The sequence below is a fragment of the Lactuca virosa genome, chromosome 4, assembly GCF_052849685.1.
Source record: "Lactuca virosa cultivar CGN04683 chromosome 4, Lactuca_virosa_CGN04683_v6, whole genome shotgun sequence".
Lineage (NCBI taxonomy): Eukaryota > Viridiplantae > Streptophyta > Magnoliopsida > Asterales > Asteraceae > Lactuca > Lactuca virosa.
The window spans coordinates 33,496,251-33,568,339 of NC_136429.1; positions in this window are offsets into that span (position 1 = coordinate 33,496,251).

The following is a 72,089-nucleotide window of genomic DNA, read 5'->3' on the forward strand; positions in this document are numbered from 1 at the left end:
ACCGTAAACGTTTTTTTACATGCTTTTAAGGTAACATACATGATTAAAGATTTATTATTTTTTTCGTCTTATAAGTAATCTAATACATGATTCTTTTAGATATGGATTCTTGAGAGTTTTCCTCTGAGTAGTTTCTTTGGTACCCGACAACCAATTGTGATCCCTCGGGCTATTGCATGGTCGAAACTGAGGCTTTTATATGTGCCTGAGTGCAACCAGTTTATAAACATCAACGACATATGGTTACTTATATATTTTAAAATATTCTTCTTTTATATGTATAATTTATGTTTATTTAGAGTTTTATAATTTTGTTAACATGATAATAGACTTATACATAAGTTGGAGCCGACAGAAGCTGAGAGTCGTGCTAAGTGGTGGATAGTTAGTTCGACTTGGATTGATCGACCTGATTTTCCCGACACAGAAGTTCACAGGGCACCTTCCCTAACACTATCACGCAAACATTCCCCCATCCACGAGCCTCGACAAAAGAAGGTACGAATACATGTTCCATCTAACCCGCCACTACCACCACATCCGACCGGTGAACCATCAACTGATAAGGAACAGATTATTAATGACTTGAAAAACGAGTTTTGTGAATTGAAAGACGAGGTAAGTGAATGTCGCGAGGAGTTGAGGTCAAAGGATAATCGTTTAGCACAACATGATGCTATTTTAGCCATGCTTCTAAAACTTATCAATAAGACTCCCGAAGATGATGTTGGTACCTCAAAGGGGTGGAGGTACATTGTTAATTATTTCACTCCCATACAGTTTTTATATAAGTTTATGGTCCTTATATTTTTGCACTGTTTATAATTAAATATTATTGAACCGTACAAGCACTTATCGTGCAAGATGATGGTACTACCGAAGTTTAATGAAAATGACTTATGGGAGCATGATTATGGGTTAGGCACACCCAAACAGCCGTTGAATCATGGCCATGAGCAGTTGTCTGCATGTATTCAATCGTCAGATGTAAAAAAGATTCCGCACAATGAATACAAAACATCGCCGACAGCAACTCTTAGGCGTTCTATGCGCCAAAAAGTTATGTTGATATGGTATAAGTCCCTATGGATACAAATGAAAAGAAAATGCGTTGCACGACAATATTCAGCACCGTTGGAAAATATTTTAGAACCCACCGTACACAATCTATATAAACAACAAGATGGTTCGCTGTTGTTTATTCACCGTTATTTGACCACTATTCTGACGATTGAGTTTTGGACGCTCTTATATGCGGATAGTCATGCAGGGTGGTTGGAATGTAATGTAAGTTATATAATTATGTGTGCTCATTACATACTACGCTTCTAATAACAATACTTATTTTAGTGTAAAATTTTTGATTGACAACACTTCATGTTTTGGATCTCATTGTTGATAGAGCGTAGACGAGATGATGCTCGGTGGATGGTTGTGCCGTCAGCTTTCAACACCGATGCATTTGAATAGAGTCACATGGTTGACAGATTCGTTTACCCAGCTTGGACAACGTGTGATACGATATAATTGTATTTGGATTACATTAGCTAAGTAATAGTAATTTATAATATAATGTTATTTTATGATTAGTTAATTCCAACATTTTGTGTATCTTTACATCCCAATCAATATACCATATGCTCATTGGTTTTTGGTGTTTTGGATTTGAAGACATTCAAAATGACTATATACGATAGTCACTGGAAGAACGAATATTGTTCAGTAGAAAAGGAATGGGATGCGAGCCCACATCCACAAACTGGTAGTGGGTATCAACTACTGGGTACTCAACCAATTGAAACAATCAATCTTGAGAGTTTCAAAATGACCATTGAAAAGTCCCCCGACGTACCACAACATATTAATAGTAAAGGAGAATGTGAGGTGTGTTTGTGTTGGTTCCTAGAGAAGTTGATTGACGGGAGTTCGTAATTTATAGAGGGTAAAAAGGTTCATGTGTCATGTCATATCGTAAACTAGGGGTGAGCATGGTGCGGTTCGGTGTGGTTTTTGTATAAAACCGCAACCAAAACCGCAAATTGCGGTTTTTAAAAGTCAAAAACCGAAAATTGCGGTTCTTATTCGGTTCGGTTTTGCGGTTATTTCGGTGCGGTTTCGGTTTTTAACCACAAAATGAGGTGGTGCGTTTTTTCGGTTAAAAAGGTGTGGTTTTTCATGTTCAAAACAAAAAATTTAGTAAACTTTCATTTATTTCTAGATTTTCATTGCAAATAATTCATAATTTTGGTTCATTTTTATTCTTTCAAGTTGCATTTTATTATGTTATATTGAATTCATTTCATTCAAACAATTAACAATATGCCTGACACTTAAATAACCTCCATTTACACACCAAAAACTAAACAATAAAATCATAAGATGATAAAATTGATAAATTTCCACAATGTCTAACTTCAACATACTAAATTCAAAACATTAAGTCAAAGCATTAAACAACAAAACATCTTAGTTTAAGAATATATTAAATTATGCGGTTATTTCGGTTAATTTGGTGCGGTTATTAAACATAAAACCGAACCGCACCGCAATTTTTCGGTTTTTCAAAATTAAAAACCGCAACATCGGTTTTTGTTTCGGTTTCGGTTATTCGCCTTCGGTTTATACGGTTTTTTCGGTTTTTTTGGGTTTCGATTCGGTTTCTGCTCACCCCTATCGTAAACGGTTGGCAGAAATGTTTTAAAGTACGAGGACAAAGACTATTTGAATATTGTTTTATTATTTAAAACAATGTATTTATTATTATTTTTTTGTTGTAGATTTTAAGATTCCATGCAATAGATTTTCATGCACTAGATTTTATAAAGACAAATATTATACAAAATCACCAAACCCATTTTATACATACAAAACGGAAAAAAAAAAAGATTTATTGTTCCGAAACGTTGGTCCGGAATTCTACTTTAATATTCCTGATATTGATTCAAAATGACCTAATCCGAACAAAGTTGTTATTTTACAAAAAAAAAAAAGAAAAAAAAAATGAGTTATTTCAAAAACTTCATTTATATATATTGGTTATATTGCTCGATTTCCCGTCTCTAAAATTACAGGAAGAATTCCGTTTTGAGTAAATTACAGAAATGGTCCATGTATTTTGGTTATATTTGCAGTTTTAGATTATAAGTTTAAAAATTCATTGGTTGCATCTCTATGGTTTATGAATATTGCGATTTAGGTCCTTGATTCATATAAAATGGCTAACTTACCCTTCCTTTTTCATTTTCATTTTCTTTTAACAATATTTTATTATTATTATTATTATTATTATTATTATTATATAACAATTTTATTTGTTCTTTATTTTAATAAAATTTGTATAGATTTCTTGTAAAATTATATATATATATATATATATATATATATATATATATATATATATATATATATATATATATATATATATATATACTTAATATATATCATATTATTATTTATTCTTAGCTTTATTTATTTATCTTTGCTTTTGTGATTTAAAAATCTTTTAATACTTTTGACATTTTGTTCGTTCACATTATATAACGTTTTTTTATATTTTGATCGAATAAACAAATTAAAATAGAACCCAGGATAACTATCAAACATCAAATATAATTAGTTAATGTTGTTTTTTATGTATTTTTCGTTTACATCATTCGTTTATGTATTTTACTTTTTTTTATTCAGCTTTAAAAGGTTTTATTATTACTTTTTAAACAAATAATCTTAAGTATTAGGATAAACAACTATCATACCGTCATAACAACTATATTTTAACAACTTTTTGTTAAAAGAATAATCTTAAATATAAGCTACCACTAGTGAATACCTACTTAGTATATATTGTCTGAAATAATAAAAAATTTCCCTCGTATTTATTTTAACAAAAGAAACAAGATTCAAATTAAAATACGAGGGGAATAAGACATCAAAAATATTAAAAGATTTTTAAACCACAAAAACAAAGATAAATAAATAAACCTAAGAATAAATAATAATATGATATATATATATATATATATATATATATATATATATATATATATATATATATATATAATTTAGATAATTAATTTAAAAAAATAAAAATAATTTTATAAGAAATCTATACAAATTCTATTAAAATGAAGAACAAATAAAATTGTTATATAATAATAATAATAATAATAATAAATTTTTAAAAGAAAATGAAAAAGAAAAAAAGAAGAAGCAATGACCTAAACTGTAATATTTATAAACATCAATTTTTAGGACCAAAACTGCAGTTCTGACCAAAACGCAGGGACCATTTCTGTAATTTACTCTTCCGTCTTACAATTAGGAATTCTCGCTGGCGTTACATCATCATAGTGGATAGGCGACACGTTAAGGATCCAACGTCATGTATTCCCATCTACATGACATCATCATTTCGCCTGTTTTAATATAGACTATTCTAAATTATATTCATTCATCGGAGAACTCACCACAACCTCTCAACAACTTTGATGGAAAATTTGAAGAAAAAACGATCGGAGTTAAGAGGAGACCATAGATTACCCAGCAAGAAAATCAAGTCCAAGAAGGAGCGCTCCGACGTTGGAGGGACTGCCGATGACGCTGAGTTGGAGGAATTCTTTGCTATATTACAGCGGTTGCAGACGGGGTTTGATTACTTCGAGAATAAAGGTGCCGGGGGTTGTGGCGGTAAATCTGCAGCGGCACCACCGGCGACGGTATCAAGGTTGTGGGATCCGGCTTTTGAGTTGGAGGACTTTAAACAAGTTGATGACGGCAGCCAGCTGGTAGCAAGCGGCGGAGAAGCATTACAGAAGGACACCTTCATTGGGTTTGATCTTAACGCCGACCCGGAAACTCATCAGAAATCCAAATGATTCCGGTGTCTTTATAATTTGTCACTTTAATCAGTTTATTAATTTTCTTTATTATTTTGAGCAGTTTTGCTACATTTTTAGCCTGAAAGCATATATTAGGACTCTTGAATCAGATTACTGTGAGTTCCAGAATAATGTATTATATGTGTTTCATCGTTCGTTTGAGCTCCTTTATAAAACAACTATTTTTCAGTAGTTAATATCGATTATCGAACACCTACAAAATAACTGTTTTTTTTTTCTTTATCGAGGTTTATGTTAACCTTAAATTTGACTCGTATGAACGTGATATTAACTACCACGATTATAAAATAAATATATGCACCCTTGTTCTTCCAATCAGGGAGTTGGTGTTGGTCCTTTATCAAATTATTTTGGCCATTAAAGTTTGCGTCAATTTGCAAGCAAAGCACCACATGTTATGATGGGTCATCTTATTGACACAATCACACACGAATACATGATACGAGAGTCCAATTTTGAAAAAACAAACAAACAAACAATAAACGTTTCTTTGAAGTTTCCACATTTCCATGACAAATTGTTAATTGTTTAGCATAATTTTTGCTGTTTATATTATTTAAATACATCCGATTAAGGCTCACAGTTGTCATATCATACTCAACATACTTTTCTCGTTATTTTTAGTTACACCCCATAAAATTGTTGGGTGCGATACCTTACTTTACCACACTTTTTTAATTGAATAAATCATAATTAATTAAAAATTTTGTTTTTTTTTGTTTGTTTTTTTTATTTTTCATTTTTGGTCGAATAACATGTAATTAACTAAAAAAACTATTAGGGTTGTGACGAGATTGAAGACAGGTCCATTTGTGGTTGGTAAATCGACGTCTCAATTAACCGTAATTATTAAGGAATTTTGAGATTTTTTGAATTGTCTACGTCGGGAATCTCAGTCTCCGGCCCTTCTCTCCGGCGGGTGCAAACGCCGACAGTGCTGGGGTATCTTCTGGTTCCGACTTGATCGTCCTTCCTCTAATTCCGATTTGATTATCTTCTACTCATTCTTGTTGACGGATCCTGTGGGTATTCTCTTCCTGTAAGAGGTGTTCGTAATGGGTTACATGAACTCTGGGAATTCTCAATGGAAGCCTGATGATGGGTGGAATAAAGATCGTTATTTTAATGAAGCGAACAAGCGAAACGGAGCTCAATCTAAGCGGAATTATCATCACGTAAGATCTGATATTCAATTCTTCTACATTACAAACTTCTCGGAATCTGTTCTACCTTCTGACTTGTGGCGTGTTTGTGGTCGTCTGGGTAAAATTGCCGATGTGTTTGTTTCTAATAAGAAGTCTTGAATGGGGAAAAGGTTTGGCTTTGTTAGATTTTCGGGTAATTGTAACGCCGATCGTATAGTTAAGAAACTATGTGATGTATGGTTTGACTTTCATAAACTATATGCATCGGTTCCACGTGTTGCTAAAAATGATTCTTCTTTACACAAAATCCCCTCAAAAATTGAAAAAAATGAAGTCGATGTTGCCTCATATGCAAGTGTGGTTAGAGGTCAAGACAAGGGGAATAAAGAATGAGTTGATGTCGCTATTGTACTTAATTCTGGGGATTTTATTATTGAAAATAGAAAGCTTGCTTGTCTAGCAAAGGTAAAAGACTTTTCTACATTACCGAATCTTGGCATGTTATGTCATGATGAAGGTTTTGTTGATTTTCAAATCCGTTATGTAGGGGGCCTATGGCTGATGTTTGAATTCACCTCTAAAGAAACATATAAAATTTCTTGGTAAGTGATGCGGTTAGTCATTGGATCACAGAAAAACGATAGTGGGATAGAAATTTTGTTCTGCAAGATCGTATTGTCTGGGTTGATATTGAAGGACTACCTCCTCGGGCTTGGAGTAAGTTGGCATTTATGGAGATTTTTGGCAAAATGGGGTTGTGTGGTACAATTAGATGATAATCTTGGTGAATATATATACAAAATTCATGAATGTATTTTGACTTCTCATTTTGGTATTATTTCTGAAGTGGTAAAAGTTAGTGTGGATGGTATCATATTTCCAGTTAGAGTTAAAGAAGCACCTGGTTGGACTCCGTCATTTTCTTGTGGTTTCATGAAATCCGCTGGTGGGGAAGATGAGGGACATGTTTAGTTTGATGACGAAGGAAGTAATGTCTCTTTGAATGAGAATGATGAAGTATGCAAGGACCCGTTTGGAATTTATGACACATTGGAAAAACTTGACAAAGCTGAAATGAAAAATAAAAAATCTAATCATTGTGTTCCAAGGAAATTTAATGACAACAAGGATGTCAACGATGTTAACGAGCAATGCAATCGGTTTGACTATCCCATATCGTCAGCCATGTTAATAGCCCCTGCATCGGCCCCAATACAGCAGCCCTTTTCTGATCGATGGACAACTGCAGCTTTAGAATTTGTTCCTAATGTAGATCCGACAGCAGGCAGCCCCATTCCTGATGATCCTGTTCAGAAGAAGACGAGCAAACCTGATGTGAATCAGGTTAAAAAACACGTTGAGGATCAATTTGGTCCATCTCAATCTTCCTTTCCTCATCATGTGGCTGGTTCTTTGGGTTTAGGGTTTAGGGGCGAGTTATATGGATAAATGTGCTTGGATTAGAAAATTTTGTCATCTTAATAAAGTTAATTTTTTAGCTATTCCAGAAACGAAGATGGAAGAAATTGACTTTGTCTCGGTTAGATCTTTTTGGGGAAATGCTTCTTTTATGCATGCATTTTCTCCTTCTCGTGGTGCCTCGGGTGGTATTCTTGCCATTTGGGATCCGAATTGAATTTCTCATAAAAGGACGTTTATCTCGAATTGGTTCATTGCTATTGAAGCAATTTGGACTAATTCGGGTCTAGGAGTGTTATTTATTGTAGTTTATGCCCCGCAAGCCGTTGATTGTAAAAGACAACTCTGGAATGATATTACAAAGATTATCTCTTCTTTTCCGGACAAATGTATTATTATTGGTGACTTTAATGAAGTTCAAGATGAATCAGAAAGATTGGGATCAACCTTTTATCTGACTAATGCGCGATCCTTCAATGATTTTATTGATCATCTTGATCTCGTTGATGTTCCGTTAGGTGGTCCGCGTTTCACTTGGAGTGACAAATGGGGCTCTAAATTTAGTAAGTTCGATAGATTTTTGGTTACGAAAGTTATTTTGTCATCATTCCTTCATCTTACGGGTCTTGTCTTGGAAAAAAAGATTCCTGATCATCGTCATATTTTTTTTATTGGAACATCATGTTGATTATGGTCCTACCCCCTTCTGGGTTTTTCATTCTTGGTTTGAGATGGCCAATTTTGATGGCATAGTGAGAGATTCTGGGATGCAACCGATGATCGGAGTGGTTTTAGATAACCATTGGGTTATTTTTAAGAATAAATTACAACTTCTTAAATATAACTTAAGGAAGTGGAACATCAATAGACGAGACGTGGTTGCTAGTAAGAAGAAAATCATTCAAGATTCGATTGAGTCGATTGATAGTCGTTTGATGGGTGATGATGGCTCTGCTACTTTGAGAGAGCAGATGGTCTCTTTACTTAAAGAATTGGCGGATCTTGATCACGCTTCTCAGTTAGATCTTGCTTAGAAGGAAAAGATTCAATGGAGTATTGAAGGTGATGAGAACTCGGGTTACTTTCATGGTATCATTAATTATAAGAGGTATCAAATTGCTATTCATGGTCTTATGATAGACGGAGCTTGGGTAGTCAATCCTGTTCATATCAAGGAGGAATTTCATGCTTATTATCAGTCCCTTTTCTCATAGAATAAGGAATGCTGCCCTCTGACATGGGCTACCCATTTCAGTACTTTATATGTTGATCAGTTTAATTTCTTGCAGACTTTTTTTACCCGTGAGGAGATTAAAAGGGCTATTTGGGATTGTTGGTCTTCTAAGGCATCAGAACCTGATGTCTTTACTTTTGGGTTTTTCAAGCATTACTGGGATCTTATAACGAAGGATGTGGAGGCGTTTGTCATGCATTTTTTCTTCATTTTTCTATTCTGAAGGGATGCAATGCTTTTTTTTACTATTATCCCCGAAGTTCGAGACCTAAATAATTCGAGAGACTTTAGACCTGTTATTCTAATTGGATGCCAATATAAAATTATTGGCAAACTTTTAGCTAATAGATTAGTCGAGGTCATTACTAGTGTCGTTAGTTTGGAGCAGTCTGGTTTTGTGAAAGGCAGCCAAATTTTGGATGGTCCCTTTCTCCTTAATGAGGTAGTGGCTTGAAGTAAGTCTTCTAGGAATTCCCTGATGCTTCTTAAGGTAGACTTTGATAAGGCCTATGATTCCCTCTCATGGGACTGCCTTTTAGAGATCATGTAGAATATGGGGTTTGGTCCGTTATGGTGTGGTAGGATTATGGAGTTACTAAAGTCTGCCAGAGCTTCAGTTTTGGTCAATGGATCACATACTGATGAAATTTAGATTCATCGTGGTTTGAGACAGGGAGATCGTCTTTCTCCTCTCTTTTTCATATTGGCAATGGAGGGTCTTCATGTGGCTTTGGTTAGAGCTCAGATGACTAATGTATTTAAGGGGATCTCTATTTCACGCATCAAGATTTCTCATCTTTTATATGTTGATGATGTTATGCTGATTTCTTCTTGGGATCCTGCGAATACGAACTGTCTAATTCATATTTTCCATTGTTTATTCATGGCCTCAGGTATTAAAATCAATTTGCATAAAAGCAAATTGATTTGTGTGGGTGTTACTTTATCTTAGGTTTCTAGTGTTGCAGATATGATTGGGTGTGAAGTTTGTGACCTTCCTTTAATCCACCTCGGTGTTCCAGTTGGTTAGAATATGTCTAGTATCTCTGCATGGTCTCCTATGTTTGATTGTTTTAGGAGTAAATTGCCAGGCTAGAAGGCTAAATGCCTTTCTTTTGGTGGTCGGCTTACTTTAGTTAAGTCAGTTCTAGATTCATTGAGTACTTTTTTGATGTTGATTTTTCTTGCACCTGTTTTGGTTCTCAAGTCTCTAGAGGTGATGCGAGCCAAATTCTTTTGGGGAGCAGATTTAGATGAGAGATATATAAACCGGGTCAGATAGGACATAGTTTTAGAAGCCAGAGTAAAGGGTGGTTTTGGTATTGGGAGTTTATATTCCTTTAATAGGGTCATGATGCTTCACTAGTGGTGTAGATTCTATCATTGTCATGATCTGTTATGGGTTCGGATTATTAAATCTTTATATGGATCAGGTGGAGGTTGCAAGTCTATGTTCCCTAGGAGATCCGGATCGGGACCTTGATGTGGAGTAATTCGTATGTTTACCCAAATTCGGGAGAAGGGTATCGATATTCAGTCTTTCTTTCCTATCAGAGTTGGTGATGGGAATCATACGTATTTTCGGCAGGATTTGTGGATTGGAGAGGCCCCTCTTCCTGTCACTTTTCATAGAATTTTTGCTTTGGATAATGTCAGACATGCTACAATTAGTGATTGTCTGACCTTGGGGTGGGATCCTATTACTTCAGACGTAGTCCTAGCGGTAGTATCGAGCAAGAGCAGTGGGATGCTTTCATCTCTGTTTTGTAAGATTTTCAGTTGCAGTCTATTCCTGATAGATTGGGTTGGTCTATAGATGTTTATGATACTTTTTCTGTTTCTTCTGCTCATTGGTTCTTAGATGGGAGTATGCTTCACTCTGGAGTTGTTGAGACTAGATGGAATAATTGGGTTCCCATCAATATCAACACTATTTTATGGAGGATTTAGTTACTCAGTATTCCTACTAGAGAGAGACTATCTCATAGGGAATTATGATGGACTCGATTTTATGTCCTATATGTTCCCGTTCATTTGAATTTGTTGATCACGTCTTTGCATATTGTATCGAGTTGATGAAGATTTGGTTACACATTGCTATTTGGTGGGGAATTCATATTCCGACTGAAATTTTCGTTCACATCCTTATCAAATGGTCAAATTATGTTGCGTTGAGAAAGGGGTAACGAAAGGCCTTTGATGTTGTGGTTATGACAGCTTTCTAGTGCATGTGGAATTTTCGTAATTTGACAGTCTTTGGAACGGATATGCCTAGGAAATCCATGCTTTTCAATGATGTTATATATAGATTTTTCTTTTGGATTTCTGTAATGCCCGTGTTTCTAGGCTAGGCATTTATATTGACATTATAGTCTAGGTTAACCTTTGTAACTCATTTTGAAGAAATGAAAAGGAATTATGTGAATATTGTGTGAATTATGTGTTTTATGCTTAATTATTAGGGCTTAATTAATTAAGAATAAAAATGAGCGTCAAAAATTAAATTTTAGATAAAGCCGATATCTATTAAGAAACTTGTAGTGGGCGTGACAAGGATTACAGATATATAAAGAATGCCGAAATCCGAGTTATAACGAAGAAGTTATGACCTGTCGAAGTTTCGCGACAAACCGGCACGGAGCCGAATGTCGTAAAAAGTGAGTTTTCGATAAACTACTTTTTGGCCTTAGTGATCTAAATGAAACTCGTAGTGTTCGTGAAACCGAGAGTAGGTATAAAAAGAACGCCCAAATCTGTCTTCGTATGAGGAAGTTATGATTTTTCGAAGTTTCAGCTTAGCAGTAGACAGCTAAAAACTAGAATTTTAGATCGAGTGATTTTTAGCCAACACGACCTAAACGAGAATCGAAGGTCTCGTCATTAGTAGCACAACGGTAAAAAGTCTGACGAAAACGGACGTCGGATGAAGAAGTTATGAATTTTTAACGGATTTCCTGTCCCGGTCTGTTAAAAATAATAATATAAAAATTAAAGTCAAAATTAGCCGATGAAGTCTAAACGAAAGTTGTAGAGCGTAATTTTACCTACGCGTGCATATAAAGAACGTAAAAAACGGAGCTCGTATGCGAAAGTTATGGATTTTAGAAGTTTTGGCGCGAAAACCGAGAAAATTCGCATAGTCACGAGTTGCCACGTCACCCTCGCCTCGCATGTGCCACGTGTCCGAAATGGTGAGTCATGCGAAGCCACGTGTCAGATTCTGATTTGACCGAAGGGAGGCCCAATCCGAACCTCGCAAGCCTTACTCCGAGCCTCGCACATGGGTCACGAGTCCGCGGTCCAATCAGCAACTGCCACCGAGGCCTTCGCACATGCTGCCATCTGCGCACCCTCGCCTGCGGACCCCACCACCAAGCCGACTTCGGACCAGTAGACTTCGGTCCAATCAGGAGAGGACAGCAAGCCTTCGCACGCTCAGACCTCGTGCGAGCCTCCCCCTACGAACCTCGGATCTGCGACACCTGGCTCCTTCTCAGCCGTCGGATCAAGACTTCGGACCCCTATAAATACAAGGGGTATGCGAGCCTTCTCGGATACTTTTGGATTTTTGCCACTTTTCACCCATTTCTTCATATTTTCTTCATATTAACATCCCCCGAAGCCCCGATATCGATTATAAACCCCGGAATACGCCACGAAGAGCCCGTAAAGCCCGAAAAATTTATCTTTTCGGTTTCGAAGGCCGACTTTTGCAGAGCCCGGTTTCTCAATAAAACTCCCGGTTTTATTAGAAACGAACGTTTTAGGAAACGAATTGCTGCCCGATTATCATCAAAACTTGTGAGTGTATAGTCACTTTCATTTTACACATAGATATGAAGTATTTACCTTATAATACGTGCTATGTGTAAATATATTAATTGTTTATTTGAGGTGACTGTTGAGTTGATGTTTTATACAAGTTTTAAACTATATAAGTATTTTTATCTACAAATATGTTGGGTAGAACATGGGTAGATAGTGATGTGTAATAAAATAAAAGTGAAGAGAGGCCTCGTTGTGATTTGTGATTCAGTCATCTAGCGGAGTTTGGATGACGACCACGGACTTTCTAGACCGTCCAGTGGGAAACATTAGCAGGTCCGCAACCTGTAGGTGTTAATAAACTTGGGTGTTTATTCGCTGTACTCCATCCCCCTCATGGTTGCCTTTAGGACATGTATGGCTGAGGAAACCCCTTAGCAGTAGTGTCCATCCCGATGATATTCTTTAGGCTAGGTCCCTTGTGAAAAGTGTTTAGGGACGTAAAGTGAGGATAACGGGAATGGGTAATCAGGGTTATTGTTGATTGGTGAACTTAATAAGTTTATTATTACTGTGGGTTGAAAACCCTATATGCTCACCAGGCTCCCAAGCCTGACCCACTTAGTTTTTTTTATGATTACAGGTAGTGGACCCCGAGCTTAGTCGGTGGATGACGTGAGATTTTTGGATTATAGGCCAGTAGTTGTAAATAACTGTAGTAAGGCTTATAAGGTCTTGTTTATGCTTTTGATCTGTATCAGAACATGACATCCCGAGGTTTTGATATATATGAAAAATATATACCTTCTTAATGAAAGGTTTTGATAAACTTTTATCATATGTTGTTTGGGGACCAATTCCGCAACATCTTTTGAAAAGATTTCTCTGATTTTATTTTAAAAAGCATAAATTAAATCGGTCTTTTCTGGCCGAGAAATTAGGGGATGTCACAGTTGGTATCAGAGCATTAGTTTAAGCGACCTAAGAAATATCCTACGATTTCTAGACTTAAACTTAGAATGCTAAGCGATGATTGTGAGTTGAGTGTGACTATTATATTTTAGGTAGTACACCTAAATTGACACGAGCACTAGTTTATTTTAGGAAAGATGCCTAAAATGCCCTTATGTGCTAAATGTTATGTGTTTGCCATGTGTGCCATTAATTGTTCGGATGTATGGTCTGTTGCCGACCGGATCTGGAAACCTTATGTGTGTAGGATTCTAAGCGTATGATTACGAGATTAGAACTAACATGTAAACGTTTCGGAGTGATAAGGGAATTGAAATGTCTAACAAGGATAAAGACCTAAATTCGCCTTATTTGGTATATAGATTGTAATGGCAAGAACTCGTAGTGGAGTTGCGAATGCAAACGGAAACAGGGATCAACAGCCTCAACCTCAAGTAGTTGAGCAAGTACTTGTTGTAGGAGCTGCACCTGAGCCAATGACGATGGCTGGGGTACAAGCAATGATGCAAATGATGCTGGATTGCTAAATGGAGGAGACGAGGCGATTACTACAACAGAATAGGGAAGAAACTACGATGCCTGTTGAACAGCCCGTATTGAATGAAGGGCAATCGGTAGGAGGGAACTATAGTGGGACTCTTGGTCAAGCCAACCCATCGATAGTTAGACAAGACAACCAGGATGGAGGAGCTGATGGACGCGGGTGCAAATATAAAGATTTCATGGCATCTAAACCACCATGTCTATCTGGAAGTCCGACACCGGTGGAAGTCATGAACTGGATCTCCGAAATGGAGACAATGTTTGAAAGTTGTGAGTGCAGCAACAAACAAAAGACTGCACTTGCAATTCCTCTGTTAAAATCTGGTGTGTTGAGCTAGTGGAAATTACTAGCTGATTCGATGCCCAAGGGAGAAGCTAGTAAGATTTCTTGGGAAGACTTTGTGCTACAACTGAAACTGCAATACTGTTCTGAGCAGGACCTTCTAGAAATTAATAATGAGTTCCAGAATTTAAAGAAGGAAAAGATGAGCGTTACTGAATACACTGCTAGTTTTACTGAAAAGATGAAGCTTGTTCCTTACCTAGTTCCAACTGAACTCTCTAAGGTCAACAAGTTTGCCCTCGGATTACCAGCGGACTTTGGTCCGATGGTTAAGCAAGCAACCACTTTGAAAGCCGCCATCTGGGCTGCTAAGAATGTGGAGGTTCAGATCAGGGAGAAGGGTCTGGAGAGGGCAGAAGTTGGTGAAAAGAGAAAATTTGAAGGAACTTCAGGTTCCAACAAGAGAAGCAAATTTTCTAAGTCTAAGAAGTTTGGAGGAGGAGGAGGTGAAGTGAAATGGTGTGAGAAGTGCAAGAAAAAGCACTCTGGGAAATGTAGCGAGGAGGTGACTTGCTACAAATGTGGAAAGACTGGGCATTATGCCAACGTGTGTCCATCCGACAAGAGGGTATGTTTTGAGTGCCATGAAGCAGGGCATGTTTTTAAAGACTGTCCAAAGAGGAAGGATGCAGCAAAGCCCAATCTACCACCAAAGCCGAAGGCGAGAGCCTTTCAGATGACCCTTGAAGCTGCAAAAGAAGAAGTCGATGTCGCTTCAGGTACCTTTCTCGTAAACGAATTGCCTGCCCAAATTTTGTTTGATTCTGGAGCCAATTACTCCTTTATATCACATGAATTTGGTAGAAAACTAGCTTTGCCTGTAGATAGACTAGTTAATGCCTTATTAGTCGAGATTGCTAGTGGCAAGTTTGTACCTGTTAGCCATCGTATGAAAAATATCCTTATTGACTTGGATGGGAATAAGTTCCACGAGGAATTATTGCCTATCGAGTTAAATGGATTCGACATAGCTTTAGGAATGGATTGGCTTAGCGCCAATGACGCCGGAATATTGTGTAGGAAGAAAATAGTAAAAGTAAACCCGCCAGGGAAAGAGTCGTTTATGGTGTATGGAGACAAACGCAGAGTAAACTCTGGAATCATTTCCCTAATGAAAGCCAGAAAGTGTTTGGCCAAGGGGTGTACATCATATTTAGCGTTCATGATCGATGCTAAGAAGGAAAAGAAGGAGGTGCAGGATATTGCGGTGGTGTGTGATTATCCAGAAGTCTTTCCCGAAGATCTTCCCGGATTGCCCCCTGATCGACAAGTTGAGTTTCGTATCGACTTGTTACCAGGAACGACGCCGATGCCAAAGCACCGTATCGATTAGCGCCAACCGAAATGAAAGAACTTATGACACAACTTCAGGAGTTATTGGACAAAGGTTTCATTCGACCTAGTTCATCACCCTGGGGAGCCCCTGTGTTGTTTGTAAAGAAGAAAGACGGGAGTATGAGAATGTGCATCGATTACTGAGAGCTGAATAAAGCGACAATAAAGAACAAGTATCCGTTGCCGAGGATCGATGACCTGTTCGACCAGTTGCAAGGTTCGAGATATTTCTCGAAGATCGATCTTAGGTCAGGATACCATCAACTGAAGGTGAGGGAGCAGGATATCGAAAAGACTGCGTTCAGAACAAGATATGGACACTATGAATTTTTGGTTATGTCGTTCGGATTAACCAATGCCCCAGCAGCTTTCATGGATTTGATGAACAGGGTTTGTAAACCATACCTTGATAAATCCGTGATAGTATTCATAGACGATATCTTGATCTATTCGAAAAGCAAGCAGGAGCATGACAAGCATCTGCGTGACGTGCTAGAAGTTTTGAAAAAGGAGAAGCTGTATGCAAAGTTCTCCAAATGTGAATTTTGGATTCAAGAAGTCCAATTTTTAGGTCATGTGGTTAACCAAGAAGGAATAATGGTTGACCCAGCAAAGATTGAAGCTGTGATGAAGTGGGAACAACCAAAAAGTCCTACGGAGATTAGAAGCTTTTTAGGATTAGCTGGATATTATCGAAGATTTATCCAAGGCTTTTCTTCGATCGCTACTCCATTAACAGCTTTGACCCACAAAGAAGCTACTTATGCTTGGAATGAAAAGCATAAGGAGGCCTTTGAAAAGTTAAAGAAGAGACTGTGTGAAACACCGATTCTTTCGTTACCTGAAGGAGTTGATGACTTCGCAGTTTATAGTGATGCCTCTGGAGTTGGGTTAGGATGTGTTCTGACCCAAAGGGATAAAGTGATAGCGTATGCATCGAGGCAGTTGAAAGAACATGAAAAGAACTACCCCACTCATGATCTGGAGTTGGCAGCGGTAGTATTCGCCTTAAAGATATGGAGGCATTATCTTTACGGTACTAAGTGTAAACTTTTCACTGATCATAAGAGTCTTCAATATCTCTTTAATCAGAAGGAATTAAACATGAGACATCGGCGCTGGCTGGAACTACTCAAGGACTACGACTGTGAGATACTTTACCACCCTGGTAAAGCAAATGTTGTTGCTGATGCTCTCAGTCGGAAGGTAAATCTTGAAAAGAGAAGGCCAAGAGCGTTGAGAATTGAAGTTGTCTCGACAATTGTGGAAAGTATAAAGAAAGCTCAGGAGGAAGCATTAGAGAAAATTGACCGGAAGGAGGAACGTTTGGGTAAAACGTTGGTGTTTGATACAAACGGTCAAAGATTGAAGGTATTCAAAGATAGGATTTGGGTACCTAAGACGGGAGGAGTAAGAGGTCTTCTGATGGAAGAAGCTCACAAAACCATGTACTCGATTCATCCCGGCAGCACGAAAATGTTTAGGGATCTAAAACCCTATTACTGGTGGCCGACGATGAAGCTCTATGTTGCTAAGTATGTGGCCGAGTGTGTAACATGTGCTAGGGTTAAGGCACAACATCAGAAACCGTATGGGAGTTTAGAACCTTTACCTGTACCCATGGGTAAATGGGAAGATATCACTATGGATTTTGTAACTAAACTGCCCAGAACAAGGAACGGTCACGACATGATTTGGGTGGTCGTTGATCGCTTCACTAAGAGTGCGCATTTCATAGCCGCTAACGAGAAATGGTCTATGGATAAACTTGCGAATTATTACGTGAAGGAAATTGTGAGGCTACACGGTGTTCCGTTAACAATTGTATCCGATCGTGACAGCTGTTTTACCTCAAGGTTTTGGAGAAGTCTACAAGAGGAATTGGGTACCAAGTTGTGTTTGAGTACAGCTTACCATCCTCAAACCGATGGTCAGAGCGAACGAACGATTCAAACATTGGAGGATATGCTGAGATCATGTACCCTAGAATTCCAAGGTAACTGGGATGAACACTTACCTCTAGTAGAATTTTCCTATAATAATAGTTTCCACTCGAGCATCAAGATGGCACCTTATCACGCTTTGTATGGGGAGAAATGTCGAACGCCATCATGCTGGCTGGAAGCTGGGGAAAAGCAGTTTATGGGACTTGAGATAGTCCATCAAACTGCTGAAAAGTTGAAAGTGATAAGGGAAAGGATGTTAGCTGCTCAAGATCGACAAAAGAGTTATGCTGACAAGAAAAGACAACCGATATCCTTCGATGTTGGAGATTCGGTTTTACTTAATGTCTCGCCGTGGATGGGACTTATAAGATTTGGTAAGAGAGGGAAGTTGAGTCCAAGGTTTATTGGACCATTTAAAGTTCTTCAGAGGATCGGGAATCAAACTTACAAGCTAGAATTACCGAAAGAACTGGAGGGTATTCATAACACATTTCATGTGTGTTATTTGAGAAAGTTTACGGGAGATGTGCCCGACATAATTCCGATTTCTGAGTTAAGGTTGGATGAAAACAAGAGGTTGATCGAAGAACCTGAGGCAATCGTTGACCGTAAGACTAAGAAGCTGAGACGCAAGATGGTCGATTTAGTGCTTGTGCGTTGGAAACATACGAATGGGCCAAATCTCACTTGGGAAACGGAGAGTGACATGATGAGTCGCTACCCGCATTTGTTTGCTGATGTGTGATTCTGGGGACGGAATCATCCTAAGGGGGAGAGAATTGTAATGCCCGTGTTTCTAGGCTAGGCATTTATATTGACATTATAGTCTAGGTTAACCTTTGTAACTCATTTTGAAGAAATGAAAAGGAATTATGTGAATATTGTGTGAATTATGTGTTTTATGCTTAATTATTAGGGCTTAATTAATTAAGAATAAAAATGAGCGTCAAAAATTAAATTTTAGATAAAGCCGATATCTATTAAGAAACTTGTAGTGGGCGTGACAAGGATTACGGATATATAAAGAATGCCGAAATCCGAGTTATAACGAAAAAGTTATGACCTGTCGAAGTTTCGCGACAAACCGGCACGGGGCCGAATGTCGTAAAAAGTGAGTTTTCGATAAACTACTTTTTGGCCTTAGTGATCTAAACGAAACTTGTAGTGTTCGTGAAACCGAGAGTAGGTATAAAAAGAACGCCCAAATCTGTCTTTGTATGAGGAAGTTATGATTTTTCGAAGTTTCAGCTTAGCAGTAGCCAGCTAAAAACTTGAATTTTAGATCGAGTGATTTTTAGCCAACACGACCTAAACGAGAATCGAAGGTCTCGTCATTAGTAGCACAACGGTAAAAAGTCTGACGAAAACGGACGTCGGATGAAGAAGTTATGAATTTTTAACGGATTTCCTGTCACGGTCTGTTAAAAATAATAATATAAAAATTAAAGTCAAAATTAGCCGATGAAGTCTAAACGAAAGTTGTAGAGCGTAGTTTTACCTACGCGTACATATAAAGAACGTCAAAAACGGAGTTGGTATGCGAAAGTTATGGATTTTAGAAGTTTTGGCGTGAAAACCGAGAAAATTCGCATAGTCACGAGTTGCCACGTCACCCTCGCCTCGCATGTGCCACGTGTCCGAAATGGTGAGTCATGCGAAGCCACGTGTCAGATTCTGATTTGACCGAAGGGAGGCCCAATCCGAACCTCGCAAGCCTTACTCCGAGCCTCGCACATGGGTCACGAGTCCGCGGTCCAATCAGCAACTGCCACCGAGGCCTTCGCACATGCTGCCATCTGCGCACCCTCGCCTGCGGACCCCACCACCAAGCCGACTTCGGACCAGTAGACTTCGGTCCAATCAGGAGAGGACAGCAAGCCTTCGCACGCTCAGACCTCGTGCGAGCCTCCCCCTACGAACCTCGGATCTGCGACACCTGGCTCCTTCTCAGCCGTCGGATCAAGACTTCGGACCCCTATAAATACAAGGGGTATGCGAGCCTTCTCGGATACTTTTGGATTTTTGCCACTTTTCACCCATTTCTTCATATTTTCTTCATATTAACATCCCCCGAAGCCCCGATATCGATTATAAACCCCGGAATACGCCACGAAGAGCCCGTAAAGCCCGAAAAATTTATCTTTTCGGTTTCGAAGGCCGACTTTTGCAGAGCCCGGTTTCTCAATAAAACTCCCGGTTTTATTAGAAACGAACGTTTTAGGAAACGAATTGCTGCCCGATTATCATCAAAACTTGTGAGTGTATAGTCACTTTCATTTTACACATAGATATGAAGTATTTACCTTATAATACGTGCTATGTGTAAATATATTAATTGTTTATTTGAGGTGACTGTTGAGTTGATGTTTTATACAAGTTTTAAACTATATAAGTATTTTTATCTACAAATATGTTGGGTAGAACATGGGTAGATAGTGATGTGTAATAAAATAAAAGTGAAGAGAGGCCTCGTTGTGATTTGTGATTCAGTCATCTAGCGGAGTTTGGATGACGACCACGGACTTTCTAGACCGTCCAGTGGGAAACATTAGCAGGTCCGCAACCTGTAGGTGTTAATAAACTTGGGTGTTTATTCGCTGTACTCCATCCCCCTCATGGTTGCCTTTAGGACATGTATGGCTGAGGAAACCCCTTAGCAGTAGTGTCCATCCCGATGATATTCTTTAGGCTAGGTCCCTTGTGAAAAGTGTTTAGGGACGTAAAGTGAGGATAACGGGAATGGGTAATCAGGGTTATTGTTGATTGGTGAACTTAATAAGTTTATTATTACTGTGGGTTGAAAACCCTATATGCTCACCAGGCTCCCAAGCCTGACCCACTCAGTTTTTTTTATGATTACAGGTAGTTGACCCCGAGCTTAGTCGGTGGATGACGTGAGATTTTTGGATTATAGGCCAGTAGTTGTAAATAACTGTAGTAAGGCTTATAAGGTCTTGTTTATGCTTTTGATCTGTATCGGAACATGACATCCCGAGGTTTTGATATATATGAAAAATATATACCTTCTTAATGAAAGGTTTTGATAAACTTTTATCATATGTTGTTTGGGGACCAATTCCGCAACATCTTTTGAAAAGATTTCTCTGATTTTATTTAAAAAGCATAAATTAAATCGGTCTTTTCTGGCCTAGAAATTAGGGGATGTCACAATTTCTTCTAGGTGTAGTAAATCCAAGATTAGTTGGAGCTCTTGGCTTCATAATCCGACTTCTGCCACTATTTTATTGTAATGATTTCTTTCTATCTTCTTGCTAATTTTTAATAAATTCTTCTGCCGTTCCAAAAAAAATCGACGCCTCAATTGGACATACATTTGCATGCGATTTGCTACGAGTGGTAAATTGAGGGTTGTTTGGATTCATTTTTAGAATACAAAGGTTTCAAAGGTTGTATAAATTGAAGGTGGTTTGTGTGTGAAAAATATAAAAAGATAATTTGTATTTATAGTAGTTTTTGAAAAAAAAAACCAAATTCTAGCCTTTGACAATGGCTAGGAACGGCTACTTCTTCATTTTCTCATGCGGAAAACCTATACCACAAAGCACATATACCGCATTTTTTGGACTAGGTAGATGTGACAACCCGAAAATTCTTGCCTTGTAAAGTCCAACCATTCAACTCAACTGAGTGTCAGACTCATTTCTAATGAGTTCTAGCCTTGTTTAAAGTCATTCTAAGGAGTTTTAAGCCTAGTATACTTAAGGAATGAGTGTTAGAATGTACCTGCTAGAGACACTGTGCAACATTCGAGCCTTAAGACCACTAAAAATGAGTTTACGGCCATAAAGTCATGGCTGGCCGTAAACTCCCCTATAAGTCACCATTCCTTCACTTTTCCTCCATTATTTCACTTACACCTCAAGAACATTTCCATTCTCTCTCAAGTATCATCGAGATTTTCATTCCCGATCTTCAAAAAGTAAGTGATTCTTCCCTCTAGTTGTTGATTACCCTTCTTACTCATGAATCACCCTTTGATTTCATCCATGGAAATCAAACATTTTGCTAGATCTTCATCTTTCACCAAGAACACCAAGAACACACACTTGTTCTTGGTGGCCGTGAACTCATCTAAAGCCTCAAAAGTGTGAGTTTTCCATCCATCTTCTAGTATACCATGTTAGACATTAGATCATAGCCTTGAAACATCACCAAACTCAACATAAATGAGAGTTTACGGCCAAAGAGCATCTCCCTTGGCCGTAAACCCTAAATATGGCCAAGATTTGAGCCCTAAACACTTCTATACACTAGCTAACCTTTGAGACACTTGAACCTTTGAAAGCCGTTCCCTTTAAGACGCAAAATGAGACCATTTGGTGAGTTTACGGCCATACACTTTTGGTGTGGCCGTAAACACCTCAACACCCTCCAATAAGTTGATTTTTCTCATCCTTGTGTAGAGCAATGGTCCCTCAAGCTTACCAAGCCTTCAAACACCCTCTTATGCACCTTTTACCATGAGTTTACGGCCCAATGCTCCTTGGCCGTAAACCCATGGCCGTAAACACCATATGATGACCTTAAACATCCCTTAGATGAATCACATGTGATTCCAACACTTGGTCAAAGTGTTTCCTAGTCCCTTAAGGTGTTTCCTTTCATATAGTTGTTTATAAACACTATATTCATGCCTTTATATGCCATATATGTCATTTAGGCCTTGTTGTGTCTCGGGACTTCATTCGTGGAACTTCTCATCCTTACGCGCTTATTCGTTGAATCACCCACATAAGGTGAGTTCATACCCCGTAATCAATCTTTTAAACTGTTTTAAATGCTTTTAAGGGGGGGGGGGAATACAAGTTGAACACAATGATAATTGTGTAATTGTTTGTTATAAACATCTTTCAAAAGGTTGCTTATGTCTTTTATAAGTGATCAAAACATTTCAAAAACTCTTTTAAAGTTATGTTACTTTATAGTTTAACCAAACTCCGTTTTTAAAGTACAAGCATAACTTAGTAGTAAAATGAGTCTTTTCAATAACAGTTCAAGTAAAATACCAGTAAACTATAAGGGGTATAGTTTAGAGGTTCAGTTCATACTAGATGCTAGAACATACTATAAAGAGAAACAGGGAGGAAGATACAATACATGATAACATAAAGAGAAACAAGGAGGTAGATACAATACTTCAAAGAGAACATACTAAGATACTATAACAGAACGAACATACTAAGATGCTATAGCATAGAACAACTACAAGATCTAATTATACCAATGAATCACTAACTCATTGTTCTTAACAAAAGGTGATAGTTAAATTGGGTATACATGATCATATAACTTTAATGTGAATTACACGGCTAGCAATTGTTTGCTACAGTCGCGTTTGGTCCCCAGAATCTCTTGACAGGGAGAGCGTATAGTAAGGGTACTAGCCTTCACGTTATGACCTTACTAAAACAAACATGTTTTAAGGTAATTAGTACTACAGGATGTCAATTCAAAAGACAACAGCGTACTTATAAATTCTCATTACTTTCAGTAAGTGACAGTTCCACTTTAAAGCTAATACAAACTATTTTCGAGTCAAGATAGTGATAAACTAGGGAAAACTTACATTTTACAAACGACACACAGAACAGTCGAGTCTAGTACATTCATTAGAAAGGGATCTATAATGCTAACTTTATGATTCCTTCGTGTATGCATTCAAGGATATATATTAATCGGGTCCGACAGGTAGTAGGATGTGTACTTTCCGCTTCATTTCCTGTTCCTTGTTTGGTTGTGGGCTTAGAGCAGATACACCCAACCTACTATCTATCCGAGCTTAGCTATATATATGTTCCGTATACACCAAGTAATCATAAGGGGTACCATGTATGAGTCAGGTCATAGGACACTAATTCAATGCACCGTTTTCTAGTATAAAACATACTTTTCAAATAAAGAACATTTGGTATTCAAAACTAGAAACTTAACCAGTAAAGGGTTTAATCCATTTTATTAAACCAGTAAAACTTAAAGGACCTTAGGTGGTAAATTCTATAATACCTTAGTTTATATACCAGGGTTATATATAATTAATATCCGATAGGTAGTTGGATGTGTGCCTTCCGCCTCATTCCCTGTTCCTTGTTTGGTTGTGGGTTTAGGGCAGATTCACACAATTAACTATCTGTTCGATATTAGATTATATATAACTAGTATAAACTAAGTGATTATAGAAGGAACTACTGTGGTTATCATTTTATTATAAGAAATAAGGGTTTTCTTAAAGGATCTTTTCATCAAATATAAAGGAACTATTACAGTTAACTCCGTGAGTACCGAGTGAATACGTAGGGGTTATACTCAACGATGATCTAACAAACAGTGGGATGTGTGTCTTCCGCCTCATTTCCTGTTCCTTGTTTGGTTGTGGGCTTAGGGCAGATACACACAACCTATTGTTTGTTTACTCTGAGTTTTATATAACTTGTATCCATTTAATACTCATAGAAAGGACTATAGAGTCATTTTTACTTATCTTTCATCAAAGCAGGAAATATAGGATTTTCTGGAGGAACAGGCAAACTTTTCTAAACAGAACTTACTACAACTTACTACAACTTTCTACAAACTTTCTTACTACTTACTACATCACTAAAATCTTATGAACTCACCAGCTTAAATGTTGATCTACGCTTTCAAAATAACTTGTATTCTCAGGAGACCAATAGACAGGTTCGCGCACTGGGATTCAGAAGATGGAGCAGTATAGCTTCATGTCTTTTTTTTGTTATTTGCTATGTATTCTATATTATGTGAATCACATACTTTGTAAACACTTTCTTTCTAATGAAATGGTTGTTTATTACTTGCTTACTATGATGTATGTCTTGTGATACTAAACATGACGTCCTCCGCCCCAGAACGTTTCCGCCGTTCCAGTTTTGGGGTGTGACAGATTGGTATCAGAGCATTGTTTATAGTGAACTAAGTATATCAACCGATAAAAGATATACAACTATAAATATAATGGGGCCGAAGTGCTCTGGATAAGAATATATTTTAAATATATAATGATACCTTATAAAAGTATACATACTTGCTTATACATATATACATACTAGAACAAGTATCACAACAAGAACAAAACATAAGTATTTAAAAGTTGAACACTGTGGTCAAACCTGGACAGTTATGTAATCCCAGCTGGCATCAATATAGCCTGATCAACTATATTCATTTGAGATGTGACCGACATGTGTTTGGGAGTGATGTGGTGTTGCAACAGTCTTAAAACTTACCTAACACCAGTCAAGAGAATTCTAGATCAAGTACATAGAGTTAGAATACTATAGGAGTATTTTAGGCACTATACAAATAACTTATGTGATAACTTAAAAGACCCTTACAGATAGGTCTATAATCTTGCAATGTATACTCCCAAGGTTATATATAATTGAGATTTTATAGACTTAGAATTTGTGATCTACGCTTGACTACCTGTTCCTTGTTTGGTTGTGGTTTTGGAGTAGGATCACTTATTCGAAGGTCTATTTAATCTTGAATTATATACAACTTGTATACCTTGTGCAATTATAGGAGGACTCTGTAAGGATCACCCCATAATGTTTCACTTAATCTCATAGATTCTTTAGTCACTTCCATTCTCGTACGACAAGCCCAAGTAGATGTAACCACTTCCTCATAGTAGACAACAGAAGAGTCAGGAGGAAATGAGAGCAAGTTCATAAAGAGCTTTCAAAGAAGGATCAACCGAAGTAACCAAAACGTCTTATGCGTCACACTAATAAATAATAATCTTGTTAACTTAATGAGCGAGTGGAGACACTGCTCACATTATGTGTTAGGATTATTTTCTTACATGCAGCTGGTAACAGTTTTTCAGGCAACAAATATTCATTCGAGGATAGTCATTCCAAATTCATAAAGTTTATAAGGTAGAGACTCTTTTATGAATTGTTTCCAGAACCCTGTGGAAGTCAGGACCCGATACACCCAGAACTAGGATAACCATGTCTTTTCAGCTTTCGGCTTGTGTCCAATACTTTAGACTTATTACATCTCATCTTTGTATTCTTTTAGCAAAGATGCCTCCTCGCAGATCAAACAGACACACTACTCCGATAACTCCAACTCTACCGTCGCAATTCGATCCTACTGATCTCCAAGCAACGATATCCTCCGCAGTGGCAACTGCTCTAGCTCACTTCGGTGAAAGTGATACCCTCGGATCTGGTAGCGGGACCCACTTAACCAACCCCGGAGTTACTCACGAACACCCAAGGGAGTGTTCGTATAAGGACTTCATGAACTGCAAACCCAATTCCTTCGATGGAAATGGTGGAGTCATCGCTCTGATGCGATGGTTCGAGAAAACAGATTCGGTCTTCGAAATCTGTTCGTGCCCTGAAGGGAGCAAAGTGAAGTTTGCTGCCTGCACCTTCTCTGACAGACCCCTGACATGGTGGAACAGCCATGTAAAGTCACTGACCCTATCAGTGGCTAACTCAATAGGTTGGGAAACCTAAAAGAGTTGATGCTAGAAGAATACTGCCCGTTGGGCGAAGTTCAAAAGCTAGAACAAGAACTGTGGGAACTCACGATGGTCGGTTCAGACATAGCGGCCTACACTGACCGGTTCAGCGACCTAGCAACTCTATGCCCCGGGATGGTTACCCCGGAGAGCAAGAAGATAGAAAGATACATCTGGGGTCTAACTGCCCCAATCCAAGGAGATGTGTTGTCTTCTAACCCAACCACATTCGATAGTGCTAAGCGCCTGGCTCAGCGACTCATTCACCATGGAGTCCGCCATGGTGTGGAAGTCCCCGTTCCCGAGCCATCGGGGGAAGAGGGCAATAGGCAGAAGTTGGGGAACAAGAGGAAGAAGAAGCGAACAACACAGGAAGCCCCACAGGAGGAACAAACAAGTACTATGTACGCCGCCACAACACCTGCTACTCCAGCACCTGCCAGTCGATATGCTGGAACCCTCCCAAAGTGTGGTAAGTGCAACTATCACCACACTGGAGAATGCCGGGAAATGCAGTGTCTGAACTGCCACAGAAAGGGACACACAGTCCGTTTCTGCAAGGCACCGGCTCAACCGATCTCCCAAGTCCCCGGAGTTGAAGAAAACCAAGCCTGCTACGGCTGTGGTGAGACTGGACACTACCAGGAGGACTGCCCGATAACAAGGAACTCAGGAGCGGATGGAAGAATTCTGATGATCACCGCAGGAGAATCGACCTCGGAGTCGTCATCGAACAGCGGTACGTTTTCAAAATAGTAATTACTTTGAAAATTAATTTATATTCATATAAGATTAAAACTTGGGGGATAACACTTAAAAGTAATTATAATAACTCACATAATGAATTAGGTCACAATATTCAAAAGAACTAAGAGATCCATTCTGAGAAGCTATGATGGCTTGGTATGTACATTAAGGGTTGTGCATAGCTAAGATTTTGCAGACTTAGAGTGAGTGATTCCGCCTTAATTCCTGTTCCTTGTTTGGTTGTGGATTTGAGGCAGAGTTACTCAATCGACCGTCCAATTCATCTTAAGTATTCATAACTTGTATATTTCAGGCGATTGTAGTGGTACCAAGGAGGATCGTAGTTTAAGTATCAATACTAGATAACAAAGCACTTTCGCGGTATGTATGCGCACATCGCGGTACGATACGTATAAGTGTTAACATCAAGAGGAAAACAGAAAGCACTAGAACATTTACAAAGAGTACATTTTTCGAGCACACTAGGGAGTACATCATCGTATAACATACATTTCTTTCAAATCAGCCAAAACTTTTATTCAGTAAAGAGTCCGTTTCGACCTTTCATCATGAGTTGGCGTGGTCCTCACCATACTAAGTTCATATGTTTCTACCGTCGCGACCGTCAAGTTCACGAAACCTTCGTCATTTGTAACGACAGTCCGACCTAAACCTCAGTTTCATCTTTCGTATTCTAAAACCCCGAAGTACTCATGCGGAGAGTACTTTGTCCTCCGAAGCCTTGTCGCCGTATGTTCAACAGACCTTTCTGAAATACCACTCGTCCAGTAGACCAAGTTCGAGCACAGAGGCTAAGGACGAATACAGCCCACCTATCACTATTCGGGGTATACGCGAGGGTGGTATATGATATTGATTACGCAGATCTAGTATGTGTGTTTATGCCCTATCTCCTGTTCCTTGTTTGGTTGTGGACCTGGGGCAGAATCACACATCCGACCGTTTTACTAATCCTAACTATATACGACTTGTATACACGAGGTAGTGATAGATGGACCAAGTATGAATCCTATCATGAACAGTAGGGCAAAGTTGGCAGGTCTACGAGTGGATATTCTGCCAATCAGAGGAGCGCAACCCCAGTAGTACTGCTAAGAAAACTAATTTCGGGACGAAATTCCATCTAACGGGGGGATGATGTGACAACCCGAAAATTCTTGCCTTGTAAAGTCCAACCATTCAACTCAACTGAGTGTCAGACTCATTTCTAATGAGTTCTAGCCTTGTTTAAAGTCATTCTAAGGAGTTTTAAGCCTAGTACACTTAAGGAATGAGTGTTAGAATGTACCTGCTAGAGACACTGTACATTCAAGCCTTAAGACCACTAAAAATGAGTTTACGGCCATAAAGTCATGGCTGGCCGTAAACTCCCCTATAAGTCACCATTCCTTCACTTTTCCTCCATTATTTCACTTACACCTCAAGAACATTTCCATTCTCTCTCAAGTATCATCGAGATTTTCATTCCCGATCTTCAAAAAGTAAGTGATTCTTCCCTCTAGTTGTTGATTACCCTTCTTACTCACGAATCACCCTTTGATTTCATCCATGGAAATCAAACATTTTGCTAGATCTTCATCTTTCACCAAGAACACCAAGAACACACACTTGTTCTTGGTGGCCGTGAACTCATCTAAAGCCTCAAAAGTGCGAGTTTTCCATCCATCTTCTAGTATACCATGTTAGACATTAGATCATAGCCTTGAAACATCACCAAACTCAACATAAATGAGAGTTTACGGCCAAAGAGCATCTCCCTTGGCCGTAAACCCTAAATATGGCCAAGATTTGAGCCCTAAACACTTCTATGCACTAGCTAACCTTTGAGACACTTGAACCTTTCAGAACCCTTCCCTTTAAGACCCAAAATGATACCATTTGGTGAGTTTACGGCCATACACTTTTGGTGTGGCCGTAAACACCTCAACACCCTCCAATAAGTTGATTTTTCTCATCCTTGTGTAGAGCAATGGTCCCTCAAGCTTCCTAAGCCTTCAAACACCCTCTTATGCACCTTTTACCATGAGTTTATGGCCCAATGCTCCTTGTCCGTAAACCCATGGCCGTAAACACCATATGATGACCTTAAACATCCCTTAGATGAATCACATATGATTTCAACACTTGGTCAAAGTGTTTCCTAGTCCCTTAAGGTGTTTCCTTTCATATAGTTGCTTATAAACACTATATTCATGCGTTTATATGCCATATATGTCATTTAGGACTTGTTGTGTCTCGGGACTTCATTCGTGGAACTTCTCATCCTTACGCGCTTATTCGTTGAATCACCCACATAAGGTGAGTTCATACCCCGTAATCAATCTTTTAAACTGTTTTAAATGCTTTTAAGGGGGGGGGGAATACAAGTTGAACACAATGATAATTGTGTAATTGTTTGTTATACCTTTCAAAAGGTTGCTTATGTCTTTTATAAGTGATCAAAACATTTCAACAACTCTTTTAAAGTTATGTTACTTTATAGTTTAACAAAACTCCGTTTTTAAAGTACAAGCATAACTTAGTAGTAAAATGAGTCTTGTAATAACAGTTCAAGTAAAATACCAGTAAACTATAAGGGGTATAGTTTAGAGGTTCAGTTCATACTAGATGCTAGAACATACTATAAAGAGAAACAGGGAGGAAGATACAATACATGATATGTCACACCCTAAACCGGAACGTCGTAATCGTTCGGGGGTGGAGGACGTCATGTACAGTATCAGAACAATGCAAAGTAGTAAACAAGCAACAACATCATCCATTGCATTAATAATATAATTTCATACAAGTGTGTTCTGTAAAGTTAATATAATTTCATCAGAAATGCTGGACGAGGGTTTGGGTTTTGGACAGCTGGGGGTTGGTTATTGACTTCTGCCTCCGAGTCAGAACCATCAGAAAAGCCTTCAGCTTCGTGATCATCCAAAGGGATTGGGTGATCATCTTCTGGCTCTTCTCCAAGCCATCCAGCATTGCCGTTGTTGGGATAGTACGGGTCTCCGGGAAAATGGAATCCAGCCATTATATCTACGCGAGAAAAGGGATAAGGAAATAATCAATAGACGAACTAAGTAGATAATTATAAGATGATCTTTATCAGTTACTCCAACATTTGCGTAGTGCATACCAGTCATAGGTAACCTAGGCAGGATAGACCTTCGAATAAGTGATCCTAACTCTAAGCCCACAACCAAACAAGGAACATGAAGTAAAGCAAAGATCACAGATTCTAAGTCTATGATATCCTAGACACATATAACCTTAGCGTATCCACTCCGCAACTATTGACATACTTAATAACGACCTTTAATTCTCAGGTAAGTAATTAATAGTAACACAAAATACTCCTATAGTATTTTAAGTTTATGTTCTGTTCTACTGTTCTTGTTGTAGAAGTGTTGGTAAGTTTTTAGACTTGTTGCAACCTCACAAACACACTTAGGCACATGCTAATCACTCCTCGGATAATGTAGTTGATCAGGCTACATCTTCCCAGGGTTGACCATATGTCTCTAAGTCTACTTGTGCTGTCCAACAATCGTAATACTTTTGTTCTGTCCTAGTGACACTGATTTTAGTATGAATGCAGGTATGTACACTTGGTTAAATATTTTATTATTTAAAAGTATAAACTCTTTATCAGAGTATTTTAATCCCGCTGTGTTTATAGTTCGTATATCTTTTATGGGTTGATACACTCGATTCACTATAAACAAAGCTCTGATACCAATCTGTCACACCCCAAAACCGGAACGGCGGAATCGTTCGGGGGTGGAGGACCTCATGTACAGTATCACAACAATGCAAAGTAGTAAACAAGCAACAACATCATCCATTGCATTAATAATATAATTTCATACAAGTGTGTTCTGTCAAGTTATATAGACACCAAAAATAATATACATCAAAATAAAGATGAGTCTTGAACGAGCTCCATCTTCACAAAAACCTGGCTCCGGTACCTGTCTAATGGCGACCTGAGAATACAAGTTATTTTGAAAGAGTTTATCAGCTTTAAAGCTGGTGAGATCATAAGTATATTAGTGTTTGTAGTTGTATGAATGTGTTTTGTAATTTTGTAATTGTATATGTTTGTAAAAGTTTGTAATTGTTTGAACTCTCCTAGAAAACCCTATGTTTCCTACTAAAAGTAGCCTTCTACAAAGGCATCTAGTATCTGTGTGTGTGTCTCTTGTAAGAGTGTGTATTTTCCCAAATCCGACTATCATTAACCAAAAATATAGTTTTTACGTTATTGTTTATTGTGTGAATATCACAAAGTAAATGTAATGGGAAAATGATATAGTACTGTAGTGTTGTATTAATTAACTACTGCTGTACTAACTACTTTAAACCAATTGTTATTTAAAGTACCATGTGATCGGCCTGTATCCTGCTACCGACTCAATAGAAAAATGAAGATGTAAGACGTTGTAAGAAATGACGTTTGGCACCCGTAGACTTGTAAGTCCCACTGTATCGAGCAAACTCATACACTCCCCATTTAAGGAGATTTTGGATACAAAAACGGTCATGGCAGGTAGTGCCATGCCCCGTTAGGTGGCTCACATAAATGTAATAATGTATATGCAATGAATGTGCTAGCTGTATTGTATGTTCTACCTCTGTCTAGCCTGTATGTTCTCTCTGTATGGTATTGTTTGTTATCTCTTTCTCTGTATGGTATTGTTTGTTATCTCTTTCTCTGTATGGTATTGTTTGTTATCTACTCTGTATGGTATTGTTTGTTATCTACTCTGTATGGTATTGTTTGTTATCTCTCTGTATGGTATTGTTTGTTATCTACTCTATATGGTATTGTTTGATATCTCTTTCTCTGTATGGTATTGTTTCATGTATGAACTGACTCTTTGTATGTTTCATTGTTCTAGTAATAGCATTAGTATCTTCCTAAACTACTCCTATAGTAGCTTACTAGTAATGTATGAACATGTATGTATACCCTTGTTACCCAAAGGTATGGAGCTGAATGAAAGAAGGAACCTTTGTATCTATATACTTATACATAATATATAACTAGGATTCAAACGACCTTCGGACAGATAACCCTAATACCCTAAGCCCACAACCAAACAAGGAACATGAAGTAAGGTGAGCTATCAGTCCTAAGTCCTTTCAATCCTACTTATATAACTATATCTATATAGATACACATTTAACAGAATATAAGTTTAAAATAATTTAAGTAAAAGTATTTGACATGAAAAGGAGTTTGTAAAACAGTTTGAAGTAAAACAGTTTGGTAACACAGTTTGAAAAGTAAGAAATCCACTTGTTTGGTAGTTATTAATCACATGTGATTGATATAATAACTATAATAATTCAACTTGTATTCCCCCCCATAAAAGCATTTAAAAACATTTAAAAGGTTAATTAAGGGGTATGAACTCACCTGTAGTGAGTGGTTTGGATGAACTGATGATATAGGATTGCTAGGTGTCAAGTGAAGACTTGTACACACACAATGATCCTAGTTAACATATAATAACACATATATGTATCCAATTAGTCTTTAAACAACTAATTAACAAAGTTAAGACATCCTAGGGCATGAAAAACACCTTATATAAGTGTTATAAGTGCTAAGGATTGCATCTAAATGTTGTAGGACATTGCTATTGAGTTTAGGGTTCAAGGGAACCCTTTATATGAGTTTACGGTTTTGTGACCATAACTCATTGAGTTTACGGTCGTAAACCCATGAGTTTACGGCCGTAAACTTATGCTTCTTTTACCATGTGTTGTTTTGAAGCTCTACAAGTCCTTAGAAGCATTTCCACTTGAAGTATAAGCCTATGGAAGTGATTAGGGCACCATTTCACTCCTAAATGGAGTTTACGGTCCTTGGACCATTTGCCTTTGGGTTTACGGCCGTAAACCCAAATGGTTTATGATATTTTCATGTTTTCATGTACTTAACTCATTAGGGAAGGGATCTATGCAAGTTTCCAAGGCTTAGAAGGGACTAGGGCACACTTTGGCACCCTTTTTAGGGTTTACGGTCCAAGGTGTTCTTGGACTGTAAACACCTTTGATCCTTGGTTTCCTTGGTATTTTCTTGATGTATAGAAGTGTAACAAGCCTTATTATACTCTAGGATAGAAGTACTTACAAGATAGAGGCTTGAAAAGGTGCTAAAAGTCCAAGAACACTAGTGTGTGTTCTTGGTGTTCTTGGTGAAACTTGAAGATCTAACCTTTTGGAATGATTTCACGGATGGAAGTGTGTTAAATCACTAGATTAAGTAATATATCAACTTAATACGGCTAGAAACACTTACAAGTTGAAGATCTTGAAGAATTGTTGGATGATACTTGAGAGAGAATTGAGTTTGGATCTTGAATTTGTGAAAAATGGTAAATAATGACTAAGTGTCATATATATACCCCCAATTTAGGGTTTACGGCCGTAAACACCTTTGTTTAGGCCGTAAACTCCAAAATCTTGGAGCTTTGGGACTTTATTGTTGCACAATAAACCCTAGAGCATCCTCTCTCCTGGTATCTCCTGAAGTACTAACTTAAAAAGACTCGAACTTATTCCAAAAAGCTTGAAAGTTAGCAGAAACTGTTCTGACTTCTATTGAATTGAAATGTTGTACAGAATAGAAATTTCGGGTTGTCACATCATCCCCCCCTTAGAAGGAATTTCGTCCCGAAATTAGAGTTTAAGCAAATAAGTAGTTACAAATAACTAAGTAAAAAGACGAGGATATTTCAGTTTCATCTGATCCTCTCGCTCCCAAGTGAATTCAGGTCCTCGCTTGGCGTTCCAGCGAACCTTCACTATCGGGATACGGCTTTGCTTCGTTTGCTTGACCTCCCGGTCCATGATCTCTACTGGTTCTTCCACGAAGTTGAGGCTCTCGTTGATCTCGATCTCGTCGAGTGGGATTACAAGAGTCTCGTCGGACAGACACTTTTTCAAGTTCGAGACGTGGAAAGTAGAATGTACGTTACTGAGCTCGCGCGGTAAGTTAAGTTTGTAAGCTACAGGGCCGATTCTTGCGAGAATCTCAAAAGGCCCTATGTACCTTGGATTTAGCTTTCCACGCTTTCTGAAGCGTATCAAGCCCTTACAGGGTGAGACCTTCAATAGAACACGGTCGCCCACCTGGAATTCCAACGGTTTCCTTCGTTTATCAGCGTAGCTTTTCTGTCGGTCTCTAGAGTCTTTCAATCGTTCACGAATTTGAACGATCTTCTCTGTCGTTTCCCGAATGATCTCCGGACCTATGAGAGTGCTTTCAGGAACTCGTCCTTTAGCTAACTGGGTATCGCCCACCTCAGCCCAGCACAGAGGGGATCTGTACTTGCGGCCATAGAGGGCCTCGAATGGAGCAGCCTTTATGCTTGTGTGATAACTGTTGTTGTAGGAAAATTTGACAAGGGGTAAATGAGTATCCCATGCTTTCCCAAAGTCGATCACATAGGCTCGCAGCATATCTTCCAAGGTTTGGATAGTCCTCTCACTTTGCCCGTCTGTCTGCGGATGGTAGGCTGTACTCATGTCCAGCCTAGTTCCTAGGGAACTTTGTAACGACTGCCAGAACCTCGAAGTGAATCTACTATCTCTGTCTGAGATAATGGATATCGGAACACCATGCAGTCGTACAATCTCCCTAATGTAAGTTCTTGTAAGCTTCTCCATCTTGTCTGTTTCTTTGATTGGCAGGAAGCGTGCGGACTTGGTCAATCTGTCGACGATGACCCATATGGTATCAAGTCCACCCGTTGTCTTGGGCAACTTGGTTATGAAATCCATAGTGATCTGCTCCCACTTCCATTCCGGTATCTCTGGCTGTTGTAGTAGACCGGAGGGTTTCTGGTATTCGACCTTGACCTTGGCACAAGTAAGGCATTTACTTACGAAGGTAGCAATCTCTGCTTTCATGTTAGGCCACCACTATAACTTTTTAAGATCCAGATACATCTTATCTGAACCTGGGTGGACGGAATAACGAGTGTTGTGCGCCTCGTTCATGACCAAGTCTCTGAAACCACCAAGTTTCGGGGTCCAGATCCGATCCATGAGAAAATAAGCTCCGCCCCCTTAACCTCCAAGTTCTTATCCATTCCTCTCAGGGATTCACCTGCCACATTTTCAGGTTTCAAAGCGTCGAGCTGAGCCTCCTTAATTTGTGTGGACAAGTGTGAATGGATAGTCATAGTCAATGACTTGACTCTACGACCGGAATATTCTTTCCGACTTAGGGCGTCAGCTACTACATTGGCTTTACCTGGATGATAACGAATTTCGCATTCGTAATCACTGAGTAGCTCGACCCACCGTCGTTGTCTCATGTTGAGCTCCTTCTGGTCGAATATATGTTGTAGGCTTTTGTGATCTGTAAAGATTGTGCTTTTTGTACCATACAGGTAGTGTCTCCAGATCTTCAGAGCAAACACAACTGCTCCTAGTTCCAGATCGTGGGTAGTGTAGTTGACCTCGTGTGTCTTCAGCTGTCTCGAGGCATAGGCAATGACCTTACCTCGCTGCATCAGAACACATCCGAGTCCTTGATTTGACGCATCGCAATAGACGACGAAGTCTTCTATCCCTTCGGGGAGGGATAGTATTGGTGCGGTGCACAAGGCTCTCTTGAGCGTTTGGAATGCTCTATCCTGCTTCTCTTCCCAGTCAAAGGCCACGCCTTTCTGGGTCAGTGTTGTAAGAGGTTTCGCAATGCGGGAGAAGTTCTGAATGAACCTGCGATAGTAGCCAGCGAGACCTAGAAATTGATGAATTTCTGTAGGCGTCTTCGGTGCTGACCAGCTCTCAATGGCTTTAATTTTAGAAGGGTCCACGTGTATTCCCTCTTCGCTAACCGTGTGCCCTAAGAATTCGACTCGTCGGATCCAAAATTCGCATTTCGAGAACTTCGCATAGAGCTTCTCCGAACGAAGGGTTTCTAAGACTAATCGCAGATGTTGACTATGCTCCTCCTTACTACGAGAGTAGATAAGTATGTCATCGATGAAGACGATGACGAACTGATCCAAGTAAGGACGACAAACCCTATTCATTAAGTCCATGAATACTGCGGGCGTGTTTGTTAATCCGAACGGCATCACTACGAATTCGTAGTGCCCATAACGAGTTCGAAAGGCTGTCTTCGGAACATCCTCCCGTAGCACTCGTAGTTGGTGATATCTGGATCTTAAGTCGATTTTTGAAAAGAAATTCACCCCTTGAAGTTGGTCAAATAAATCGTCGATACGAGGCAAGGGATAACGATTTTTGACGGTCAGCTTGTTGAGCTCCCTGTAGTCGATGCACATACGAAACGATCCGTCTTTCTTCTTGACGAATAAGACTGGAGCTCCCCAAGGTGAGAAGCTTGGTCTTATAAAGCCCTTGCTGAGCAGTTCGTTAAGTTGACATGACAGTTCTTGCATCTCTGCAGGTGCTAGACGATAGGGCGATTTGGCTACGGGGGTAGCCCCTGGAACTAAGTCGATTCTGAACTCGACTTGTCGTTGCGGAGGTAATCCTGGGAGTTCTTCTGGAAAGATGTCGGGAAAGTCGCGTACCACTGGAATGTTCTGAATGTCTTTCGTTTCTTGGCTCACATCGACCACATGAGCAAGGAATGCGCGACATTCCTTTCGCAAGAATTTCTGAGCTTGAATGCTCGAGATGATACGGAGGTTCGTGCCGGGTTTGTCGCCATATACTACTAGAGTTTCGCCAGACGACAGATTAAGGTGGACAGCCTTTTCATAACACATGATGTCGGCACGATGAAGACTCAACCAATCCATGCCGATGATGACGTCGAAACTTTTAATAGATACCGGCATGAGATCGATCGAAAATGAATGGCTATCTAAAGTTAGGGTACACCCTATAAATATACTGGTAGTGCTCTCTGTCTTTCCATTAGCCATTTCTACAGTGAACGGTTCTTTGAGTGCTCGTGATTTTTGCTTAAGTAAATGAGCAAATCTTTGGTTCACGAAGCTCCTCCCCGCTCCACTATCAAATAGTATACATGCATATGAGTTATCGAGGAGAAACGTACCAGTGACCACTGTGGGGTCGGCAACCGCTTCCTCGTGGCCTATGGCCAGAACTCTTCCAACTCTACCAGAATTCCCTGCCTTTGGGCAGTCCCTCTTGTAGTAGCCCACGTCGCCACAATTGTAGCAAGCCTGGCCCACACCAGCGCCGGGGACTTGGTTGAGTGGTCTTGCCGGAGCTTTACAGAAACGGGCGGTGTGCCCCTTCCTGTTGCAGTTCGAGCACTGCATTTCCCGGTAGGCTCCTGTGTGGTGGAAGTTGCACTTGTTGCACTTGGGCAAACTTCCGGCGTATTGCCTTACTGGAGCAGCAGCGGCAGGTGCTATTGCAGCATGTACTGCCACGATCTGCTGCTTTTTGGCAGCCTTCTTCTTTTTCTTGTCATCCCAAAACTTCCGCTTGGAATCAGCGGTTCTGGCGGGTTCTGAGATGGCCAGGGTTGTTGTTGCGGCCGGGGTATGAACCCCATGGTCTATGAGCCACTGTGCCAATCGCTTGGCACTATCAAATGTAGTGGGGTGTGATGCCAAAACATTTCCCTGGTATGGTGGCATCAACCCCCATATATATCTCTCGATTTTCTTTCCCTCAGTATGAACCATGTTGGGACAGAGGGCCACCAGTTCACAGAACCTGGAGGTATAAGAGACTACGTCGGAGCCCTTCATGGTTAGGCTCCATAGTTCCTCTTCCAGCTTTTGGATCTCGCCCCTCGGGCAGTACTCTTCAATCATTAGATCTCTCAGAGTTTCCCATCCCATAACATTAGCCACTATTAGAGATACTGACTTGACATGGCTATTCCACCATGTCAGGGCTTTGTCTTCGAAGGTGCAAGCAGTGAACTTGACCTTGCTCCCTTCTGGGCAGGAGCAGATCTCGAAAACCGATTCGGTTTTCTCGAACCATTGCGAGAGGGCAATGACTCCGCCAGTCCCTCTGAAAGACTTGGGCTTGCAGTTGGTGAAGTCCTTATAGGAGCACTCTCTCAAGCGCATCGGGATTTCACCATGAGTAGATAGGACAGGGGTTCCTCCTCCAGTGGAACCTGAGGCATGATATTGAGCCATGGCTATAGCCACAGCCGCAGCTACAGCAGCATTTAGAGCTGCTATATCGAATTGAGGAGCAGGTGGTGTCGGTGCGGGAGGATCGCGTCTTGTTGATTTACGTGGAGGCATCTTTTAGCTATAAGTTTAGAAAGATGAAGATATTGATAAGAATTTGATAGGAAGTAGATAAGAATGACTCATGGACTAACTCTCCATAGCCCAACAGCACAAGTGAATAACACGATTGAATAGTATGATTGGATGAAAATCTAGTACTAATAGATGATAGCAATTGGATATTGATTTCCATAAGATTAGATATCTGTCAATTATACTGGGATTACAGATGTAATGAGTTCGGGAAAAATGACCTAGAAGTAGGTCTTACATCAACCAAGATGGAAAATTTTGACAGACTACTACCAAATCAAGACCTAACGGGTCTAAGATTTACAAAAATAGGAAATTAGACGAGAGTTTTTACACAAACTAGGTTATATCCAAAATAGAAGTCGATAAGACTCTATCGGCGACGAGAACTACTAGAGTGAGTTCTTGAATCCAACAGAAGGCGTTCTATGTCTCTCACGCGCCTATCAGATCTTGCTTGCTGAGCTCGAAGTTCCCTGACTTCAGCTTGGGTTTCAGTAAGTTCCCTCTGTAGAACTGCATTGTGGACCTGAGTCCTTTCATGAGCAGACTCTAGTTGGCGAATGCGGACTGTGTTAACGCCAGAGTTGGCGTCAATTTCCACTACTCGGTCAATAGCTGCTTGACCTTGCTCAGTGTTCCGAGCAATCCTACGGACCATTATGGGTAGGACCTTGTCAGCTGAACCTCCTTCAGTGAGGTTGTAGAAGCTTCTGTCTCCATGGTAGGGCATGGGCTGCCCCTATTCCTGACTCCACCTATTCAAGTTTGTGGCCCACAGAGGTGTGGGTCCTTGAAATGCTGGACGAGGGTTTGGGTTTTGGACAGCTGGGGGTTGGTTGTTGACTTCTGGCTCCGAGTAAGAACCATCAGAAAAGCCTTCAGCTTCGTGATCATCCAAAGGGATTGGGTGATCATCTTCTGGCTCTTCTCCAAGCCATCCAGCATGCCGTTGTTGGGATAGTACGGGTCTCCGGGAAAATGGAATCCAGCCATTATATCTACACGAGAAAAGGGATAAGGAAATAATCAATAGACGAACTAAGTAGATAATTATAAGATGATCTTTATCAGTTACTCCAACATTTGCGTAGTGCATACCAGTCATAGGTAACCTAGGCAGGACAGACCTTCGAATAAGTGATCCTAACTCTAAGCCCACAACCAAACAAGGAACGGGAAGTAAAGCAAAGATCACAGATTCTAAGTCTATGATATCCTAGACACATATAACCTTAGCGTATCCACTCCGCAACTATTGACATACTTAATAACGACCTTTAGTTCTCAGGTAAGTAATTAATAGTAACACAAAATACTCCTATAGTATTTTAAGTTTATGTTCTGTTCTACTGTTCTTGTTGTAGAAGTGTTGGTAAGTTTTTAGACTTGTTGCAACCTCACAAACACACTTAGGCACATGCTAATCACTCCTCGGATAATGTAGTTGATCAGGCTACATCTTCCCAGGGTTGACCATATGTCTCTAAGTCTACTTGTGCTGTCCAACAATCGTAATACTTTTGTTCTGTCCTAGTGACACTGATTTTAGTATGAATGCAGGTATGTATACTTGGTTAAATATTTTATTATTTAAAAGTATAAACTCTTTATCAGAGTATTTTAATCCCGCTGTGTTTATAGTTCGTATATCTTTTATGGGTTGATACACTCGATTCACTATAAACAAAGCTCTGATACCAATCTGTCACACCCCAAAACCGGAACGACGTAATCGTTCGGGGGTGGAGGACGTCATGTACAGTATCACAACAATGCAAAGCAGTAAACAAGCAACAACATCATCCATTGCATTAATAATATAATTTCATACAAGTGTGTTCTGTCAAGTTATATAGACACCAAAAATAATATACATCAAAATAAAGATGAGTCTTGAACGAGCTCCATCTTCACAAAAACCTGGCTCCGGTACCTGTCTAATGGCGACCTGAGAATACAAGTTATTTTGAAAGAGTTTATCAGCTTTAAAGCTGATGAGATCATAAGTATATTAGTGTCTGTAGTTGTATGAAAGTGTTTTGTAATTTTGTAATTGTATATGTTTGTAAAAGTTTGTAATTGTTTGAACTCTCCTAGAAAACCCTATGTTTCCTACTAAAAGTTGCCTTCTACAAAGGCATCTAGTATCTGTGTGTGTGTCTCTTGTAAGAGTGTGTATTTTCCCAAATCCGACTATCATTAACCAAAAATATAGTTTTTACGTTATTGTTTATTGTGTGAATATCACAAAGTAAATGTAATGGGAAAATGATATAGTACTGTAGTGTTGTATTAAGTAACTACTGCTGTACTAACTACTTTAAACCAATTGTTATTTAAAGTACCATGTGATCGGCCTATATCCTGCTACCGACTCAATAGAAAAACGACGATGTAAGACGTCGTAAGAAATGACGTTTGGCACCCGTAGACTTGTAAGTCCCACTGTATCGAGCAGCAAGGTGTAGGATAGTCAATCCAGTATAGATCTATACACAAACTCATACACTCCCCATTTAAGGAGATTCTGGATACAAAAACGGTCATGGCAGGTAGTGCCATGCCCCGTTAGGTGGCTCACATAAATGTAATAATGTATATGTAATGAATGTGCTAGCTGTATTGTATGTTCTACCTCTGTCTAGCCTGTATGTTCTCTCTGTATAGTATTGTTTGTTATCTCTTTCTCTGTATGGTATTGTTTGTTATCTCTTTCTCTGTATGGTATTGTTTGTTATCTACTATGTATGGTATTGTTTGTTATCTACTCTGTATGGTATTGTTTGTTATCTCTCTGTATGGTATTGTTTGTTATCTACTCTATATGGTATTGTTTGATATCTCTTTCTCTGTATGGTATTGTTTCATGTATGAACTGACTCTTTGTATGTTTCATTGTTCTAGTAATAGCATTCGTATCTTCCTAAACTACTCCTATAGTAGCTTACTAGTAATGTATGAACATGTATGTATACCCTTGTTACCCAAAGGTATGGAGCTGAATGAAAGAAGGAACCTTTGTATCTATATACTTATACATAATATATAACTAGGATTCAAACGACCTTCGGACAGATAACCCTAATACCCTAAGCCCACAACCAAACAAGGAACATGAAGTAAGGTGAGCTATCAGTCCTAAGTCCTTTCAATCCTACTTATATAACTATATCTATATAGATACACATTTAACAGAATATAAGTTTAAAATAATTTAAGTAAAAGTATTTGACATGAAAAGGAGTTTGTAAAACAGTTTGAAGTAAAACAGTTTGGTAACACAGTTTGAAAAGTAAGAAATCCACTTGTTTGGTAGTTATTAATCACATGTGATTGATATAATAACTATAATAATTCAACTTGTATTCCCCTCCCATAAAAGCATTTAAAAACATTTAAAAGGTTAATTAAGGGGTATGAACTCACCTGTAGTGAGTGGTTTGGATGAACTGATGATATAGGATTGCTAGGTGTCAAGTGAAGACTTGTACACACACAATGATCCTAGTTAACATATAATAACACATATATGTATCCAATTAGTCTTTAAACAACTAATTAACAAAGTTAAGACATCCTAGGGCATGAAAAACACCTTATATAAGTGTTATAAGTGCTAAGGATTGCATCTAAATGTTGTAGGACATTGCTATTGAGTTTAGGGTTCAAGGGAACCCTTTATATGAGTTTACGGTTTTGTGACCATAACTCATTATGTTTACGGTCGTAAACCCATGAGTTTACAGCCGTAAACTTATGCTTCTTTTACCATGTGTTGTTTTGAAGCTCTACAAGTCCTTAGAAGCATTTCCACTTGAAGGATAAGCATATGGAAGTGATTAGGGCACCATTTCACTCCTAAATGGAGTTTACGGTCCTTGGACCATTTGCCTTTGGGTTTACGGCCGTAAACCCAAATGGTTTATGGTCTTTTGATTTTTTCATGTACTTAACTCATTAGGGAAGGGATCTATGCAAGTTTCCAAGGCTTAGAAGGGACTAGGGCACACTTTGGCACCCTTTTTAGGGTTTACGGTCCAAGGTGTTCTTGGACCGTAAACACCTTTGATCCTTGGTTTCCTTGGTGTTTTCTTGATGTATAGAAGTGTAACAAGCCTTATTATACTCTAGGATAGAAGTACTTACAAGATAGAGGCTTGAAAAGGTGCTAAAAGTCCAAGAACACTAGTGTGTGTTCTTGGTGTTCTTGGTGAAACTTGAAGATCTAACCTTTTGGAATGATTTCACGGATGGAAGTGTGTTAAATCACTAGATTAAGTAATATATCAACTTAGTAGGGCTAGAAACACTTACAAGTTGAAGATCTTGAAGAATTGTTGGATGATACTTGAGAGAGAATTGAGCTTGGATCTTGAATTTGTGAAAAATGGTAAATAATGACTAAGTGTCATATATATACCCCCAATTTAGGGTTTACGGCCGTAAACACCTTTGTTTAGGCCGTAAACTCCAAACTCTTGGAGCTTTGGGACTTTATTGTTGCACAATAAACCCTAGAGCATCCTCTCTCCTGGTATCTCCTGAAGTACTAACTTAAAAAGACTCGAACTTATTCCAAAAAGCTTGAAAGTTAGCAGAAACTGTTCTGACTTCTATTGAATTGAAATGTTGTACAGAATAGAAATTTCGGGTTGTCACATGATAACATAAAGAGAAACAAGGAGGTAGATACAATACTTCAAAGAGAACATACTAAGATACTATAACAGAACGAACATACTAAGATGCTATAGCATAGAGCAACTACAAGATCTAATTATACCAATGAATCACTAACTCATTGTTCTTAACAAAAGGTGATAGTTAAATTGGGTATACATGATCATATAACTTTAATGTGAATTACACGGCTAGCAATTGTTTGCTACAGTCGCGTTCGGTCCCCATAATCTCTTGACAGGGAGAACGTATAGTAAGGGTACTAGCCTTCACGTTATGACCTTACTAAAACAAACATGTTTTAAGGTAATTAGTACTACAGGATGTCAATTCAAAAGACAACTGCGTACTTATAAATTCTCATTACACATTGATGTATAAATTTTATGTATTGTTGTATAAAAAGTGAAAATAAAATAGTACACATTAACATGTATAATTGATAAAAACCGGCAAACTTTTGTCTCAAAGTTATACATAAATATTATAATTATGGATCAAAGAATTTAACACATAAAATGGATGGAAATAAATTTCAATTTTAAAATGAAAATTTTCAAAATTTTCATTTTATTTTTCAATGAAATCAATTGAATACTGACCATCAATATTTTTTTCCAAGAAATGAATGATACTGCATTAGATAATGTTTTATAAAATTTGGCACAAAAAATATAAGACAATATTATAATTTTTTTTACATATCTATACAAACAGATCCAACGACTATTATTGTAATAAATTTTTTTTATAAATTTATAATAAATGTCATGTTTGTGTCAGTGAAGCTTTTCCCTTAAGTGTTGTTTTTTTTTCAAATTGTTTAGCATAGATAAAGTTGGAAGAAATCTAGGTTAATATATATATATATATATATATATATATATATATATATATATATATATATATATGTTTTTAGGCTAGAAGATGTCTGAAGAGTTTAGAAGACTATGGTCCGCAAATGCACAAAGAAGATGGCGCGTAGAACGTTTAAGGTCTGCAGTCTTCAGAAAAACAAAACAGTTAGCGAATACTAATGCCTATGCGTACTCTGCGTGACGCAAAAAAAATCTGTTTTTTTACTATATTATGAATTAAATGTTGAATCAGGCCCAAATGCCAAGTAATAGTCCACAGTACACACGTCCAAAGTCCAGACCCAGTCTTGTAGTCTGCACTCTTGCTAATCAATCAATGATCAACCCACCACACAAAGGTAGAACGCAACAGCGTGCAACGAGCCAACGACATGAATCAATTTTTGATTTTTCATTCGATCATTAACAAATCAGAAGGCAACAGTGGCAAAGTTTTCTTGTTTTCTTTTTGTTCAACTTTTCATTCGATCATCAGTCGATTAAACAACTACACAAAGTAAAAGTTTTCATGTTTTATTTTTGTTCCAATTTTCAGATTATCAGATTATGTTAGATACTTAGATTGTTCAATCACTTATTAGTAATTGAATGTCGAATAATGAATACTATTGTAACATCCCAAAAATCGGAGTAAAATTTTTATTTTCCCAAAACAAACCCAAAATAAAAATTATTTACAAAACCATTGTTTCAAAAGTGTTAATCAATAAACAGAGTGTCTCAAAATCCAGATGACATAAATCTGAAGGATGTGCAGGACCACGCCTTCGCCTTGTCACGGTCATGTAAAGTACCTGAAACATAAAAATAAAACTATAAGGACGGAGCTTAGTGAGTTCCCCCAAAGTCACCATACAGATATATAACATATACAATCATGCTTGTTGGATCCACAACCTCCCGGTTGGATTACCCTAGCCCACAACCTCCTTGTTGGATTGTCATACATATTGCATACTGGGTCCATAACCTCCCGGTTGGATTACCCAAGCCCATAACATCTCGGTTGGATTTCCATACATATCACATACTGGGTTCACAACCTCCCAGTTGGATTACCCTGGCCCACAACCTCCCGGTTGGCTTCCAAGATTTATTGACTGACCACACAAAGCAATAAAGTCTCAACCCAACCACATTATGTCGACATATAACATATAACATATATTCAACAATAGATAATCAAATAACCAGGCAACATGCAACATGCAGATCTATAGATCACTACCTCATAACACATCCTATATACCAGGATACAGATCTAAAAGTGATGGGTTTTATACAAAAGAACAATCATATGTGCTCATGCAAAATCCCTAAAGCTTGGATCTAGGTTTCTCTATTGTACATGCAATTCATCTAAGACTTGAATACCCTAATCTAGCATACATTGAAATCGAGATCTACAACAAAACAAGTTTAGATGATACCTTTCAATAGTTGCAAGAATCCTTGATCTTCAAGAAGCTTAGTGTCACAAGTGCAACACCTCTAATGGCTCACAAACACCACAAGCAAGAGGGTGATCTAGAAGAGAGAAGGAGAGAGGCTAAATTTCAGCTATAGTAACCTTAGGGTTTCTTGGTGTAGCCGAAACTGAAGCCCTGGGGCTCCTTAAATAGCTGAGCTGCTAGGGTTTCAGTCAAAACCCTAATTGGATGACTTAGGCCCTAAGCAGCTTGAGAACCTTCTGTAATAAGGCCTTATTGGACAAATTAGAGTGGGCTTCCACTCCTAATTTCGTCCCCCTTATGTCCATGAGAGTTCACAGCCCAAAACCAACTATCACACAATTGACAGTTCCAGTCCCCTTTATTTAATTAATCTCTTTTAGCCACAAAATCAATTCTTAATTAATTCCTTACTAATATTAATTAAACTATATGATTCTCCTTTAATATATTATTCATATAATATATTAATAAACCATAATAACTTTTCTCTTTCTATAAATCATCCTGTCAAGTTGTTTTGGTGAAGGCAACCCAAAAGGACCATGCACAACCGGGTCAAGTACATACCAAATATAGTTACGGGCTTAGACACTAATCCAACAAAAAGATCACTGCAATATAACGTCATCCTATATACCAGGATACATAATCGAGTGGGCCGACATTGGTGCCTTGGACCTACAAGTACAGTGAGGAAAACTCACCTCTCAGTCTGAACAAATAGTTGAATAGGTCCCTGCTCCGAATATCAGATCTACCCATCACCTATTTATCAAATAGTGACCAATCTCAAATACAAGTCAAAATACCTAAAATACCCTTAGGTCAAACTTGATCAAATCCTCGTCAAAGCAAAAAGTCAAAAACTCAAAACTAGTCAACACAACTGAGTATGCCCAACGTACTCAGCTTGTACGCTTAGTGTACTCGAGTTTGACCAGAAAATGTGATGTTGACCTGGTACGCAGCGTACTATTGCGTACGTGCAGCGTACGAGACTGTTTCCCTTTCCTTCCATTAAGAGCTTATTTCCTTAAGCTCTTTTGTCCAATTTTCAAACATAGTCCCCAAATGATGTCCTTAACCATAAAGTTTCCAACTTAATGGTCTTGCATGGCAATAAAGTGGTCAATACTAAAAACCCTAACTTCTTAACTCATTAAGACAACCTAGCACATGCATGGAAGGAAACCAATGACCAAGACTATATTTTTATACTTCTAAACACTCCAAAACATCTGAAAGGACAACTTATATGGATTAGAGTAATCCATACACATAATACCAATCTCATGGCACCAAAAGGACACAATTTCATGGTTAAACAATATCTAATCAATACTTCATCAAGTTCAGAGCTTTTTACCTCCAAATGATGCCAAAGGATGATGTGATTCTGGTTCCAAAGTGTTCCACTCTTCCAAGATGATATTCTCTTCTTTTATCCTCCTTCAAGATTACCAAAATACACTCTAATTGTGACATCCCCAAATTCACGGTCATTTTAAGAATGTTATTTATGCTTTTTTAAAAACCAGAGTCTCCATTTTAAAGAAATATGTTGCGGAATTTGTTCCCAGAAAACATGATAAATATATAATCAAAGCATTTTCGAAGAAATGTATTTTGTTTATATTAAAAATTTGGGATGTCATTGTTAATACAGAAACATAAGCATAAACAGACCTTACATTCATTTACACTAATGATCTACATCTCCGTTAATCTCTGAGTGTAATGTAGCTTCGTATCGACACCTGTGATACAAATAAACTGAGTGGGTCAAGTTGGGAAACCTGGTGAGTACATAGGGTTTTCAACCCACAATCATAAACTTATTATGTTTCATCATCAAAAAATTTACCCAATTACCCATCCCCATTATCTTCTTTATTCTAGTATCTTCCCTAAGAATCATCTATTCCTTAATATATATTCTTAACGATTATCCTAAGCAATAGGCACGAAGTCCATCCCTGACAGAGTTTTTATAACAGACACTAAGTCCATAGCTGCCGATGTTATCTGTTAGGCACTAAGTCCATAGCTGCCAATGTTATCTGTTAGGCACTAAGTCCATAGATGCGAGGGTTTTTAGAGTACATTTGGTGAACACATCGTTCACAACACCTACAGATTTCAAGACTGCTAGCGTTCCACTGGACTGTCTAGAATAGTGTGTGGTCGTCATCTATACTCTGCTAGATGACCGGGCCATCGCTTGGGTCAAGGCTTCTCATCATCATTCACCTCTGATCATCTATATCATCTTTCATCTCTTATCATTCATCTCTCATCTCATCTTTCATCTACCCATCTTTACCCATCATAATTATAGGTATCAAAATACGTATAAAGTTTAAATTGAATAAAACATGTATATTTTGTTCATCCAACATAGATATCATGAACACAGATAATATGCACACATAGCATGTAATTTATATTAAGTACTTCATATCTATGTGTAAGATGAAAGTAACTATGCACTCACTTGTTAAAGTGATGACTCGAAATTCGAACAGCGTTTCGCTTCTAACAATCGTCTTTTCCTTTGACGAAACCTAGCATTATTATTGCTAAGTTTTAGTGTAATATTTATTGCGACTAATTAACTCAAGGTATACGAGCGTTATTGTTTTATAAGTGTTAAACAATAATTTTTAACTTCTATGTACAGACAAGGTCAGACAAGAAACACCGGAGGGCAATACCATTTTGGCATTCAAACCAGATTCCCCGTACCGCGAGTAGTTAAAAGGTATTATAATAACACTTTGTATATTTTATAATACTTACATATATTGTTTATAAGTTCATAATAACGATAATCAACTTAAAGATAAGCTATACTTAAAGAAGGATAAGCGTAACTCACTTACAATGGAGTTTAGCGAAGAACAAGGCTCTGCGCGAGCAGAACTTATGAGCTGAAAGATCTTCTTCTCGGAGCGTTCTGGCGCTCTGGGACTTGCCTCTAACACTTAGGAAGTGTTAGGGAAATGGAGGGATAGTTTTGGAGTATTGAGAGAGAAAGAATAGGAAAAGTGTGAAGAAGAATGAGGAACCTCGCATCTTATTTATAGGGGCAGCTTCGGACTACGCTGGGTATAATCCTCGAAGTACGCTGCGTGTATGAGGCCTACACTACGCGTATGCGGGGGCAGGTTTCAATTCCGCATGCGAGGCCGTGGGGAGAAAGCAAGGGTCGAGATAAAGCCACGTTTCCCCTTCACATCAGCCTATTCCCGAGTTCTAAATTCCGTAACTTTCGCATACGAGCTCTGTTTTTGACATTATTTATATCCACGTATAGGTAGCGATGCGATCTACAACTTTCATTTAGACTCAGTCGACTAATTTTGACTTTAATTTTAACGTTATATTTCAACAGACTTAGACAGTTAAAATCTGTTAAAAATTCATAACGTTGTCATCCGACGTCCGTTTTCATCTGTCTTTATATCGTTGAGTTCTTATTAACGAGATCTTCAATTCTTATTTAGATTGTGTCGGCTAAAAATCGATCGATCTAAAATTCGAATGTCGGGCTGTGCACTGCTATGCTAAATCTTAGAAAAATCATAACTTCCTCATATGAAGTCAGATTTGGACGTTCTCTATATGCACGATTTCGGTTTAACGTCTACTACGACTTTAGTTTAGATCGATAAGGCTAAAAAATAACTTATCAAAAATTCACTTTTTACGTTACGCGATGCCGTGCCGGTTTAACCGTAAAACTTCGACGGGTCATAACTTCTTCGTTATAACTCGGATTTCAGCGTTCTTTATATGTACGGAACCATTGTGACATATACTATAACTTGGTTAATATTATTTATTCTAAATAATCTTCTATAAAAATTCATTTTTGACGCTCCTTGTCTCTAAATTGTCTAGCCTAAATCTGCGGGCGTTACAATTATCTCCTCCTTAGGATGATTACGCCCCAGAATCATCAAGGAAAGAGGGCTTGTATAATGACTCCATACGTTATCTTTTAATCCTAGGTAATAACCGTATCTCTTATGTATTTTCTAACGAGTTTCTAACTCTTGGACTTCTTGACTACTTGCGGTGCTTAATCTTGCACCTGCTCCTTATCCTATGTTGGACTTTCAATTGTAACCTTCGAGTTACAAACTAAATCCTTCTTGGAGACTAGTGCTACTTCTTAAACAAACTTAAATTAATATAAGTTCTTTACTTCGATTATCGTAACAGACCGATGGGTCATATTCTAATGACCTCTCATCGTATGATGCAATGTTTAGACTCAGGTCTTTTTGAGTCAAATTCCAGAACGGAATATACCTTCCTTCATGTTCTAATGTGATATAATCACATTCTAGTATGTAACATTTCTAGATATAAACTTCTTACCTTAACAACGGTTGCGATGCTTCTATCTATCGCTTCGATTATCTTTCACTTCAATCTTCTGTCTTAAGTAAGAAGCTACGTCGATCTTGGTTCTCTGAACCACGTAACATATTCATCTTAGTCGGACTCGATTTGATATGACCACTAGGCTCGAAATAATCATCTTCTTAGTCATTACCGAAATGATGGTAACGACAGACATGAACAAAACAGAATCAATTACTAGCATCTTGGTAACCTTGTGACTTTCCCCGATCCAAGTGCGAGTCATGTGCTTCCGGTACTATAGGCCTCTACTACCTTTAACACCTACTCATACTTGTCCCAAGTATTTTCTCGTAATTCTCCAAGTCACCATACAAGTATTTCACATAGTCATTTAGCACATTGGATAACATAACTAAGGTTTATATTATTTCTTGAAACGATCATAGATGTTCAAGTGCATCCTACACTAGGCCTCTTATAAAAGGCTACACCACATGATACTATCTATAACTACTTCATATCCCGATCTTTGGATATATATAGATCCTCACACTTGATCCTTTGCATTGTCACCTGCTTCGTCAAGGATCATCTGGAATGCTCTTGCCTTTGGCTTTGGCGGTTCATTTGGCCTTGCTGCTTTATTTTTCTTCGGGAAATCTTTTGACATATGCCCCTTGTCTCCGCATCTGTAGCATACCTTTTCATTAAGCGTACAATATCTGGAATAGTGACCGATCCTCCCATATTTGTAACAAGTCAATTCTTCGTCGCATCTCCCATAGTGCTTATTCTTGCACTTTTCAAACCACTTGGCTCCATACTTTTGGTCATCGAGGTTGGAATTCAAGAATCTTCCTTTCTTATCGGTCTTGAAGACTCCTCAAATTTCCTTTTCTCACCAACTTCAACCTTGTTGGTGGTTCTGCCTTTGATTATCTCTTTGACAGACTTAGCATTCCAGATGGCTACCTCAAGAGTAGGTGCCTGGCTTATTGGCACAATGTACTCCCATGGTAGTCCCTTTGTATACTTATCGACTTTTGTTAGCTCGTTAGAGACAATGCGCAAAGCAAACTCCATCTTGTCTGTGAAGGCATTGGTATACTCATCAATGGACATGTTGCCCTTTCTCAATGTCAGAAACTGATTCTCCAACTCTAGCATGTTTTGGGCTGAGCAGAACTTGCGTTTAAAGTGTGCCCAGAATTCTGCCCATGTTAGTTGTAGTGGCTCATTGGGGCTTATGATCTTTCCCAAAGTGTTCCACCAACGAACAACCCCACCCCTAAACTGACGCACAACATATGTGGGTTGTAGCTTGCCCTTGCAACCATATGTTATGAAAGATAGCTCCATCTCATAGATGCAGTCCATAACTTTCATTGGGTCTTCTTTCCGAGTGAATGTTGATGGTTTGCAAGTCGTGAAGTCTTTATACTTGCATCCATTTCTTTTAATCCCTTCATCTTGGTTATTTCTTCTAACCACTGGCGATTCAGCTTGGCTAACGGTTCTACTATAGTTTCCTTCTTCTGACTGTCCTTCATTCAGCTCAGGTGGCACAATGGGTATAGTAGGTTCGTCCCTAGTAAGAAACATTTGCCTCATCTTCTCCCTTGGTTCGACCATCATAACACGAATCATTGCTTGGAATCCTGCCATCGTGATTGGCTCGGGTGTTGTTGCTACCTCTGGTGCATGCTCAATCACTCATGGATCAAGTTAATGGTTTCCACTAGCATTTCGATTAATGTTTCCTAATCTGCTTCGAGTTCTCACCATGTCGATCTATACGCCAAATCAGACGTTCGGTGTACAGCGACGAGAATTTAGATACAGAAAGCTTTATTTATGATAGACGTATAAATCTCCTTATCATTTCGAAAAGTTATATGCCAGTTCTAATACCGTAATTAAACGTTTAGAAATTTTAACACATAAAGTTTCAAGATCCGGTCGACAACATACCATAGATCCGATCAAACGATAGCATCATAAAGCATCACAAATCATTTAGCACATAAAAGCATTTTAGGGATCTTCCCTAAATAAGCTAGTGCTTGTGTCGATTCAGGTGTACTTCTTATAATATATTAGACACACTCCTCACGATCATCGCTTAACATTCTAAGTTTAAGTCTATAAATTTCCTACAAACTCCGAGTTTGCTTAAACTAATGCTCTGATACCAACTGTGACAACCCTAAATTCACGGTCATTTTAAAAAATTTATTTATGCTTATTTCAAAACCAGAGTATACATTTTAAAGAAATATGTTGCGGAATTTGTTCCTAGAAAACATGATAAATATATTATCAAAGCATTTCGGAAGAAATGTATTTTGCTTATATTAAAACTTTGGGATGTCATGGTCAATACAGAAACATAAGCATAAACAGACCTTACATTCTTTTACACTAATGATCTACATCTCCATTAATCTCTCAGTGTAATGTAGCTTTTTATCGACACCTGTGATACAAATAAACTTAGTGGGCCAGGTTGGGAAACCTGGTGAGTATATAGGGTTTTCAACCCACAATAATAAAGTTATTATGTTTCATCATCAAACAATTTACCCAATTACTCATCCCCATTATCTTCTTTATTCTTAAGTATCTTTCCTAAGAATCATCTATTCCTCAATATTTATTACTAAGGATTGTCTTAAGGAATAGGCATGAAGTCCATTGCTGCCAGGGTTTTTATAAGAGGCACTAAGTCCATAGTTGTCGATGTTATCTGTTAGGCACTAAGTCTATAGCTGCCAGTGTTATCTGTTAGGAACTAAGTCCATAGCTGCCAATGTTCATCTATAGGGCACTAAATCCATAGTTGCCAACGTTTATTTGTAAGGCACTAAGTCCATAGCTACCAACGTTTATTTGTAAGGCACTAAGTCCATAGATTCTAGGGTTTTTAGAGTACATCTGGTGAACACATAGTTCACAACACCTACAGGTTGCGAGTCTGCTAGCGTTCCACTGGACTATCTAGAATAGTCTGTGGTCGTCATCTATACTCTACTAGATGATTGGGCCATCGCTTGGGTCAAGGCTTCTCATCATCATTCACCTCTGATCATCTATATCATCTTTCATCTCTTATCATTCATCTCATCTTTCATCTTTCATCTCATCTTTCATCTACCTATCTTTACCCATCATAATTATAGGTATAAAATACGTATACAGTTTATTTTGAATAAAACATGTATATTTTGTTCATCCAATGTAGATATCATGAGCACAGATAATATGCACACATAGCGCATAATTTAAATTAAATACTTCATATCTATGTGTAATATGCAAGTAAATATGCACTCACTAGTTAAAGTGATGACTCGAAATTCGGACAGCGCTTCGCTTCTAACATTCGTCTTTTCCTGCGACGAAACCTAGGATTATTATTGCTAAGTTTTAGTCTAATATTTATCGTGACTAAATAACTCAAGGTCTACGAGTGTTATTGTTTTATAAGTGTTAAACAATACTTTTCAACTACTATGTACAGACAGGGGCCAAACATGAAACACCGGAGGGCATGGCCATTTTGGCATTTAAGCTGTTCTGAAATCCAACAACCCTATGCGGCCCTTCAAACTAGATTCCCCGTACCGCGAGCAGTTAAAAGGTATTATAATAACACTTTGTATATTTTATAATACTTACGTATATTGTTTATAAGTTCATAATAACGATAATGAACTTAAACATAACTCACTTACAATGGAGTTTAGCGAAGAACCGGGCTCTGTGCGGGCAGAACTTCTGAGCCGAAAGCTCTTCTTCTCGGAGACTTCTGTCGCTCCGGGACTTGCTCTGACACTTAGTAAGTTCTAGGGAATGGGAGGGATAGTTTTGGAGCATTGAGAGAGAAAGAATGGGAAAAGTGTGAAGAAGAATGAGGAACCTCACATCTTATTTATAGGGCCAGCTTCGCACTATGCTGGGCGTAATCGTCGGAGTATGCTGCGCGTACGAGGCCTACACTGCGCATACGAGGGGGCAGATGTCAGCTCCGCATGTGAGGCCGTGGGGAGAAAGCAAGGGTCGAGATTAAGCCACGTGTCCCCCTTCGCATCAGCCTATTCTTGACTTATAAATTCCGTAACTTTCGTATACGAGCTCCGGTTTTGACGTTCTATATATCCACGCGTTGGTAGAGTCGGGATCTACAACTTTCATTTAGACTTAGTCGGCTAATTTTGACTTTATTTTTAAAGTTATATTTTAACAGACCTAGACAATTAAAATCCGTTAAAATTTCATATTGTTGTCATCCGCCGTCCATTTTCGTCTGTGTTTATATCGTTGAGTTCTTATTAACGAGATCTTCAATTCTCATTTAGATTGTGTCGGCTAAAAATCGATCGATCTAAAATTCGAATTTCGGGCTATGCACTACTATGCTAAATCTTAGAAAAATCATAACTTCCTCATGAAGTCAGATTTGGACGTTCTATATATGCATGATTTCGGTTTAACGTCTACTACGACTTTCGTTTAGATCGCTAAGGCTAAAAACTAACTTATCAAAAATTCACTTTTTACGTTACGCGGTGCCGTGCCGGTTTAGCCGTAAAACTTCGACGGGGCTGGAGGCTGATGAAAGAAAGAAGACTTGACCCGTGACCACATACGCCCAACGTACTCAGGAAAACCCATGTGCCCAGTGTACTCACGCATCCCCCAAAATTACAAAAATGCCACTAAATACCAATTTCCAAACAATTCTCATACTAAGGGTTAACAGTGTAATTACTTGGAAATCGAGATTTTACAACTATTATACTTGAATGAGTTGAATCAAAATCTGAAATTCTAAGTGTTGAATCAATGAATCAGATATAGATTATCAGAAATCACAATGTTATCATATTATAGTTTTCTAGTTTTCTGAATGTTGAAGTTGAATCAAATTAATCGATTATCATTTATAAATAGTTGCTTTACATAAGAGTTTGCACTTGTTGCAGTTCGAGATGAATGTGGAGATTTTTGACTATTAGCTAAGTCCTTGGTGGTCATATGTTTTTTTTTGTTTTTTTGTTTTGTTTTATTTTTGAAACATCCCAAAAATTTTGTTTTCAAACCATTGTTAAAATCACAAATAATCCAAAGTCATAAGTAAAATTATAAATCATGTATCATAAAACATCATAGTATCTGTCTCAAATCAAAATCCCATAACAAATCATCAGAGTAAACTCCCAGGCTAATAAAATTGTGGTGTGTGCCATGCCATCAACTCGAGCCAGAAAAGACCGACTTAATTTATGCTTTTAAAATAAAATCAGAGTAATCCTTTTAAAAGATGTTGCGGAATTTGTTCCCATAAAAACATGATAATTATATTATCAAATCATTTCCGAAGAAATGTATTTTATTCACTTAAACCATTGGGATGTTATCGTCAATACAGAAACATAAGCATAAACAGAACTTACATTCACTTACACTAGTGATCTACCTGTGATACAAACAAACTGAGTGGGTCAGGCTTGGGAGCCTGGTGAGCATATAGGGTTTTCAACCCACAATAAATAAAATTATTATGCTTAAACATCAAACAATCAACCAAATTACCCAACCCCATTATCTTATTTATTTCTTATAGATTTTACCCTAAGAATCAACTATCACTCATTTCTAAGGATTCATCCTAAGGAATAGGCACGAAGTCACATCGTCGTCGGGGTTTATATAACAGACAGTAAGTCCATAGCTGCCAGGGTTTATACAACATGTGCTAAGTCCATAGCTCTTATTTATCGATAGTATTATTCACAGGAATCTCCCTGCAATACATGTCAATGGGTTTTAAGAGTACGACTGATGAGCATATAGTTCACACACTTACAAGTTGCGAGCCTGCTAGTGTTCCACAGATCATCTAGAATAGTCCATGGTTGTCATCCATACTCTGCTGAATGACGGGGGCCAACGTTTGGGTAAGTGTTTTTCTCATATTTCACCACTCACCCTCATCTCATGATCTATATCACCGATCATTTCATTTATCCAACTCATCTTTCATCACATACCAACTATTTCATCTACCCATGTTTTACCCAACATTTTTGTAGATAAAAAAATTACATATACAGTTTAAATTATTTAAAAACCTGTATAAATCATTCCTTCAACATCCATCTCAAATAAACAAACAATATATATTCACATAGCACATATTTTATATAAAATACTTCATATCTATATGTAAGATGAAAGTGACTATACACTCACTTGATTTAATGATAATCGGGCAGCACTTCGTTTCCTAAAACAATCGTTTCTAATAAAACCGAGAGTTTTATTGAGAAACCGTGCTCTGCGAGGGTTGGGCTTCAAAACGGAAAAGATAAAATTTTCCGGGTCTTCGGGCACTTTGGTGCGTGTTTCGGGTGTTTGGTATGATACCGGGGCTTTGGGGGAAGTTGGAAAGGAAAAAATATAGTTTAAGGGGTGAAAAATGACACTTTTCCAAAATATACCCGGGAGGTCTCGCACCCTTCTATTTATAGGGGCGAGGCTTCTGATCTGAGGGCTGAGAAGCGAACAGGTGTCAGCAGATCCGAGGGGCAGGTGACACGCACGTGCGTGGCTCCAGGTGTTGGCTTCTGATTGGACCGAGGTCTAGGGTCCGAGGAGTGGGAGGTGGCGCGCCTGCGAAGCTCGGACAGCTGGTGCGACACGCATCGGTGCGAGGTGAGGCGGCTTCGTATGCGAGGAGTCACCTGGGCACGCGTCGGACTCTCAGCTACACAACGCATCGGTGACTAAGCTCCTTTGGACACGAGGCGACACGCGACCTGCTTCCGTTGGGCCTCCCTTCGGTCGAATCAGCAACGAGCACGTGGCATGCATGCGAGATTCTGGGTGACGTGGCCGAAGTCTGTCCATGCGAAATTCCTCGGATTTCGTGTTTTTTCTTGATTTTTGTGCCAAAACTTCTAAAATCCATAACTTTCGCATACGGGCTCCGTTTTTGACATTCTTTATATGCACGCGTAGGTAAAATTATGCTCTACAACTTTTGTTTAGACTTCACTGGCTAATTTTGACTTTAATTTTAATATTATTATTTTTAACAGACCGCGACAGGAAATCCGTTAAAAATTCATGACTTCTTCATCCGACGTGCGTTTTCGTCTGTCTTTTTCCGTTGTACTACTATTGACGAGACCTTCGATTCTCGTTTAGGTCGTGTCGGCTAAAAATCACTCGATCTAAAATTCGAGTTTTTAGCTGTCTACTGCTAAGTTGAAACTTAGAAAAATCATAACTTCCTCATACGAAGCCAGATTTGGATGTTCTTTTTATACATACTCTCGGTTTAACGAACACTACGACTTTCGTTTAGATCACTAAGGCTAAAAAGTAGTTTATCAAAAACTCACTTTTTACGTCATTCGGCACTGTGCCGGTTTTGTCGCGAAACTTCGACATGTCATAATTTCTTCGTTGTAACTCGGATTTCGGTATTCTTTATATATACGGAATCCTTGTCACGACCACTACAACTTTCTTAATAGATATCGGCTTTATCTAATATTTATTTCCGACGCTTATTTTTACTCTTAATTAATTAAATCCTAGTAATTAAGCATAAAACACATAATTCACATAATATTCACATAATTCCTTTTCATTTATTCAAAATGAGTTACAAAGGTTAACCTAGAATATTACGTCAATATTAATGCCTAGCCTAGAAACACGGGCGTTACAATTCTCTCCCCCTTACGATGATTCCGTCCCCGGAATCACATATCAGCAAAAAAATGCGGGTAGCGACTCATCATGTCACTCTCCGTTTCCCAGGTGAGATTTGGCCCATTCGTATGTTTCCATCGAACAAGCACTAAATCGACCATCTTGCGTCACAACTTCTTAGTCTTATGTTCAACGATTGCCTCAGGTTCTTCAATTAACCTCTTGTTTTCATCCAACCTTAATTCAGAAATTGGAATTATGTCGGGCACATCTCCCGTGAACTTTCTCAAATAACACACATGAAAGGTGTTATGAATACCCTCTAGTTCTTCCTGTAATTCTAGCTTGTAAGCTTGATTCCCGATCCTCTGAAGAACTTTAAACGGTACAATAAACCTTGGACTCAATTTTCCCCTTTTACCAAATCTTATAAGTCCCTTCCACGGCGAGACTTTAAGTAAAACCGAATCTCCAACTTCGAATGATATCGGTTGTCTTTTCTTGTCAGCATAGCTCTTTTGTCGATCTTGAGCTGCTAACATCCTTTCCCTAATCACTTTCAACTTTTCAGCAGTCTGATGGACTATTTCAGGTCCCATAAACTGCTTTTCCCCAGCTTCCAGCCAACATGACGGCGTTCGACACTTTTCTCCATACAAAGCGTGATAAGGTGCCATCTTGATGCTCGAGTGGAAACTATTATTATAGGAAAATTCTACTAGAGGTAAGTGTTCATCCCAGTTACCTTGGAATTCCATGGTACATGCTCTCAGCATATCCTCCAACGTTTGAATTGTTCGTTCACTCTGAGCATCAGTTTGCGGATGGTAAGTTGTACTCAAACACAACTTGGTACCCAATTCCTCTTGTAGACTCCTCCAAAACCTTGAGGTAAAACGGCTGTCACGATCTGATACCATCATTAACGGAACACCGTGAAGCCTCACAATTTCCTTCACGTAAGAATTCACAAGTTTATCCATAGACCATTTCTCGTTGGCTGCTATGAAATGCGCACTCTTAGTGAAGCGATCAATGACCACCCAAATCATGTCGTGACCGTTCCTTGTTCTGGGCAGTTTAGTCACAAAATCCATGACGATGTCTTCCCATTTACCCATGGGTACAGGTAAAGGTTCTAAACTCCCATACGGTTTCTGATGTTGTGCCTTAACCCTAGCACATGTTATACACTTGGCCACATACTTAGCAACATCGAGCTTCATTGTCGGCCACCAGTAATAGGGTTTTAGATCCCTATACATTTTTGTGCTGCCGGGATGAATCGAGTACATGGTCTTGTGAGCTTCTTCCATCAGAAGGTCTCTTACTCCTCCCGTCTTAGGTACCCAAATCCTATCTTGGAATACCTTCAGTCCTTGACCGTTTGTATCAAACACTAACGTTTTGCCCAAACGTTCTTCCTTTCGGTCATTTTTCTCTAAAGCTTCCTCTTGAGCTTTCTTTATACTTTCCACCATTGTCGAGACAACTTCAATTCTCAACGCTCTTGGCCTTTTCTTTTCAAGGTTTACCTTCCGACTGAGAGCATTAGTAACAACATTTCCTTTACCAGGGTGGTAAAGTATCTTACAGTCGTAGTCCTTGAGTAACTCTAGCCAGTGTCGTTGCCTCATGTTCAATTCCTTCTGATTAAAGAGATATTGAAGACTCTTATGATCAGTGAAAAGTTTACATTTAGTACCATAAAGATAGTGCCTCCATATCTTTAAGGCGAATACTACCGCTGCCAACTCCAGATCATGAGTGGGGTAGTTCTTTTCATTCTCTTTCAATTGCCTCGATGCATATGCTATCAATTTATCCCTTTGGGTCAGAACACAACCTAACCCAACTCCAGAGGCATCACTATAAACTGCGCAGTCATCAACTCCTTCAGGCAAAGAAAGAATCGGTGCTTCACACAACTTCTTTAACAACGAGCATTAAATCAAAACAGTTTCCGAGTATTTCTCTAATTTGAAAGAACAATCTAGAATTAAAGCATGATCATTAAAACTTAATTAAAACCTAATTAAAGAAAATATCAAAATTTGATGATTTTATTGGAGAATTTGGATTTGAACAAAAAGCTTAGCAAAATGTGGAGGGTGTTGATATACACTGTTATTTGGGTGGTCTGGATTTGGAAAGCTAGAAACTAGGCGGTCTTCAAGAACTTGAAGCAATCTCCCATGAGAGCTGCGATGATATTCAAATTGTGTCCTTACCACATTTCATAAAACGCCTTCATGGTTCCACCGAGTTTGTGTATGTATCATATGTTTATAATAGTACGAGCCCTATAATTTTATATCCACATCATACATACTCGACCTTGACTTCACCACTTAGGAGATTTGATCCTTTGGTTTAGACTGTACATACCCTAGTCATACTTCCATTACTTACTTTAGGATCACTCAATGTAGCATTCTACAAGTTCATATAATCCAACTAGGGCTTCATAAACGTCTAACATATTAATTCTTTACTATTACTTGTTGCACTAGGTTCTAACAAACTTAAGGCATAATAATCCTATGTCTCATTAAAACTTTCCATAACCAAATTTTAAGCCTAGGTGTGGAAAGATCCGATCCTAATTCTCTTAAACTATGACTTTGATACCAAACTATAACACCCTAAATTTATATCTCAAAATTTTTCATGCTAAGGTTTAAACAAAATCATTATGGGTATTAACCTTCATTTACAAAAAAAAAACCGGTCCCACAAAAGTGTTTACAATTAAAAGTTGGGTGTTACCATTAAGCATCATACAAACCATAGTAAGCAAATAAGAATTACATCCATACAATTGTTAAGGAACTTAACAAGTTTCACTCTGTTCACTATCTCATAATTTCTACTTCCATTTATCATCTTTCTTCTTGAATACAACCTGCGATACATGACATTTAAAAAGAGATACGTAAGACAATAATGTATCGTGATCTATGTGGGTTTGTTACCCAAAAACATTTATCACATTTTACATGAAAAATCATTTCATTTATACCATAAAGCATTTACAATCTTTTTCATATCATAAAGCATTTTCAATCATTTTCATACCATAAAGCATTTTCAATCATTTTCATACATGACATAACATTTCATATCGTAAGTGTCATTTCTTATCTTATCATTTCATTAGCTTCTTTTCCATTTCTGTTTTCAAGACCAAGGTGGAAAGAACAAATAAATCCACCAAGGCATCATTTCTAATACCGAGGTGGGAAGAACAAAATCAACCCACCAATGCATCATATCCAAGACCAACGTGGAAAGAATAAAATCAATCCACCAAGGCATCATGCTTAGGACATCTCTTCATGACAGGGAAGGTACTATCCCAGTAGATTCCTCTAGACCTCTTACGAGGTATCATGCCCGACCAATTTTCTTTTCATTACTTTCTAATTCTTTTCATTAATTTTCATTTCTTTTCATTTCTTATCATTACTTTCCATTTCTTGTAATTACTTTCCAAACTTTACACATTTCATATGTTAGTATCAAAATACTTATTTCAAAAGTAAAGCATCTATATTTCAAAACATTTCAAACACCCTTTCAAAACATTCAATCTTCCAAAATGTTCTTTGCTTTCAAAAACATTCTTTCCTTAAAGGCATTCTTTCAAATTATCCTTTCCAAAAACATTTGACACTTTCATTTCAAAACATTTCATATATCAGACATTAGTGTTTCATTATCATAAAATGATTTTTCCATATACCCAAAGGAGGGAAAATGCGAACACGTACTCACCTCAATCACAAGAAGGTTAACTAGTCCTCTTCTACTTCCTTTCCTTAGAGCAACACTCTCAATCACCACCTATACAACATGGATGGACATAAGTCATTAAAAATGACCAAAATACCCCTCATGGGTTCCATTACTAAATTTTATTGTCTAATCCAATTCCGTATGTAAAAACATGAACGTAGGCGAAAACCGCGCGCAAATCCGAGTCTGTATGCAAAAGTTACCAAAAATTTATGTGCCATTGTTTAGATTATTACACGACCCGTGTAATTATTTGCCATGCCATTACACAGCCATCTAATGAGTTTTGCACAAACAAAAATATCGAATTTTTTCAATATAACACTCTACTTTGCATAGTTTTTGAAGACCCTTTTCCCATTCACTTTGTACAATTTATTTAGGCTCTCACACATGTTTAGGGGGGTTTTTTATCATCTTAAAACACTACATTTAATCCATTAATTGATCATTGAAACCTTTAAGATCATGATGATCTTCAAGTGTTTAAAAGAAAGGCAAACTAGTCCATTTTGCAATTGGACATTCTAAAGTTCACAAAACTTGTTCCCAACTTGTTGAACACTCAAGAGGATGTTGTCAAGAACATGAAACTATTAATAATCTAACTGTAAATACCTAATCTAGCTATAGAATCCTCAATTCCATTCCATATTCCCAAATTGCCCTTTGGGCCAAAACAAACACTAGGGCTAGAACTTCACTAACATCCCTTCATGTTTACGTTCCAATATCATCTCTTGAGTGTCAATTCATATTCATGAATGTCATTCACTTGTAATATGTCGATCAACATATAGTTATCCCTAGATTTCCCAAAATACCCTTATAGCTAATTATTCCATATATCATCTAGGAATCAAGCAACATCTTATGATTTGAATTCAAATTATTCCAAGATTATCCATTCATGATTATGAACTTCCATTATTCATCAATTGCTCAACTACAAAGGATTCCATTAGTTTCATCATATTGTCCCTAACTCCATTTCACTCCAAGATTTTACATGATTCTACCATCATGGATGTGTTTGAGCGTTCCAACTGGATTCATTGTTATCAAACATCATCTAGCTCATATAATACAAACCAATTTCATCATCAATTTCAATATCCCTAAATTAGATTTCTAGGGTTCATGGAGCTTTTTACCCAAATCATTAAATCCATCAATGAGATGATTAGATTGAGATTAGAACCATGGAAACCACTCAAGGGAGGTTAGAAAACCAAACCCTAATCATTGAATCTCGTTAAATTCGACATGGGGTTTCACCCAATTCTCAAATAGAAATTTGAAGGTTAGAGGATAAAAGATTCTAGCTTGCAAGCCTTTATTCTCCCATTTCTTCGCTTGAATGCTCAACTCCCCACTTGAATCAAACCATAGATGATGAACAAGAGTAAAATCTCCATTAGCTCCTTCATTGCTTGAAAAAACACAATTAATTATTTCCTTAATTTTTACATTTGGTCCGTCTAGTTTGCCCATTACTCACCAAACCTCTATATTTATGAGTTTAACTTAAGTTTTTGATATAAGAAGTCCTTATTCATCCATTTTATCACTTTGGTAGTCCCTTCTAATAATCGAGTCAACTATTTGGTCAACTCACTTTGATAATTTGACACTTTTGGCCCCTTTAACTTTTGAAATGTGATTGTTTTTGCTTTTAACTTTCTAACTTCATATCAACTAATAATATGATTATTCCTTAATGATTTAGCTTTATAAATCACTTTAATTTATTACTTTATTAATTTAAGAACCTAGTCTTAACTTTTAGGATGTTACATTTAGAACTCGTTTTGTTAAATTAAATTGGTTTGATTGAGTATGCTTCCCGATTACTACTTGTAACTCTCTAGCTTCTCTTTAGTTTTGTTTTTTATATATCTGCAGTTCCAAAAAAAAGGATAATTAATTTCTTGTTTTATCATTCATTTTAGTTTTGCCAAAAAAATGTATATGCTCCATGGGTGGATAACAACCTAGATCTATCAAATGTTTACCATTTCACGTTTTCCTAGTTGATTCTGATTCATATAATCCAAAAATCTCCAAAAAAATAAAAATAATATATGATCAAATGCATGGCGCATATCCAATATGTCCAACCAAAAATTCGGAAAAAGATTAAAATTATACGACCCTTTTTCATAAGAGATTTTGAAAAGATTAATATTTGAATCAGAGATTTAGAAAAGATTAATACATTAGTCTAATTCATACCAAGCATTGGAAGAAGTCAAGAACATGTTCATGGGAGCGTATGGTTTATGTAGAGGTACTTTTCGAAAGGATAAGCCTGGCTATTGAGTACATGTATGGTGATGCAACGACTTACTCAGTTTTCTTTTGTCTTTATCCTGTTTTTTTCACCCCTTTAAGGTTCCTCTCCTCTACTTCCAGTTCTTCTACAAGGTATCATAAAAAAAATCACTTCGTTAAGGTTTTTGTTGGTGAATTAAAACTCTTCCTTCTTACATGTTTTACTTTATTGATTGTGATTAGTAACTAATTATGAAATCAGTACAACTATTATTGATCTTTCTAAGAGTTTATGATTGACAAAGTTTGGTGACTTCCTCCTAAAAGTTGGTGATTGATGGACTGATCTAAAGGTGTTTATGAAATGTTCAAGAGAAATAATCAACCTTGTGTTTGAATGTGTTTTTGGTGTCTTTTGGGGACTACTGAGAAGTTTTTTTTTCCATAGTCAAACGATTGGTTTTTATGATTAGCAAGTTTAATGGATGTTTTCCCCTTTTCATGAAATCTAAAGACTACATGTGATGATTTTATGTTAATCTAGGTGTTTCTTTGCAGAAGAATTTGACAAATTAGTAACCAAACTATTGAATGTTATGTCATATAATCTACTTTTTGGTGTTTTCTTACATGTGATTAGGAAAATTTTCTCTTGAAATTAGCATGACACTTAGAAACTGATCTAGGTTTTTAGGTCACAATAATTAGAACCTGATTTCAGCTTATAAATTACAATGATATGGATGTAACTTCCAATGTTTAGGAGTAAATAAATTGATTTTTCATATCCATTTTGGTACAGGTCTATAATCTAATCAGGTCCATGGCTTCATATTTGTGGGATTTTATGGCGATGATGGAGATCTGGGTTGCTTGCAAACTTTTATGCTTTAATGTATTTTTTTTGTTTAAAAAAGATTTACGTTTATGTTATTTTGTTATATTTACAACTTTTATCGATGCATTTAAATATGTATATAATTTTTATCTTCATTCAGCTAATGTGAAGGTAACTTATCTTTCTTTTTGAGTCGCATATTTTCATGTGGAATAATATTTAATGGATCAGGTTTGATGCTATACAAGTACAAGACTTTATATTCCGAAAATGCCCTTTTGTTCATCTTGTGTTAACACTCATCCTGTTGGTTTTGAATCATACTACAAAGCTGACCTGGAAATTCGGAGGTCAATCCGTTCTTGATAATTTCTTTAATTAATTATTTAATTTATTTATGGAAAAATATATTTTTATCTGAAATCTGAATATAATATGTTTGGAATTTGACAGTTATATATCGAAGCTTATTTGCAAGCTATGTGGTTGAACCATTTTCTGTGGAAAAATGGTTTTCTTACCACTTGTTTGATGTTTTCTACGTTTTCTCATAGAAACAAAACTCCATAAAAAAAAAGAAATTTTTTTAATGGATTTGAAGCATGAAAATGAAGTATACAATTCAAATTATGCAAAAATCGAACCATTTTTGTGGTTTTAATTGATATGATGTTACTAATGTACACATTTTGAACAAGCAGTCGACGTCATCATATGAAACATATATGTATGAAAAATAGAGTTTATGAAATTGTTTTAAGCTTTAAATTCAAGGATATATATTTCAAAACATTATAACAAACCATTTTTCTGTATAAAATAAATGTAAAACAAATAAAAGCCGATAAATTGAATGTGCCAAGAAATATTAGGCAATCATTTTTCTTGGCACTTATTTCCTTAATTACGTCAACACATAAAAGCCGATATGTTAAGGCCATTAATCGACCCCTACATCATGTCGTCTTTTTTTCGCACCTCCATTAGTCTTGGCACTTTTTTTCCTTCAATCACAAGCAATCGATGCCTACAGAATAGGTATGTAAATTGATTTTTGTATGTATCTCCATCTGAATTTTGCAAAGATTAGATCAATCGTCTCTTCTTAAACTACCTCTATGAATCGATTAGGTCAATCTAGTATGAAAGTTTATAAAGATTAGGTCATTAATGGGAATATGGGAAACAAGTGGCTCATTTTACCAATCAAGTGGAGTTAAGAACTTTTCTAGTATGGTTTAATTAATTAAGTGATTCCCTTATTCATTCTTCAAAATGCTCCAAACGTTTAGAATGGGAAGCATGTGGCTTATTCTACCAATTATATGGAACTTTGACTAGCTATCTTTTATCACCCACCCACCACTCATTTTTAGCAGTCAATAACTCACGTTTTACTATTCATTTATGATTTAGTTGTAATAATTGAGTTATGTGAATTAGTTTTGTGTTCTTGGTGAAAGGTTTTGGCCATTGTATGCGAGGAGCTTCCTCTTGATGGGGTTTTCTTACTTTATATATCTGCTCAAGGACATATTTTTATATTCCTTTTTTTTTTTGTTTTCCTTTTTTGTTATGTAAAGTTTTTAAATTAATTCATGTATGTAAGCTTTAAGACCTTGTTTGACATGCATTCAGATGTTGCATGTTCCTTCTCTTACCTGGAGCATTTATAAAGTTTTTATTCCAAGTACTTTGAAGCATGAGTTCAATTAGTTTACATTTATTTATTTTTCTTTTTATCTTTCTTAGTTCCTTTAAATAATATAAAAGTTTTACATAGACGCAACGGCTACACGAGCAACATGTTGTGCCGCAACCCCTTTTAGGATTAGAAAACTATTTTTTTTAAAAACATCATCAATAGATCTTGGGGTCAAAAAATTACTATGCATGACCCGTTGTGTGACATCTCCATTTTCACAGCCAATTTTAAAACTTTTTATTATGCTTATTTATTTCAGAGTATAAAACTTAATGCAAAATTTGTTCCCAAAACATATTTATTGAAGTATTTCTTGAGAAATATATTTCATTGATATAAAAACATTGGGATGTTATTGTCAATACAAATACATAACCATAAACTTTATTTAACAAGCCTTAGAACAATTTTTTATACTATGGTCTAACAACTCCTCTAATCACTCATCAACCCTGTGTCTTCATACCACTACATGTGATACAAAGAAACTGAGTGAGTCAGACTTGGGGGCCTGGTGAGTACATAAGTTTTTCAACCCATAATAATTAAGTTCTTTAATTATATAATTCACATCAAATAATTTATCTGATTATCCATTTCTGTTATTCTCACATACTGATCCTAAAATATTGATCTCAAGGGACCTATCCTAAGGGTCAACATCAACAACGAGTAGACAATATTGCTTGGGGATTCCCTTAGAAATATTTGTCAATAAGGCAACCATAGGGGAATAGAGTACATCAAATGAGTAGATATTTCATTAACACCTATAGGTTGCGAGCCTGCCAGCGTTTCCATTGGACTGTCTAGAATACTCCTTGGTCGTCATCTATACTCTGTTAGATGACTGATTCATCAATAGTTAAGTCCTCTCATCATTTTCATCACTCATCATCACCTAATATGTTTTATATAAATATATGAAAATACATATATGATTAAATCAAGTAAAAATCATATAATTCACCTAACACAGATATAAAGTAATACATATAATATGCACACATAACATTCAATCATCTAGATACTTATATATATATATATATATATATATATATATATATATATATATATATATATATATATATATATGTGTGTGTTTGTGTGTGTGTGTGTGTTTGTGTGTGTAAGCTGAAAGTAACTATGCACTCACTTGTTAAAAGTGGATGATTAGAAAGTTGGGCAGTGCTTCGCTTCAACACTTAGCTTTTCCTTTGATGAGAGTTAGGTTCAATTATCACTAAGTTTAAGTCTAATATTCCTCATGACTAATGATAGTCAAGATTCTGTTGGATTTTGGTATAATACAACATCCTATGGTGCACATACAACCCTAAATACCTTGGATCTATGTTTTTTCTAATTATACATGCAAATGGTTTCCAAGGCATTAAACCTATAACTAGCATGCATTTGACATAAACCATATAATATACTAGTTAGGGAAACATACCTTTTATGTGGCTTGAAGTCTTGATGTATTTGGCCTTAAGAGCTTAGCACCAATAGTATGAAATGCCTCAAATGGAATCACAACACACCTAGGACAAAGGTGGCTCTTGAGAGAGAATTTCATGCACCAAAACACCTCCATATTTCTCTAAGAAAAGAAGTGGTGATTTTAGCTATGGAGTAACCTATTTATATGTAGGATTCCAAGGGTCATGGGTATAACCCATAATCCATACCCATGGATTTTATGATCCATGGTTCATGTGGCCCAACTCTTTATGTATCCATACATAAACTTGGTCCAACATGTATCATAAGCCCAACACATATAAATATAACTAATTATCATAATTAGTCCCCATAGATTTAACTAGTCTCTTTTGATCACTAAATTAATTCCAAATTAATTCTTGATCGATACTAATTAAAACATATGATTTCATATTATTATATTATAACTTATAATATATTAATAAACCATAAATAACCTTCTCTCAAAAGTCCATCCTAACAAATTGTCCTGATGATATGCAACCCAAATGGACAATGCTACTCTCGGGTCAAGTACATACCAATAATAGTTATGGGGTTAGACATCTAATCCAACAGTCTCCCACTTGGATAAGTCTAAAACTATTATTGCAAGTACGACTTCATAACCCGACTAGCAATCGTAGCTCTTAAAGCCGCTGTCGAACTCTGAACAAATCAATGACGCGTCCATTAGATAAGGGATCATATATTCCTCCATTCTAGATATCATATGGACTGAGACATGGATTATAATCATTCTCTCTGTCCATTTGTTGTTTCCCGATTTCCGATTTATGATGACTGACTGATTGAACAAATCAAATCAGTCCTGGCTTGGCCAAGCACTCACATGTGTCATCGCTAAATCATCGAGGGGCCCACAGATACCACTTTTATCCCGAAGGTAAAAGGAATGGATAAACTTCGACTCATATGGCTTGTTCTACTACTTGTTGAATCATACACAAAGGCACGTTTTATAACATCGAGTTACCAAATGCGTTTTCGTGCAATCAATGTATAACCAACTCATAGTAACAACTCATATCTCTAGGTTTGAAGAATATAAGTTATTATCGTCTCATGATCACTCGTGATAAAATCCATGAAGTGATTCAAATGAGCGCAGGTTGAATCCAATACTCAGAACTTATGAGCACTCATGAGTGTTGTAGCACCACTTTGTCCACCAACTTGGACCTCTACAAACCAACCCATGACAGTCTTGATTCATATCTACTTCCAACATATGACCGACTGTGGATGGTTTGAATAACTTAATCATTCAGGAAGAGCGACTTAGTTATTCTGGAAGTCAAAACATGCAAAGTGAAACACAAGAATAAATTAATCAAATATGGTATCAAACCCTATGAATATAAATAAACACTTGTATTTATCACCATACTGATTACTCATTATTCATTGTTTCGGTTTTATCAACTTTATACTTGAATTAAAAACACTAGTTGTCCCATGCTCCAAGCTTGTACACTATGTTTTTCTTAAGCAATAGCTTTGCCATACACCAAGTATGCACTCTATGTTTGTCTATGATCCTTACTTTGTGAAATAAACCAATTGAACATAATTTCAATGATTCTAATTTCACACTCCCAAATCCTTATCGAAAAATGTGAGAATTTCAAATTCCTATCATTTATCGAAATCTGTTTAGATTTTAAACTTATATGCACTGACCCTCCTGTAATGAATATGTACAAAGTCACAAAGACTTGTCAACAGTCATTATAAGGTATTCCAATGGAGATCAACTCCATGGAAACTAAGTCTCATATTCAAAGTACATTGCTTTGGACATGCTTCTTGCATTAAGTTTTCTAATCTTACACATATAACTTCCACTTATGGAGACAACTCCATATTCTCATTTTGACTATCAGTTCTGAATAAGAGATGCCTCTTTTCAGAATATGTCTATATGGTCCTTCCAAAATTAGCACTATACTTCCAACTGTCCCTGAGCAACCAATCTTTGGTAAACCTCAGATTGTCCTCGACAATTGCTTAATCATTTTAGTCATATCCAATTCTAGACCTTTTCCCTTCTTAATGCCTCTGGGCATTTGGAAAAATTTAGAAATGACAAATATTATAGCACATGCAATCGATCCTGTACCCAAAGCAAATGGTACACGATTCATGATGTCTCACATAAAGACATGATTCTAGACCAGTCTTTTGCTACAATATTTTTATTTGCCATGTTTTCAAAATTTGACTATGAAGAGGGATGCCGTAATCATAATCGAATTTTGAGAACGCAATATATAGAATTTCCTTAAGTTGAACCAATCCAACATGAAATTCATATATATATTCTTGACTAAAGATGATTAAGGTCTCAATCTAAGCCTTTAGAACTGAAATGATGTATATCCTCTCCCTCAATTATAGCAAAACAACTTTTTCAATCCCTGCAGCCTCACGAATTGAAACTTTTGTTTTCTATAATTAACATTGCTAACTTGAAACACTAACAATAATTATCATGCTCCCACTAACATGATGATTATTAGCATAACACTTATGCTCCCACTAGCTTTGACATGTACTCAGAAATCAGCTGGACTTCTAGAAATCAATACTTTATTGACTTTCTTACCAAAGTTCAGATTTCTGATACGAGATGCTTTGATAAAACTTTATCAAAATCATACACCTTTCCTTAGATAGCATGCATGTGTGTCTAAACAATTTCAGAACTATGAAAAGGGATGCCGTAATCATAGTCTCAATTGTTTAGACCTTTTGCCATCTGCTTCAAATCTACTTGGTGGAAGTGTTTCCTCACCATCATTTTCATGAATCAGAGAGAAACCTTATGACCCTTAGATTTTATGGTGTATGTGTTCTTATCCATGTGAATCGTCAAAACCATAGTCACAAGACAAGGATAATGACAAATCCAAACTCATATGGACTGAACTTATGCAATCTTAACTTCTTGCCACCTGGCAGTACAGGGCCTGCCATTGCTTCCATGTTGTTATGCAACCAATTGAGAACTTTCAGAACTCCTATGCAAAGCCAACTTTAACTGGAATGGGCACAGAATATGTCAACACGATAGGTTATAAACCTCAAGTCGTGTGCTAGTGAAGAACCTCAGGTTTTATTCTTGATTAGTTCTTGAAATTCTTTTTAGGATCTTTAAGACTCCCACTATCCTCTTGACATATAAGACTATCTTGCCAAATATTCAAGAGATAGTGCGGATTCTTTATCAAGACAAACACTTCACACAATTGGCCTTAGTTGGTCTTTGTTTTATCAAAAACATCACAACTTACCAATTTCAAATGTACAAGAGTAGGACACTTTTACTCTTACATTTGACAAGTGTTTTAAACCTTTCTTTAAAATATGTCACTCAAGTTACAATCTTGGAGTATGACTCTAAGAATTGTTTTGGAACGAAGTATGACTCATCTTCCTGATCTAACCATTTCAACAATTCATGATTCCTCTTCTTAGTCATAAGAATGCACTAAGATGACCTTTAGAGGACTAATTGTGATATGATTTCTAATTCATTAGGATGATCATAAACATGATACTAAAGTACTCTCCCATCTTTTCAGATTTGAGAAACTTTTATCTTTCTGCCTAATTTGATTCTTCCCATTCGTTCTGCCATTCATTGAGACTTTTCCAATGTTTCAGAATTATACTTAAACTTGTAAGTATAACCATATTTACTAAACTTTAGTAAATCAAATAGTCTTAACGAGCTTTGTGGTGGACATGACCAGTGCACAAGAATGTGTATTCGATCCCTTTAGTCCTTCACTTGACTCACACATCCATGTGAACAAGTAATTAGTCTTGATTTTCCAATGCTTGAAAGTTCTCATTCATCATACTATTCAACTTGCTGTTTGGTTTTGAGCATTCTAACACTCCTAAGTGTACATGCAACCCTAAATACCTTGGATCTATGTTTTCTCTATTATACATGCAAATATGATTATCCAAGGTATTATCCTAACTAGCATACCAAAACATTGATACTAGGATAATAAAATAGATAGAATACATACCTTGTTGTTGTTGCTTGACTCCATGAAGCTTGAGAGCCTAGTACCCCAAGTGTGACACCTCAAATGGTTCACACAACATCATGAACTCTTGGAATAACCATGAGAAGAAGACATACATGTTCAAATCGGCTAGCCCTCAAAATATGTATCACTAGTGCCAATTTCTTGAACTAAAGGGGTTCTTATATAGTGTGGCTATTAGGGTTACACCATGTAACTCATGACTTTACCCATTCCTTATGCTCCATGGGTTTTAACCTCCATGGAGTATCCATGGATCACCACATGGGTTAAACCCAACATAAAGGAATCTTGGATCATAAGCCCACATATATAAGAATGAATGATTTACACAATCAATCCCCATATATTTAATTAGTCTCTTTTTGATCACTAAATTAAGTCCAAATTAATTCTTGATCAATACTAATTAAATAACATGATTTCATATTAATATATTAGAACTTATAATATATTAATATGTCACAAAATGTCTTTTCCTCATAAACGGTCTATCCAAATGTTCCGATGCCATGTAACCAAATGGACCATGCCGAGTCGGGTCATGTACATACCAATTATAGTTATGGACTTAGACACTAATCCAACAGTCTCCCACTTGGATAAGTCTAAAACTATTATTGCGTATGACTTCAGGAACCAACTGGCAATCGTAGCTCTC